Below are 71,415 nucleotides of genomic sequence, written 5' to 3'. Positions count from 1 at the left end.
CATGACTTATTCGCCAGTTCCCTCAATATGGACAATTTCTTCGGCTCGAAGATGGCTGAATGACAACAAATCCGGTTCTTGGTTGGCTACAGTCATTGCTGCTGAGAAAGCTTCAGAGGAAGTTGGCTGAACTTGGGGACGATGCTGTGGTATTGCTTGCATTGTTATCGCTGGTGGATTGTTCTCAGGCTGACGTAAATGCAAGATCTCAAGAAAAGCGAGGCGTAGCTTCTTAATTCGCCAACAGTAAATAATTGGGTTAAGAAGAGAATTTAACGAAATGATAGTCATAGACCAATTCCACAACATGTTCGTAAATGATGGAGTAATGTCAACTACATAAGCCGTGACTACAGCGATTATTATTACAGAAAAATACGATAATATCAGAGCACCCAGGATGAATGCCACGGTGGAAGCTGCCTTGTTGGCTTTCTTCAGTCTTTTAGCTTCTTCATGAGAAAGCTGTTCGGTTTCAAGGCGTTTTTGCTGACGCCTCGTTTCTGAGTAAATATATCGGTAAGCATAAACTATAAAAGCTATGCAAACTGAAATGATCGCATAACCTATTGCATCGTTGACCTTCATACAAACAAAATAAAATTCTGTTTCGATTTGACTGTCAATTACAGCAAAGACAAGCAGGTCAGCTATTATAAGCACTGTAAATCCCCACGCTAAAACTACGCAAACTGTTATTCGTTGTGTTGTAACAATGCCCTGGTATCTCAAGGCGTATTTGGTGGCGATATATCGATCCACACAGACTAAAACGAGATGAAAAAACGAGGCAAAACAAACTCCATAAAAAGGTATCGTGGATACCTTTTCCAACATGCAAAATGGTCCTTCACCGTAGATTCGCTCAATGTTTACAGCAATCAATAAAGGTTGTACAACCAGGCCAGTTATCAGGTCCGTGCTCGCAAGGCACGCTAGGAGTATGTTGGAGTTGGATCGTAGTTGCCGTTTTGCTGCCACGGCAAAAATTATTACTGCGTTCAGCACAATGGTTAGAAGGGTAGCGATCGAGATGATACTAGTTATAGTAACTAGATGTTTGTACGTGTCATCCGTCAAGTAACTCCTTTGCCAAGCGGCGTTATACAAAAAAGGACAGTTTTCTTTTTCTTGCTCAACAGCCATGATGGATAAAGAGCAAGTGAAAGTCGCCCGTTGATGGTGAAAGCAAGTAGATTATGAAAACACGAGCAGACAGTAGCTGACGTGTAGAAAAGTAAAACTGGCGGAAGAATGGCTGATTGCATACCTCTTTGTTTTACTCCTTAAAATGTGTTTGAATAAGCGACAACAGAAGCACTAATGCTCATTTGCGTCCATTCATTATTAAAGGAAATAGTTTGGAGAGATGCTTTGAAGATTGGAGGTTAGAATGAACAACTCAACATCATTTCCTGGGTACAATTCTTCAGTGTTGCGGAATAAATGTATGAATAGGGATGTTTCTTTCGGTTAGTTTCAGCTTAATGAATATTCTCCTCTTTACGATATCGGAAGATTTTGCATTGCAATACTTTTTAAGCTGTAGATATTGAAATTCGTTTAGGATCTCCTTTGTGAATGTGAATGTCGTTATTGATATACATTCACTTTTTCAGTCATCGAGTTTATGAGTTTGATACTCTGCCGGTAAAGTTTATAATTGCAAAGTTTTGCTGTTATAATTTTACATAAAAATGTATTTGACAACGAATTCATGTCTCTTTTCCACTGTTATTTACGTAATACTTGCATCAACTTGTCAAGTGGGGTGAAAAAACCTTATCAAAGGTCTTCTGGGAACAGGTTTGTTTTTTGTCGCTGGAAGCAGATGTTCTCCTTCTGCGTTATTGATCGCTAAGGTAACGGTGAATGAAACTAATAATCAAAGGTCAGACTATCTCGGGCCAGTAATGTTCAGTTTGAGAGTTTTCCCGCTACCATTTTGTGTTTGTCTATAGTAGAAAGGAAAAAATTGCCTCATTTCAGAACGTTTGATTGGCTTTCAAAATAGATGGTCTCTGTTGAAGTTTCAATGCCATGCGGGTGCGTTAATGGCCTTGTGGATAATCTTTTGACAGATAAAATTAAATGATCCAGACCACTTTCTCTTTTTCACAAGTTTTGGATGTAGATGTAGGGTTTTGGAAATAAATTTATGTTTAAATTTAGTTTGCATGTGATGTTCACCCTCCTTTAATTTGTTTTTTTGTTTACCATAAACTCGACATAAACAATAGCTTGGTTTACGGATTCATCTATATATATTGTTTACTTTGCAGTGTTCACAGGGCCGCACATAGCGCGGGGGCGGGGTGGGCAGCTGCCCTCACCTGGATGTTTCTAACATCACACTGATCACAAGAAATTCGACTAATTGACTGAAAAAATATTCCTTTAATATGAATTCCAAATAATTATTTTGGAAAATCTTTCGAGGCAAAAGCCAGTACCAGTTTTCTTATAAAAATAATTTTTTATGCAGTTTGGGCTGCCTGTGGTTTAGAATTTTGTGTGTAAATAAAGACTGACAAGCCTACGCCACTTTCGGGCGAGTGTTTTAGCCTTTTTAAATCTAGCTTATACAGGTATGTTTTTTTTTTAGAGATTAATTAGTTTTAAAAACCTGCGCTGCTCGTAAGTATTTGTAGCGGGTTTGGATTTAACCATCATATGTTCATCATCCGACAGGGCATTTGCGCCTAATGATTTTTTAGTTTCCTCTTTTGAATTCTCTTCGTTTTGAATATGACCTCTTATTCCGTGTGTTCAACGACGGTGTTTTTATGCCATATGGGGCATTTCAGCTTGGTTCGGCTTAGCTCTTTTAAGTGCTTGATAGTTTTAACTGCCTTTCTTGTTGAGATTTGTGTAATGTTAGGACAGAAATTAATCATTGCTTGTATCATGCAATGAGCTTCATTCTGTAATTGTTGCAATGCCGGGCCCGGCTATTAGTGTTTGTCACAAGAAGTTGTGTTTCTTGGCACGGCTATTTGGTTTTTTGGTTCTCCAGTAATCGTTGTAACGTGTTATAGAGCTATGTAACTTGTCACAGTAATAATGAAAAGGCTTGAATTGTATTTAAAAAAACGACTGTGTTTATGCAAATGCTTCGCTCCGCTCAGTGGACGTTAAAGAAATGTACTGACTCTAAACGTGCGTGCAGAACTTTTGTTTTGCTTATAAAACCTTTTGTTTCCTTTGACGTTCTCCTTGCTGTCTTCGTCGTGTGTTCGTAAGGTCTCTATTGATCGTATGACTCAACCTTTGCCTGCATTTTTTTTATATTTAGAACACCGGTGAATGATCAATTAGAACATGACCTCTTTGTTTTACGTAGTGATAGTTCCTTCGTTGTGGCGTCTTTAGAAATTGAAGGGTCTAAGCTGTAATTTACCTAAAGACTATGTTTTTTCGTGCGTCTCTGTCTTTTTTTGATTCATTTTTTTCGAAGTACGCCATCGTAGCTCTGAAGAGCACAAGTCCGCAGTCTCAAAAATGACTGAGAATTTGTTTATCATTTTAAACTGTTGATAAAGGAGAAGAGGAGGGGAGGTGTAACGAATTTTATCTAAAACTATAAAAAAGTAAAACTAATAAGGGAACTGGTAATAACAAGTTTGATCCACCTTGTCTGGGGGGGAAGGTTATCGAAGACACCACCTATCTCATTAAAATTACCAGCAACATTGTATTGGCTTTAAAATTTGAGTTGACACAGAAAAATTCAGCCAGCAAGAGTCAGCATTGCTAGATAAACAACAAAAATGAGGTTTGAATTTCACTGTCATCTTTTACTGCCGCATAGAGGGGTGGCTATGCAATAAAGGCACCATCGGGGAAGGGGGCTGCAGGCAGCGACCAATATTTTCTTTGTGTCCTGTTCGAGTATTATAGTTTCGACCACTTCCCTAGCTGCAAACCAAACAGTTTGCCATTAATCTGAAGTGATTCTGTGTGATAGCGGACTAAGTGGTCGCTTGTAAAAAATATGTCTTTCACTGTGTGTCATGCTTAAACCATATTCTGTGTCATAAAAACGTCACCTGTATCCCCCTAAAAAACGTTTCAAAGTACCTTTGTTTTTTTTGATAGAGTGGTCTTCGCCTTGGTCGAGGAAAGAGAAATCACTACCATGAAGGAGATTTGTAAATGTCATCTTAATTAATTATCATAAAATTTGGTGAACTTTAGCATTGAATTTCTTCAAGAATTATTCAGTACTGCGTTCAGAAGCTATATCACACACTCGGGTTTCATCTGATTTCTTGAAAAAACTCGAAGTTGGTTTAAAAAAACTCCACTGCGCCTCTTTTTTTCAGCCAGCTTCTCGGTGTACGAAAATCGGATGTAACACTCTTGCTCGTGTATTTTTGATATAACATCACTATCCACTTCTACTTCGGTTTACTAAACAGGTTTCATTGTCGCTCTCAAATCACCAACAAGAGAAGTCTCTGGAGTATTAAAACGTTTATTGTTTAGTAGTGAAAACATGGTATGCGAAATAAAAACTCATGTTTAATCCTTTATTACCACAACTTACGCCTTGACGATGTTTTCCAGTTGTTAAGCTAAATTTCTTTTTCTTTAGGGCTACTACGACAATAACATCATGAAGTGCATCGCGAAATGTGAAAAGAAACCACTTTTAGTTGGTGAGTTGCGGCGCAAAAATTTTCTGTTGACAAGGAGGGAGGGTTACCCTAGCACTCGCACGTTTTTTCCTTTTTTACGCGACGTGTTTACAAGGCGGATAAAGTTATCCTGGCGCCAGGGTAACCCTAGCAGGCTTGTAAACGCTCTGCCAGAGAAAACTCGCCTACCCGGGACAACTTTTCACTTGTTTCCATGCCAGACCCTTTGAAAGTGGAAAAGAGCGGTCAAAATGGCGGACCGAGTACGACCTGGCTTTCAATACCGCCATTTTCATCTTCCTTCACTCACAAAAAAACGCTCTACAGGCCAATTTTACAATTTTCTACAATTTTCCCGCGCTTCGTAGTATAGTTGATCCAAGTGATAAGGTAACCCTACCTGTGAAAATTTGCTTGTTAGCCCAGGCTATCTTTAACCAACTTGTTAGGGCCGAACCCTAGCACTAGGGTTACCCACCCTCCTTGTAAACAGACCCTAACAGAATTTTGTCCTTGTTCGTTTCTTTTCCTGCTAATAGCGGCGGGAACTTATCTCTTTCGGAAGACCCGCATTGTCAGCTGAACAATTTAAGCGTACCGATTCCGTGTGAATGTTTCTCATGACTAGCTGCAGAATTCTTGCTACAGGAATTTTGTATCCTCACTGCCAAGACACCACTCGCTGCCTTTGCCGAATTAAGATATGGGAGGCAAAATTTAGCCTAGCCAGGAGGTCGCAAGAGAGTGAGGAAGGCAAGGCGGAACGTCGCCGAAGAGGGAGAAGGAGGGTAATTTAAAATAATTTAGAAGCCAATGCAGAGCGCCTCACATGGCCAAATCGGCAAAAAAAAGAAGAAGAAGTTTTGGACTTAAATAGGCAAGCGGGATCCCAAGAGAACCATCCGGTAATGAACTATTTACAGAGGGTGTTAGAAACAGGTAACAGCGGAATCCGCACGGCTGATTTTTTTTTAGTATTTTAGCAGTGAAAAACGTTTTTGCATGGGCCTCCCATTTGCAGAAAGTGAATTAACGTTTAAACTAAAGGTAATGACAAAGATGCAAGATGCATCCAAACCAGCTGCTCGACACTTCAACCTACTTAACCATTATTACAAACACGTGACAGTCTGTAGAATTTCTCTACATCATGGTAACACAGAAAGCGGCAAAACTTTAGAACAAAAATTCATCTTTCAAATCGGCACACTTATATGTAGTCCCCACGAAGTCAACGAACGCTTTTCGTTCGACTAATTTATTCTTGTTTTTTTTTTAACGAAACCATGTTACCACCAATAGCGTAGCTCCACAAGTTACTACATAAACACATACAACTAACAATTTCTTGGTTCGCTCTGACGAACGGCTAACGCTCGAAGCGTCAGTCGTCGAATGTTTTTACGGTGGCGACTCAGTTTCTAAAACCAAACATTCGTAAAGGAAATAGGTCTACCGAAAAGCTTATTTTTTATAGTGTTTAGACAATTTTATAATATATCCCAATCTGCTTTGTTTGTTTGTCTTTGTTTTTCTTTGTAGGGTTGGCTTTCAGCACTCAAGCTTGTGACGAGCTGCCAGTCACGGAAAGAGACATGACGCTAGATCACGTGATCTCATGTGAACCAGACTAACGCACATACAGAGTATTTATCGCCTGAATTACCAAAGTAACAAATGAACGGATTTAATTAAACTGATTGTTTCTAATAGATATACACAGGATTCAGTATGGACAACTCCTAGGCATGCCCTCTTGCTTCATTAGTCCACGAGAAGCCTGGAAGGGGTCTCCTTCTCCGCGTGAAGCCTGGGACGGGTGCGGGCGAAGGTGACGTCACCTCGCGAAGGTCGCACCCAAGCCTAACCGAGCTGGAAACACATACTGACTACAAGTTGTCTTACTTAACTCAAGAAAATAATAATGGATTTGGGTCGGGGGATGCCGATAAATGGATTTCCATTTGTTTTCTTCTTCCAACTATCTTAGAGCCTAGGACAGGCTACTCTTGAAATGAGGGCGTTAAAGCAATGGATACATCTTGTCATGTGATAGTAAGACCATCAAATATATTTCAACCAATTGTTGTCTGTTTATTTTTTTCGTAACATTGTAAACAAAGTGTTAAATGATCAGCGTGTTGTCTGTGTTTAACAGCCTTCCCCAGTCCTCGCAGTTTCAGCTTAATGAATATTCTCCTCAGCCTTTACGATATCGGAAGATTTTGCGTTGCAATCCGTTTTTAAGATGTCGATATTGAAATTCATTTGGTATGTCCTTTGTAAATAATACTGAGATACGAGGAAGTCATGAGCTCTATTTTTGTCGAAGACTCCGATTTTTCTGCTTCTCATGCTTCCAACAAGATTAATATGTCGTCTTCCGTTTACAGAGCTTAAAATTTACTATCTTGCTTTTAATTCTTTGGCAAGTGTGATTTTTTTATCTGCAATATCGTTGCGTATACCACTATCCTTCGTCTATCCTTACCAAGGCATGCCAGACTGAAAAATGCCGGGTATCCTCTAGATTAAAATACACCGTGCAGATGTTTGCTTACAGACTTGATACGTGTGTAGAATTCGTGTGCAGAATGTCCCAATTAAACATTTTTCTACAGTGTAAAAATGTCCAAGCACTCCAGCGTTGCATTCTACGGCCAAACGTAGGGAGCACGTAGAAATGTGAATGTCGTTATTCCTATTTATTCACTTTTTCAGTTATCTAGTTTATCAGTTTGACGTTTTGCCGGTAAAATGTTTTAAGTTTATAAGCTAAGTTTTAGTGTTAAAATTTTAAATTGGCCATACAGGAGTTTCACACTGCAATCTGATAGTATGAATTTTCAGTATACTTACCAAGGCATTCTAGAATGATGCTATCCTCTAAAATACACCTTGCAGATGTTTTCTTGCAGATTTGTTAAGCCGGCGAACTTAACTTGAATATGGACAACCTTTCCTGTTTTAAATCTGTTATGTTAAAGGGAACCTCCACTCCGACAACAAATTGACGGTGAATTAATTGTTGGAAATAATGCCTAAATTCTAAATTTTACTTTAAATAGCAGAAATGAAATTCAAGTGAGCTAAAAATTAGATATGATTATCGCCTGTTTTGGATTTTAAAATTCCCGGGCGCCGCCATTTTGGATTTTATGACGTCATATGGTTGCCGCTATTGTCAGTAAGCAAAAGTTCTTTGTTGTGAAACAATTGAGCAACCGTTTTACTTCATGAAATCCAAGATAGCGGCGCCCAGAAAATTTAAAATGAAAAATAGACGATAATCAAATTCTGTTTTGTCCGACACAGAAATATCATTTCCATGTTTTCCAACGAAATTTGAAATTAGATTGTATTTTCAACAATTTAACGTGAATTTATTTCAAGAGTGGAGGTTTCCTTTAAAATACTATTTCACTGCTTTAGATAACTATGACAGCGATAACCCTCGAACGTTTAAGACTGTATGTCTCAAATGTAACCGCTCTCGCAGTCTTCCTCGTCCAGTAACCTGTTGTTGTTAGTGTATTCATCTTGGCTTCTCTTACTTTTTTAATTTAAATCGGGTCCATAGTAATTGGCTTCTTGCCGTTGTGGATACACTGCCTAATTTAATTCAGTATGTTGTAAATGTTGTAAATGGCGAAACTAATAAACTAAAATAAAAATGTCCTAATTAAACATCTTCCTACAGTGTAAAAATGTTCCGGTTATGTGCAAGCACTTTAATGTCGACAAATGTATGGAGCACTTAACCATGTGAATATGTCGTTATTGTTATTTATTCACTTTTTCAGTTATCTAGTTTTTCAGTTTGATACTTTGCGAGTAAAATTTTTAAGTTTATTATTGCTAAGTTTGCTGTTATAATTTTACAAAATTGTATTTGACAACGAATTCATGTCTCTTTTCCACAACGATTACTTTTTTTCCGCGTAATATTTGCATCGACTCTTCTAGAAGAGTGCAAAAACCATTTCGTTTTGAAGGTCTTCTCTGAACAGCTGGTTTTGTCTTTTTGTCGCTCGGAAATGTTGCTTTTTTTTCCGCGTCATTGACCGCTAAGGTAATGTTCAATGATTAAATGATCCTGACCACATTCTCTTTTTCACAAGTTTTGCTTGTAGATGTATGGTTTTGTAAATAAATTTACATTTAATTTATTTTCCGTGTCCGCAAACTCGCCGATATTCCCGTAATTAGGTTTGTGTTTACCATAAACAATAGGTTGGTTCGCGAATTCAGCTATATGTATCGTTCACTTTGTAATGCTGGCTTTGAATTTTGTTCGTTAAATATTGCAAGTGCAAATCGAGTAACTTGACTTTTTATTACAAGTTTTGGTTGTAGATCAGTAGATTATGAAAACACGAGCAGATTGTAGCTAACGTATAGAAAAGTAAAATATATATACCTTGTTGTTTCGCTACTTACAATGTATTTGAATAAGCGACAACAAAAAAACTAATGCCGCATATTTGCGTCTGTCCATTAACGAAATGGTTTCGAGAGATGCTTTGAAGATTGGACATTAGAATGAACAATACAACATCATTTCCTGGTTAATTCTTCCGTGCTGTGGAATAAATGTATGAATGGGGGATGTTTCTTTTCTAGTTTCAGCTTAATGAATATTCTCCTCTGTACGATGTCGGAAGATTTTGCATTTTAATACTTTTTAAGCTGTAGATATTGAAATTCATTTGATTTCTCCTTTGTAAGTAATACTGAGATACGAGGAAGTCATAAGCTCTATCGATTTTTGTCGAAGACTGAGATTTTTCTGCGTCGCATACTCGCTTTATATGTTATCTTTCTTTTCCTGTTTCCTGAACTTAAAATTTACTCTCTTTCTTCTTTAACAACTGTGATTTTTATCTGCAATGGCGTTGCGTATGCCCTCTTGTCTTGTTTCCTTTAACTGTCCATACAGGAGTTTCACAGTGCAATCCGAGGGCTAATTTACTCATGCATCAAAATCTAGTGGACCATAATTTTCCTGTCCTGAGGTTTATACACCGCTCGTCAATCAATTACTTTTCAGATTGGTTAACAAGGCATGCCAGAAAAGTGCTATCCTCTAAAATACACCGTGTAGATGTTTGCTTGCAGACTTTTTACGTGTGTATAATTCGTGTGTAGAATCGTCCTTATTAAGCATATTCCTACAGAGTAAAAATGTTCGGGCAAGGCACAAGCACTTCAACGTCGCCTTCAACGGACAGATGTAGGGGAGCACTTAAAATATGAATGTCGTTATTGTTATATATTCACTTTTTCAGTTATCTAGTTTATCAGTTTGATATTTTGCCGGTAAAGTTTATAATTGCTAAGTTTGGCTGTTATAATTTTAACAAAAATGTATTTTACAAGGAATTCATGTCTCTTTTCCACAACGCTCACTATTATTATTCGCGTAATATTTGCATCAACTCCTCAAGAAGAGTGCAAAAACCCTTTTGAAAGGTCTTCTCGGAACAGCTGGTTTTGTCTTTTTGTCGCTCGGAAATGTTGTTTTCTTTTCGCGTTATTGACCGCTAAGGTAATCTCCAATGGTTAAATGATCCAGACCACTTTCTGTTTTTCACAAGTTTTGGTTGTAGATGTAGGGTTTTGCGAATAAATTCATATTCAAATTCAGTTTGCATGTGATGTTCATCCTCCGTTAATTTGGTTTTTTGTTTACCATAAACTCGAAATAAACAATAGGTTGGTTCGTGAATTCATCCCCTATATATATATCGTTCACTTCATGCGAAGACAGCTGTTCTTGATTCTTGAACGAAAATGGTTTAAACTCATTGTAAAAAAAATAAACTCACATTTAAACGACACAATCGAACAAGTTGTGACAAAGCGAGTTGTGAGCACATGGCAAAAATCGGATCTTTTTCGTAGAGATCGTGTGACCATGCGTGCCAATTCCGGAAGACTTTCTAAGCAATCGTCGACAAGCGTTGAGCGATCGAAGATATTCCGAACAAACAAAACGTTATCATCATCTTCATCATCCAAACTCTTTTTTAACAGACGAGTAATAACTGCGATTTCAATCTGCAAGGTGTCCGGCTTGATTTCGTCTTATTGTCCAGGAGTTTTACACTAAAATGCGAGCGTTGTGAATTTTAATACACGGTATATTTTGTGCCCTGAGGTAGCCTATGAGCACTAAATGAGCTTCCCAGGCGCGCAAAGACGGCGACAGTTTCCGCGACTCTCGCCGTCTGACCACGGCCGGGAAGCCTGTTCGCAGGATACGCTGAACTCTAGTGGGAGACAATCTTCCACTAGGTTACAGCGCTCTTCCGTCAATTGGTTTTTATGCTGTGAACCAAACTTAATTTTCAAAATTAAGTTTGCTTCGATCAGGTGTTCGTGTTAGTGTAGTGTAGTTAGATAATTTTTAGTTCATTTTCATCTCTTTTAATTAAGAAGTCTCAATTCTAATTCAGTTTACCTTAGTTTATGTTTTCATCTACTGACTTCAAAACGATTACGACAATCAATATTGTACAAACTGTGAATAAATATTTACAATACACTATAAACATGACTTATTCGCCAGTTCCCTCAATATGGACAATTTCTTCGGCTCGAAGATGGCTGAATGACAACAAATCCGGTTCTTGGTTGGCTACAGTCATTGCTGCTGAGAAAGCTTCAGAGGAAGTTGGCTGAACTTGAGGACGATGCTGTGGTATTGCTTGCATTGCTATCGCTGGTGGATTGTTCTCAGGCTGACGTAAATGCAAGATCTCAAGAAAAGCGAGGCGTAGCTTCTTAATTCGCCAACAGTAAATAATTGGGTTAAGAAGAGAATTTAACGAAATGATAGTCATAGACCAATTCCACAACATGTTCGTAAATGATGGAGTAATGTCAACTACATAAGCCGTGACTACAGCGATTATTATTACAGAAAAATACGATAATATCAGAGCACCCAGGATGAATGCCACGGTGGAAGCTGCCTTGTTGGCTTTCTTCAGTCTTTTAGCTTCTTCATGAGAAAGCTGTTCGGTTTCAAGGCGTTTTTGCTGACGCCTCGTTTCTGAGTAAATATATCGGTAAGCATAAACTATAAAAGCTATGCAAACTGAAATGATCGCATAAACTATTGCATCGTTGACCTTCATACAAACAAAATAAAATTCTGTTTCGATTTGACTGTCAATTACAGCAAAGACAAGCAGGTCAGCTATTATAAGCACTGTAAATCCCCACGCTAAAACTACGCAAACTGTTATTCGTTGTGTTGTAACAATGCCCTGGTATCTCAAGGCGTATTTGGTGGCGATATATCGATCCACACAGACTAAAACGAGATGAAAAAACGAGGCAAAACAAACTCCATAAAAAGGTATCGTGGATACCTTTTCCAACATGCAAAATGGTCCTTCACCGTAGATTCGCTCAATGTTTACAGCAATCAAGAAAGGTTGTACAACCAGGCCAGTTATCAGGTCCGTGCTCGCAAGGCACGCTAGGAGTATGTTGGAGTTGGATCGTAGTTGCCGTTTTGCTGCCACGGCAAAAATTATTACTGCGTTCAGCACAATGGTTAGAAGGGTAGCGATCGAGATGATACTAGTTATAGTAACTAGATGTTTGTACGTGTCATCCGTCAAGTAACTCCTTTGCCAAGCGGCGTTATACAAAAAAGGACAGTTTTCTTTTTCTTGCTCAACAGCCATGATGGATAAAGAGCAAGTGAAAGTCGCCCGTTGATGGTGAAAGCAAGTAGATTATGAAAACACGAGCAGACAGTAGCTGACGTGTAGAAAAGTAAAACTGGCGGAAGAATGGCTGATTGCATACCTCTTTGTTTTACTCCTTAAAATGTGTTTGAATAAGCGACAACAGAAGCACTAATGCTCATTTGCGTCCATTCATTATTAAAGGAAATAGTTTGGAGAGATGCTTTGAAGATTGGAGGTTAGAATGAACAACTCAACATCATTTCCTGGGTACAATTCTTCAGTGTTGCGGAATAAATGTATGAATAGGGATGTTTCTTTCGGTTAGTTTCAGCTTAATGAATATTCTCCTCTTTACGATATCGGAAGATTTTGCATTGCAATACTTTTTAAGCTGTAGATATTGAAATTCGTTTAGGATCTCCTTTGTGAATGTGAATGTCATTATTGATATACATTCACTTTTTCAGTCATCGAGTTTATGAGTTTGATATTCTGCCGGTAAAGTTTATAATTGCAAAGTTTTGCTGTTATAATTTTACATAAAAATGTATTTGACAACGAATTCATGTCTCTTTTCCACTGTTATTTACGTAATACTTGCATCAACTTGTCAAGTGGGGTGAAAAAACCTTATCAAAGGTCTTCTGGGAACAGGTTTGTTTTTTGTCGCTGGAAGCAGATGTTCTCCTTCTGCGTTATTGATCGCTACGGTAACGGTGAATGAAACTAATAATCAAAGGTCAGACTATCTCGGGCCAGTAATGTTCAGTTTGAGAGTTTTCCCGCTACCATTTTGTGTTTGTCTATAGTAGAAAGGAAAAAATTGCCTCATTTCAGAACGTTTGATTGGCTTTCAAAATAGATGGTCTCTGTTGAAGTTTCAATGCCATGCGGGTGCGTTAATGGCCTTGTGGATAATCTTTTGACAGATAAAATTAAATGATCCAGACCACTTTCTCTTTTTCACAAGTTTTGGATGTAGATGTAGGGTTTTGGAAATAAATTTATGTTTAAATTTAGTTTGCATGTGATGTTCACCCTCCTTTAATTTGTTTTTTTTGTTTACTATAAACTCGACATAAACAATAGCTTGGTTTACGGATTCATCTATATATATCGTTTACTTTGCAGTGTTCACAGGGCCGCACATAGCGCGGGGGCGGGGTGGGCAGCTGCCCTCACCTGGATGTTTCTAACATCACACTGATCACAAGAAATTCGACTAATTGACTGAAAAAATATTCCTTTAATATGAATTCCAAATAATTATTTTGGAAAATCTTTCGAGGCAAAAGCCAGTACCAGTTTTCTTATAAAAATAATTTTTTATGCAGTTTGGGCTGCCTGTGGTTTAGAATTTTGTGTGTAAATAAAGACTGACAAGCCTACGCCACTTTCGGGCGAGTGTTTTAGCCTTTTTAAATCTAGCTTATACAAGTATGTTTTTTTTTTTAGAGATTAATTAGTTTTAAAAACCTGCGCTGCTCGTAAGTATTTGTAGCGGGTTAGGATTTAACCATCATATGTTCATCATCCGACAGGGCATCTGCGCCTAATGATTTTTTAGTTTCCTCTTTTGAATTCTCTTCGTTTTGAATATGACCTCTTATTCCGTGTGTTCGACGACGGTGTTTTTATGCCATATGGGGCATTTCAGCTTGGTTTGGCTTAGCTCTTTTAAGTGCTTGATAGTTTTAACTGCCTTTCTTGTTGAGATTTGTGTAATGTTAGGACAGAAATTAATCATTGCTTGTATCATGCAATGAGCTTCATTCTGTAATTGTTGCAATGCCGGGCCCGGCTATTAGTGTTTGTCACAAGAAGTTGTGTTTCTTGGCACGGCTATTTGGTTTTTTGGTTCTCCAGTAATCGTTGTAACGTGTTATAGAGCTATGTAACTTGTCACAGCAATAATGAAAAGGCTTGAATTGTATTTAAAAAAACGACTGTGTTTATGCAAATGCTTCGCTCCGCTCAGTGGACGTTAAAGAAATGTACTGACTCTAAACGTGCGTGCAGAACTTTTGTTTTGCTTATAAAACCTTTTGTTTCCTTTGACGTTCTCCTTGCTGTCTTCGTCGTGTGTTCGTAAGGTCTCTATTGATCGTATGACTCAACCTTTGCCTGCATTTTTTTATATTTAGAACACCGGTGAATGATCAATTAGAACATGACCTCTTTGTTTTACGTAGTGATAGTTCCTTCGTTGTGGCGCCTTTAGAAATTGAAGGGTCTAAGGTGTAGTTTACCTAAAGACTATGTTTTTTCGTGCGTCTCTGACTTTTTTTGATTCATTTTTTTCGAAGTACGCCATCGTAGCTCTGAAGAGCACAAGTCCGCAGTCTCAAAAATGACTGAGAACTTGTTTATCATTTTAAACTGTTGATAAAGGAGAAGAGGAGGGGAGGTGTAATGAATTTTATCTAAAACTATAAAAAAAGTAAAACTAATAAGGGAGCTGGTAATAACAAGTGTGATCCACCTTGTCTGGGGGGGAAGGTTATCGAAGACACCACCTATCTCATTAAAATTACCAGCAAAATTGTATTGGCTTTAAAATTTGAGTTGACACAGAAAAATTCAGCTAGCAAGAGTCAGCATTGCTAGATAAACAAGAAAAATGACGTTTGAATTTCACTGTCATATTTTACTGCCGCATAGAGGGGTGGCTATGCAATAAAAACACCATCGGGGAAGGGGGCTGCAGGCAGCGACCAATATTTTCTTTGTGTCCTGTTCGAGTATTATAGTTTCGACCACTTCCCTAGCTGCAAACCAAACAGTTTGCCATTAATCTGAAGTGATTCTGTGTGATAGCAGACTGAGTGGTCGCTTGTAAAAAATATGTCTTTCACTGTGTGTCATGCTTAAACCATATTCTGTGTCATAAAAACGTCACCTGTATCCCCCTAAAAAACGTTTCAAAGTACCTTTATTTTTTTTGATAGAGTGGTTTTCGCCTTGGTCGAGGAAAGAGAAATCACTACCATGAAGGAGATTTGTAAATGTCATCTTAATTAATTATCATAAAATTTGGTGAACTTTAGCATTGAATTTCTTCAAGAATTATTCAGTACTGCGTTCAGAAGCTATATCACACACTCGGGTTTCATCTGATTTCTTGAAAAAACTCGAAGTTGGTTTAAAAAAACTCCACTGCGCCTCTTTTTTTCAGCCAGCTTCTCGGTGTACGAAAATCGGATGTAACACTCTTGCTCGTGTATTTTTGATATAACATCACTATCCACTTCTACTTCGGTTTACTAAACAGGTTTCATTGTCGCTCTCAAATCACCAACAAGAGAAGTCTCTAGAGTATTAAAACGTTTATTGTTTAGTAGTGAAAACATGGTATGCGAAATAAAAACTCATGTTTAATCCTTTATTACCACAACTTACGCCTTGACGATGTTTTCCAGTTGTTAAGCTAAATTTCTTTTTCTTTAGGGCTACTACGACAATAACATCATGAAGTGCATCGCGAAATGTGAAAAGAAACCACTTTTAGTTGGTGAGTTGCGGCGCAAAAATTTTCTGTTGACAAGGAGGGAGGGTTACCCTAGCACTCGCACGTTTTTTCCTTTTTTACGCGACGTGTTTACAAGGTGGATAGAGTTATCCTGGCGCCAGGGTAACCCTAGCTGGCTTGTAAACGCTCTTCCAGAAAAAACTCGCCTACCCGGGACAACTTTTCACTTGTTTCCATGCCAGACCCTTTGAAAGTGGAAAAGAGCGGTCAAAATGGCGGACCGAGTACGACCTGGCTTTCAACACCGCCATTTTCATCTTCCTTTACTCACAAAAAAACGCTCCACAGGCCAATTTTACAATTTTCTATAATTTTCCAGCGCTTTCGCCCACGTCGCTCTTTGTAGTATAGTTGATCCGAGTGATAAGGTAACCCTCCCTGTGAAATTTTGCTTGTAAACCCAGGCCATCTTTAACCCGCTTGTTAGGGCCCGAACCCTAGTACTAGGGTTACCCTCCCCCCTTGTAAACAGGCCCTAATGGAGCTTTGCCTTTGTTCGTTTCTTTTTCTGCAAATAGCGGCGGGAACTTATCTCTTTCGGAAGACTCGCATTGTCAGCTGAACAATTTAAGAGTACCGATTCCGTGTGAATGTTTCGCGTGACTAGCTGCAGAATTCTTGCTACAGGAATTTTGTATCCTCACTGCCAAAACACCACTCGCTGCCTTAGCGGAATTAAGATATGGGAGGCAAAATTTAGCCTAGCCAAGAGAGTGAGGAAGGTAAGGCGGAACGTCGCTGAAGAGGAGGAGGGAGGGTAAAAATATTTTAGGAGCCAAGGCAGAGCGCCTCACGTAGAAAAAACGGCAAAAAAAAAGAAGAAGAATTTTTTGACTTTTTTTTTTGTTTTTTTTATTATTGTGTCTAGACAATTTTATGACGTATCCCTCAATCCAAACTGCCTTGTTTGTTCGTCTTTGTGTTTTTTTGTAGGGTTGGCTTTCAGCACTCAAGTTTGTGACGAGCTGCCAGTTACGGAAAGAGACATGAGGCTAGATCACGTGATCTCATGTGAACCAGACTAACGCACATACAGAGTATTTATCGCCGGAATTACCAAAGTAACAGATGAACGGATTTAATTAAACTGATTGTTTCTCATAGATATACACAGGATTCAGTATGGACAACTCCTAGGCGTGCCTTCTTGCTTCATTAGTCCGCGAGAAGCCTGGAAGGGGTCTCCTTCTCCACGTGAAGCCTGGGATGGGTGCGGGCGAAGGTGACGTCGCCTCGCGAAGGTAGCACCCAAGCCTAACCGAGCTGGAACCACATACTGACTACAAGTTGTCTTACTTAACTCAAGAAAGTAATAACGGATTTGGGTCGGGGGATGCACGATAAATGGATTTTCATTTGTTTCTTTCACCCAACTATCTTAGAACCTAGGACAGGCTACTCTTGAAGTAAGGGCGTTGAAGCAATGGATACTTCTTGTCATGTGGTAGTAAGGCCATCAAATATATTTCAACCAATTGTTGTCTGTTTATTTTTTTCGTAACACTGTAAACAAAGTGTTAAATGATCAGCGTGTTATCTGTGTTTAATAGCCTTCCCCAGTCCTCGCAGTTTCAGCTTAATGAATATTCTCCTCAGCCTTTACGGTATCGGAAGATTTTGCGTTGCAATCCTTTTTTTTTTTTAGATGTAGATATTGAAATTCATTTGGTATGTCCTTTGTAAATAATGCTGAGATACGAGGAAGTCATGAGCTCTATTTTTGTCGAAGACTCCGATTTTTCTGCTTCTCATGCTTCCAACAAGATTAATATGTCGTCTTCTGTTTACAGAGCTTAAAATTTACTATCTTACTTTCAATTCTTTGGCAAGTGTGATTTTTTTATCTGCAATATCGTTGCGTATACCACTATCCTTCGTCTATCCTTACCAAGGCATGCCAGACTGAAAAATGCCGGCTATCTTCTAGATTAAAATACACCGTGCAGATGTTTGCTTACAGACTTGATACGTGTGTAGAATTCGTGTGCAGAATGTCCCAATTAAACATTTTTCTACAGTGTAAAAATGTCCAAGCACTCCAGCGTTGCATTCTACGGCCAAACGTAGGGAGCACGTAGAAATGTGAATGTCGTTATTCCTATTTATTCACTTTTTCAGTTATCTAGTTTATCAGTTTGACGTTTTGCCGGTAAAATGTTTTAAGTTTATAAGCTAAGTTTTAGTGTTAAAATTTTAACAAAAATGTATTTTACAACGAATTCATGTCTCTTTTTCACAACGCTCACTATTATTATTATTATTATTATTATTCAATAGTTTCATATTTACATTACACTACATACAAGACTTATTCGTCAGTTCCCTCAATATCGACAATTTCTTCGACTCGAAGATGACTGAATGACAACAAAACCGGTTCTTTAATTTATTTTCCGTGTCCGCACACTCACTGATATTCCCGTAATTAGGTTTGTGCTTGACTATCAACAATAGGTTGAATTCATCTATATGTATCGTTCACTTTGCAATGCTCCGGTCAGTACTTTGAAGTTTGTTCGTTAAAATATTGCAAGTTTAAATTGAGTAACTTTACTTTTTTATTGCAAGTTTTAGTTGTAGATGTAGGGGTTTTTTTAATACATTTATATTGGAATTTCTATGCAATACTCACTGATATTCCCGTAATTACGTTTGTGTTTAACATAAAACAATAAGTTGGTTCGCGAATTTATCTTTATTTATCTGGCGTTCACTTCGCATTACTCAATACATTATGTCTGGCTTTGAATTTTCTTCACTACATATTCCAAGTTTTAATCGAGTAACTTAACTTTGACTTTTTTATTGCTATAGTTGAGTATTATTTTCAGACGGTACATACGTGCTACATTTTTAAATGACTTATGTCCTCTACAACGTCACATTGTCTGATCTTTGGCTCGATAAAGCCGTGCGTGAAAATTGGCTGATCAAAATGTCACTTCTCGAAAATTTGCGTTATTACGTGAATCACATAACGTGTTATTCAACGCTACCAGACAGCGAGAGTCGTGTGCGGCTATCAACCCGGTCAGTTCACAACAGTAACAAAAGGCGATATAGCGATATAGGAACAGGCAGGGGGCCGCAAAATATACTCGTTTTACAGCAGAATCGAAGCTCTATTTGAGCTTATTTCGTTATTTCTGTACATTTCATATCAATAAAGACGTTACGTAGTCCCGTAACGTGACTTCATCAATATTGTACAAACTGTCAATAAATATTTACATTACACTATATACAAGACTTATTCACCAGTTTCCTCAATATGGACAATTTCTTCGGCTCGACGATGGCTGAATGACAACAAAACCGGTTCTTGGCTGGCTACAATCATTGTTGCTGAGAAAGTTTCAGAGGATCGATCGCGCGAAGTTGGCTGAACTTGAGGTCGATGCCGTGGTATTGCTTGCATTTCTATCGCTGGTGGACTGTTCTCAGGCTGACGTAAATGCAAGATCTCAAGAAAAGCGTAGCGCAGCTTCTTAATTCGCCAACAGTAAATAATTGGGTTAAAAAGAGAATTTATCGAAATGATAGTCATAGACCAACTCCACAATATGCTCATAACTGATGGAGTAATGTCAACTATATAACCCATGACTACAGCGTTTATTATTACAGACAAATAGGACAATACCAGAGCACCCAGGGTGAATGCCACGGTGTAGGCTGCCTTGTTGGCTTTCTTCACTCTTGTGGCTTCTGGAAAGCTGTTCGGTTTCAAGGCGCAGTTGTCGTTTTGCTGCCACGGCAAAAATTATTACTGCGTTCAGCACAATGGTTGGAAGGGTAGCGATCGAGATGATACTTGTTAGAGCAACTAAGATGTCTGTACGTGTCATCCGTCAGGTAACTCTTTTGCCAAGCGAAGTTATACAAAAAAGGACATTTTTCTTCTTCTTGCTCAACAGTCATGATGGATGAAGAGCAAAAGAAAGTCGTCCGTTGATGGTGAAAGCAAATAGATTATGAAAACACGAGCAGACGGTAGTTAACGTATAGTAAAGTAAAACTGGCGGAAGAATGGCTGATTGCATACCTTGTTGTTTTACTACTTAAAATGTGTTTGAATAAGCGACAACAGAAGGACCAATGCTTATTTGCGTCAGTTCATTACTAAAGGAAATAGCTTCGGACAGATGCTTTGAAGATTGGAGACCAGAATGAACAACACAGCATCCTTTCCTGGGTAATTCTTCAGTTCTGTGGATTAAATGTATGAATAGGAGATGTTTTTTTGCCAGTTTGATCTTTAATGAATATTCTCCTCAGCCTTAACGATATCGGAAGATTTTGATTTGCAATCCCTTTTTGGAGATGTAGATATTGAAATTCATTTGGTATGTCCTTTGTAAATAATACTGAGATACGAGGAGGTCATCTCAGCTCGATTTTTGTCGGAGACTCGATTTTTTCTGCTTGACATGCTTTCAACAAGATTTTAAAATATGTGGTCCTTCTTCTTCCGTTTACTGAGCTTAAAATTCACTATCTTACTTTCAATTCTTTAGCAACTGTGATTCTTATCTGCAATAGCGTTGCGTATGCCAGTATGCCTACCAAGAAATGCCCAACTGAAATATGGTATCCTCTATATTAAAATACACCGTGCAGATGTTTGCACTTGATACGTGTGTACAATTCGTGTGTAGAATGTCCCAATTAAACATTTTCACGGACCTACTATGCAAAATTGTTCAAGCACTCCAGCGTTACACAGGTTAAATTCTACGGCCAAACGTAGGTGACACGTAAAAATATGGATGTCGTTATTCCTATTTATTCACTTTTTCAGTTATCTATTTTATCAGTTTGACGTTTTGCCGGGAAATTTTTTTAGTTTATAAGCTAATTTTTGGTGTTATAATTTTAACACAAATGTATTTGACAACGAATTCACGTCTCTTTTCCACAACGCTCACTATTATTTGCGTAATATTAGCATCAACTCCTCAAGAACAGCGAAAAAAACCCTTTTGAAAGGTCTTCTCGGAACAGCTGATTTTATCTTTTTGTCGCTCAGAAACGTTGTTCTCTTTCCGCGTTATTGACCGCTAAGGTAATGTTCAATGATTAAATGATCTAGACCACTTTCTCTTTTTCACAAGATTTGATTGTAGATGTAGGATTTTGTAAATAAATTACTATTTAAATTTATTTTCGGTGTCCGCACACTCACTGATATTCCCGTAATTAGGTTTGTGTTTAACATAAACAATAGGTTGGTTCGCGAATTCAATTATATGTATCGTTCACTTTGCAATGCTCAGTACATCACGTCTGGGTTTGAATTTTGTTTGTTAAATGTTGCAAGTGTAAATCGAGTAACTTGACTATTTACTACAAGTTTTGGTTGTAGATGTAGGGTTTTGTAAATACATTTGTATTTAAATTTCCTTGTAAGACTCACTGATATTCTGTAATTAGAATTGTGTTTTACATGCATAAACAATAAGTTTATTTGCTAATTCATCTCTCCATATCCGTCGTTCACTTTACAATTCACCTTTGAATTTTCGCTCAATATATTAAGTTCAAGACGAGTAACTTGACTTGTTTATTAACTAGTTAAGTAATATTTTCAGATGTACATACGTGCTATGATATGTTTTTAAATTGCTTATCGGTCCTCTGCCACATCGCCTTGCATGTCTGATCATTGGCTGGACAAAGCCGTGTGTGAAAATTAACTGGTCAAAATTTCACGTCTGCAAAATTTGCGTTATTTCGTGATACCGTGTTATTGACCAAGAAGTTAACGATGAATAACATAAATATATACGATATAAAACTAACTCGGGCCAGAATATTTCAACGCTACCAGTCTGCGAGAGTCGTGTGGGGCTGTTGAAGTGACGTTCACAACAGCCAAAAAGTGCGATATGGGAACAGGCAGGTGGCCGCAAAATATACTTGTTTTACAGCAGAAAGCTCTATTTAACAAATTGACTTCAGTTTTTTATGCGACTGTCCTCTTATTGATGATAAATTGCGTCATAACATTGTCAAAGTTGCTGTGGAAATCACGAGCCGCAGGCGAGTGATTTCCACAGCAAACTTTGACAATGTTATGACGCAATTTATCATCAATAAGAGGACAGACGCATTAAAAACTGAAGTCAATTTGTTTTTTACAATAACATGAATCCGAAAATGGTTAATTGCCAGGTTAAAATGAGGGGAAAAGACACAGTAAACAGCCGTAAACGTGGATTTTACTCAAATTGACGCGAACATTGTCAATAGCTTTTCTCGCTTTCTGATTGGCTACTTACAACAGTCAATAAAATTTCATTGGTTAAAAAGTTGACAGTTTGACAGTTGAAGGTTGAAGTAATGAAGTTTGCAGCTTGCATAAATTAGAATTCTCACTTGCTGCAAAAAATCAATCTGAATCAAATTCACACTGCGAAAACATGTTCATTGATTCGAAAACACGAACACTTGAGCTTCACCGATGTGGCATGAATGTCGTCTCCGCTTAATTTTGGAAACCTAGTTGTTGTTTCAATTGCCTCCTTTACTTGAGCTTCTGCACAGGAGAGAAGTTCCGTATCTGACAATTCTATCTCTTTTTCCCAGTTAGGGAGAGTGTCATCTAGAAAACTAAAGTGGAAAACATTAAAGTCCGGCGTATCGCCCTCCATCTTGTTACTTCAAAAGTTGCACAGATTTTCGCATTAATTAAAATTTCATCTGTCTGTACTCTTATTGATGATAAAAATTAGCCAATGAACGCACGCGAATTTAGACAGTTATTGTAAAATTGCTTATTTCAGTACATTTGATATGAATATAAAAGTTACGCAATCCCGTAATATGACATGATAAATGTTTACATTACGCTACATACTGATACTTATTCACCAGTTTTTTCCTTAACTATGGACAATTTCTTTCGCTCGAAGATGGCTGAATTACGACAAATCCGGTTCCTCGTTGGCTTAAGTCATTGATGCTGACAAAACTTTAGAGGAAGTTGGCTGAACTTGGGGACGATGCTGTGGTATTGCTTGCATTTCTATCGCTGGTGGACTGTTCTCAGGCTGACGTAAATGCAAGATCTCAAGAAAAGCGTGGCGTAGCTTCTGAATTCGCCAACAGTAAATAATTGGGTTAAAAAGAGAATTTAACGAAATGATAGTCATAGACCAACTCCACAATATGTTCATAACTGATGGAGTAATGTCAGCTATATAAACCGTGACTAGAGTGATTATTATTGAAGGCAAATAGGATAATATCAGAGCACCCAGGATGAATGTCACGGTGTAGGCTGCCTTGTTGGCTTTCTTCAGTCTTTTAGCTTCCTCATGAGAAAGCTGTTCGGTTTCGAGGCGTTTTTGCTGACGCCTTGTTTCTGAGTAAATATATCGGTAAGCATAAACTACAAAAACTAAGCAAACTGAAATGATCGAATAAACTATTGCATCGCTGACCTTCATACAAACAAAATAAAATTTTGTTTCGAATTCACTGTCAATAACTGCAAAGACAAGTAGGTCAGCTATTATAAGCACTGTAAATCCCCACGCTAAACCTACGCAAACTGTTATTCGTTGTGGTGTAACAATGCCCTCGTATCTCAAGGCGTGTTTAGTGGCGATATATCGGTCCACGCAGACTAAAACGAGATGAAACATCGAGGCAAAGCAAACTCCAGCAAGAGCTATATAGCATACCTTTTCCAAGGCGCAAAATGGCCCTTCGCCGCGCATTTGCTCAATGGCTACAGCGATGAACAAAGGTTGTACAACCAGGCCAGTTAACAAGTCCGTACTAGCAAGGCACGCTAGCAGTATGTTGGAGTTGGATCGCAGTTGTCGTTTTGCTGCCACGGCAAAAATTATTACTGCGTTCAGCACAATGGTTGGAAGGGTAGCAATGGAGATGATACTTGTTATAGCAACTAGATGTTTGTACGTGTCATCCGTCAGGTAACTCTTTTGCCAAGCTGAGTTATACAAAAAAGGACATATTTCTTCTTCTTGCTCAACAGCCATGATGTATGAAGAGCAAGAGAAAATCGTCCGTTGATGGTGAAAGCAAATAGGTTATGCAGGAAAACAGGAGCAGACGGTAGCTTATGTAAAGAAAAGTAAAACTGGCGGAAGAATAGCTGATTGCACACCTCTTTAGTTTACTACTCAAAATGTGTTTGAACAAGCGACAACAGAAGGACCAATGCTTATTTGCGTCAGTTCATTATTAAAGAAAATAGCCTCGGACAGATGCTTTGAAGATTGGACAATAGAATGAACAACACAGCATCCTTTCCTTGTTAATTCTTCAGTGCTGTGGATTAAATGTATGAATGGGCGATGTTTTTTGCCAGTTTCATCTTTAATGAATATTCTCCTCAGCCTTAACGATATCGGAAGATTTTAGGTTGCAATCCCTTTTGTGAGATGTAGATATTGAAATTCATTTGGCATGTCCTTTGTAAATAATACTGAACTACGAGGAAGTTATCTCAGCTCTATTTTTGTCGAAGACTCAGATTTTTCCTGCTTGGCATGCTTCCAAAAAGATTGTAAAATATGTCGTCTTTCTTCTTACTGAGCTTAAAATTTATTATCTTACCTTTAATTCTTTAGCAACTGTGATTCTTATCTGCAATATCGTTGCGTATGCCACTATCCTTTGTCTATCCTTACCAAGGCATGCCAGACTGAAAAATGCCGGCTATCAACTAAATTAAAATATACCGTGCAAATGTTTGCTTGCAGACTTGTTACGTGTGTATAATTCGAGTGTAGAATGTCCCAATTAAACATTTTTCTACAGTGTAAAATTGTTCAAGCACTCCAGCGTTACATTCTACGGCCAAACGTAGGGAGCACGTAAAAATGTGAATGTCGTTATTCCTATTTATTCACTTTTTCAGTTATCTAGTTTATCAGTTTGGCGTTTTGTCGGTAAATTTTTTAAGTTTATAGCTAGGTTTTCGAAAGGTTTTCGAAAGGTCTTCTCGGAACAGCTGATTTTGTCTTTTTGTCGCTCGGAAATGTTGTTCTCTTTCCGCGTTATTGACCGCTAAGATAACTGTTCAATGATTAAATGATCCAGACGACTTTGTTTTTTTCACAAGTTTTGGTTGTAGATGTAGGGTTTGGTAAATAAATTAATATTTTAATTTATTTTCTGTGTCCGCACACTCACTGATATTCCCGTAATTAGGTTTGCGTTTACCATAAACAATAGGTTGGTTTCGCGAATTCATCTACTGATATGTATTGTTCACTTTGCAATGCTCAGTACATCATGTCTGGCTTTGAATTTTGTTCGTTAAAATATTGCAAGTGTAAATCGAGTAACTTAACTTTTTATTACAAGTTTTGGTTGTAGATGTAGGGTTTGGCAAATACATTTGTATTTAAATTTCCGTGTAATACTCACTTCGCAATACTTAGTATGTCATGTCTGGCTTTGAATTTTCGCTAAATATTGGAAGTTCAAAACGAGTAATTTAACTTTTTTTATTAACTATACTTTTGTACTATTTTCAGATGTACATTCGTGCAAGATCCTGGTAACCGTTAAACTGGGAAAAGTGTCGGAGTTGATCGGTGTCATTATAGTGGAGATTAAATTGCAGTTCTTGTTGTTATCAATTATTATCTGTCACCATTTCGCTTGAAAAGATAATTTGCTGGCCGCTTAATAGAGGTAAAAACACAATAAATACTAAACTTTAAAAAGCAAATAGGTGGCCGCGGCCGCTTAGTAGAGGTGGCCGCGGCCGCTTAGTAGAGGTGGCCGTTAAATAGAGGTATCGAATACAGCACTTTACTGACAAATAATTCGGGACTTTGGAAAGTGGCCGCTTAAAAATGTGAATGTGGTTATTGATATATATTCGCTTTGTTATCAGTTTGATATTTTGCCGGTAAAGTTTACAATTGCAAAGTTTTGCAGTTATAATTTTGTATAAAAATGTATTTGACAACGAATTCATGTCTCTTTCCCACTGTTATTCGTGCAATATTTGCATCAACTCCTCTGAGAGTAGGGCGAAAAAACCTTTTGAATTAAAGGTCTTCTCGGAACAGGTTTGTTTTTTGTCCCTCGAAGCAGATGTTCTGCTTCTGCGTCATTGATCGCTAAGGTAACGGTGAATGAAGCAAATAATCAAAAGTGAAACTATATCGAGCCAGTAATTTCCAGTTTGAGAGTCTTCCCGCTACCATTTTGTCTTTGTCTATAGAGGAAAGGAAAAAATTGCCACATTTCAACGTTTGACTGGTTTTCAAAATAGATGGTCGCGCTGCTGAAGTTTCAATGCCACGCGGGTGCGTTAATGGCCTTGTGGATAATCTTTTGGCCGATAAAATTAAATGATCCAAACCACTTTGTCTTTTTCACAGGTTTTGGTTGTAGATGACTGTAGGGTTTTGGGAATAAATTTATATTTAAATTTAGTTTGCACGTGATGTTCACCCTCCCTTTAATTTGGTTTTGATTACGATAAACTCGACATAAATAATAGGTTGGTTCGCGAACTGATTCCTCACGAAGCGAGGGCCGAAGCACGGCGAGGTTAATAAGTTCGTCGGGCCGAGCCGGCCCGAGCGGAGCTAAGCCGCGCGAATTCAAGTGAAAAATATATTTATATATAGGGGATATTACACGGCGGCGCAAAGATATGAATTTTATTTGCGAGTGGTAAAAACAATACTTTACGAACGAGCGCAGCGAGTGAGTAAAATATTGTTTTTAACACGAGAAAATAAAATTCATATCTTAAGGTGACTCGACCCAGTTATTTTTTGGTGGTACCACCCTACTTTGAAGCTCTCCTATATTTGGAAAGCGCTAAATTTCTCGAATTGGGTCTTTGTGATTTTGTTGAAACTTTGTTCAGCGCAAGGCAACAATGCGCACTTTGTTTAGCCGAGAGATTCTCACGAAAAAAAGCCAGCAACAGCAGAATTTCGACTCAGATCTAAAAGGGGCGTGGCACTATAACCACGTGACATTTACTCCGATCGCCGAAATTTTTTTGCTATATTGTAGATTGATCTATATGTTATCCATTCTGTGTGTTAAACTTACGATAAAAGCAAAGGTGGGGATACCAGAGAGCTTCAAAGTGGGGTGATACCGCAAAAAAAAAACTGGGTCGCGTCACCTTAATTAAGCCACCGTGAAATTTTCTTTTTATTATATGGACAATAAACATACGTGATGGAGATTGAAAAGTTGGGTTTAATACAATTACTGGGCATTTTACAAATTCTGAGCTTGATACAACATACAAAATACTCAGTGCGTAAGGTATAAAAATGTCCAAACAGTCAAAATACAAGTAAATGGGACTAAATACATGTGAACTGGTTTAATTAAGTAATAAAAACTCCATTACTGACTCTGGCTTCAATCATCAGATACGGTTATTTTCAGTCTCTTTTCACTACGAATCTGTGAAGGCTGTTCAGCACGACCGAAATAAACTTGAACGTTCACCGTCCCGATTTAGCAGTTTTTAAATAAACCTCTTGTAGATGAATCGGGTAAAAAGCGAGCCGACTCAGTCTTCTTTTTTATCGAGACAGTTGACAAGGTTTTTGAGGTGATTCTCTGTGATAGCTAGCCGACTGTGTCATTCTTAAACCACGGCCTGTGTAATAAGGCGTCGATCTGTAACCCCCCACACGATGTTTATAATTGTTTTTAAAGTACCTTTATTTTTTTGATAGAGTGGTCATCGCCTTGGTCGAGGAAAGGTAAGCTTTAGCTCTAAGAGACGGTGCTACTCCGTTGACACGCTTGCAGCAACGAAAAACTACAGGAATTGTCTGTTGATCGGGTATTTTACATGTGATGTATCTAAGATAAGGAAGAGTTTCATCCAGTTTCCAAACAACAAAAAGTGGCTTGAAAAAAAAAACGAGGCGCACCGGCTTCGGTTTACTAAACAGGTTTAATCGTCACTCTTAAATCACCAACAAGAGAAGTCTCTAGAGTATTAAAATGTTTATTGTTCAGTAATGAACACGTGGTTTGCCAAATAAAAAGTCATATTTAATCCTTTATTACCACAGCCTACGCCTTGACGACATTTTCCATTTGTTAAGCTAAAGTTCTTTTTCTTTAGGGCTACTACGACAATTACATTATGAAGTGCATCGCGAAATGTGAAAAGAAACCACTTTTAGTTGGTGAGTTGCGGAGCAAAAATTTTCAACATTTTGTGTTCTTTGTGTCTGTGGGCCTGTTTACAAGGAGGGAGGATAACCACTAGCGCTAGGGTTACCCTAGCACTCGCACATTCCCATATTTTTTTACGCGACGTGTTTACAAGGTGGATAGAGTTACCCATGTGCCAGGGTACTAACCCTAGCTGCCTTGTAAACGCTTCGCCAGAGATAAGCCCGGCACAACTTTTTACTCGTTTCCAGACTCTTTGAAAGTTGAAAAGAGCGGTCAAAATGGTGGAACGAGTACGACTTGGCTTTCAATACCGCCATTTTCATCTTCCTTCACTCACAAAAAAACGCTCTACAGGCCAATTTTACAATTTTCTACAATTTTCCTGCGCTTTGTAGTATAGTTGATCCAAGTGATAAGGTAACCCTACCTGTGAAAATTTGCTTGTAAACCCAGGCTATCTTTAACCCGCTTGTTAGGGCCGAACCCTAGCACTAGGGTTACCCACCCTCCTTGTAAACAGACCCTAACAGAAATTTGTCCTTGTTCGTTTCTTTTCCTGCTAATAGCGGCGGGAACTTATCTCTTTCGGAAGACCCGCATAGTCAGCTGAACAATTTAAGCGTACCGATTCCGTGTGAATGTTTCTCATGACTAGCTGCAGAATTCTTGCTACAGAAATTTTGTATCCTCACTGCCAAGACACTACTCGCTGCCTTTGCCGAATTAAGATATGGGAGGCAAAATTTAGCCTAGCCAGGAGGTCGCAAGAGAGTGAGGAAGGCAAGGCGGAACGTCGCCGAAGAGGGAGAAGGAGGGTAAATTAAAATAATTTAGAAGCCAATGCAGAGCGCCTCACATGGCCAAATCGGCAAAAAAAGAAGAAGAAGTTTTGGACTTAAATAGGCAAGCGGGATCCCAAGAGAACCATCCGGTAATGAACTATTTACAGAGGGTGTTAGAAACAGGTAACAGCGGATTCCGCACGGCTGATTTTTTTTAGTATTTTAGCAGTGAAAAACGTTTTTGGATGGGCCTCCCATTTGCAGAAAGTGAATTAACGTTTTAATTACATCCATTTTGAAATCACTGGTGATCCTTGAAATCTGATTGGTCCAAAATGGTGCAATTTATTCCCAAATTGCACCATTTTTTGCCCTAAATCGCATCCTTTCTTTAGCCCATCAAAATGGAAATGAAGTAACACAAATAGAATATTAATATTGACAATGATACTCTGTGATTTCAAAATGGATGTAATTAAGTGGTAATTGAACTTCGTGTCGTGCAATTTTGGTCTGAAATCATACTTGTGATTTCAAATCAAACTCGCGCTGCGCGCTCGTTTGATTTTGAAATCACGCGTATGATTTCAGACCAAATTGCACTCCACTCAGTTCAATTACCATTATAAACTAAAGGAAATGACAAAGATGCAAGATGCATCCAAACCAGCTGCTCGACACTTCAACCTGTTTAACCATTATTACAAACACGTGACAGTCTGTAGAATTTCTCTACATCATGGTAACACAGAAAGCGGCAAAACTTTAGAGCAAAAATTCATCTTCCAAATCGGCACACTTATATGTAGTCCCCACGAAGTCAACGAACGCTTTTCGTTCGACTAATTTATTCTTGTTTTTTTTTAACGAAACCATGTTACCACCAATAGCGTAGCTCCACAAGTTACTACATAAACACATACAACTAACAATTTCTTGGTTCGCTCTGACGAACGGCTAACGCTCGAAGCGTCAGTCGTCGAATGTTTTTACGGTGGCGACTCAGTTTGTAAAACCAAACATTCGTAAAGGAAATAGGTCTACCGAAAAGCTTGTTTTTTTATAGTTGTTTAGACAATTTTATAATATATCCCAATCTGCCTTGTTTGTTTGTTTGTTTTTTGTTTTTCTTTGTAGGGTTGGCTTTCAGCACTCAATTTTGTGACGAGCTGCCAGTCACGGAAAGAGACATGACGCTAGATCACGTGATCTCATGCGAACCAGACTAACACACATACAGAGTATTTATCGAATTACCAAAGTTACAGATAAACGGATTTAATTAAACCGATTGTTTGTCACAGATATACACAGGATTCAGTATGGACAGCTCCTAGGCGTGCCCTCTTGCTTCTTTAGTCCGTGAAAAGCCTGGGAGGGGTCTCCTTCTGCGCGTGAAGCCTGGGACAGGTGCGGGCGAAGGTGACGTCACCTCGCGAAGGTAGAACCCAAGCCTAACTGAGCAGGAAACACATACTGAGTACAAGTTGTCTTCCTTGACTCAAGAAAATAATAATGGGTTTGGGTCGGGGGATGCACGATAAATGGATTTTCATTTGTTTTCTTCTCCCAACTATCTTAGAGCCTAGGACAGGCTACTCTTAAAGTAAGGGCGTTGAAGTAATGGATGTTTCTTGTCATGTGATAGTAAGGCCAATTGCCGTCTGTTTATTTTTTCTTAACATTGTAAACAAAGTGTAATCAAATGGTCAGCGTGTTGTCAGTGTTTAACAGCCTGCCCCAGTCCCGGCGCGTTTTATTATTGCATGGCATCCCATTTATCTGAGAGCCTGGAGCCTAATTCACGAAGTCCTCCTAAGTTGATATTGCTATTTAACAATATTCTATTGTTGGAATAACGATCGACTATTGTTAAGAAATAAGGGAGTTAGTTTACAAAGAAACTGTAGTTACTGCGTCGGTGGGGAGTAGAGACGAATGTTGGTTTTTATCAACAGAATGGATATGTAAGGTAAATTGGCCACCGTAAAGAGACTCAAGTGCTGACGTTTCGAGCGTTAGCCAATTCGCTCTGATGAAGGGCTAACGCTCGAAAAGTCAGCACTCGAATCTCTTTACGGTGGCCAATTTACCTTATCAACTCCGTTGACAAAACCAAATATTGTGAAGCAGCGCTTCGTGAATCTAGTCCCTGGCCCCTGAAACAGATTAAGTATAACTCAAACTTTTGAGTCCGTGAATGAAATGTAAAATTAGGACCATCCAAGTGAAAGTTGGGACTGTTTGTTTCATACGCTTTTTATTGCAAAATAATTTTTGTTTTCAAAAATTATGATTGTAGTGGCCTGTTGGCAGTGAAACGGTTATCAAAGGTAGTTTTGCCAGCTTGCTGTCATACAACACAATGGACACCAGCTGTATGAGCTACCTGCTAAATTAAATACGCTTGTGTGGAAGTTCTAGTGTGAGTCATAAAATTTGTGTCGTGAATTGAGTTCAGCCACCGTTTACAAGTAGAAAGCAAACATTTATTTGCAGTCAGCGAAAAACAAACGTTTCAACAGAATACAAGGTGAAACCTGCAAGTGGTGTTAAAAGTTTTAACGAACTTTTTTTAACCAGAAGCACTCGGGAAATTCCGTCAAAATTTCCGACTTTCTAAGGTGACATTTTTAACGCGACAGCTTTTGGTGGGTTGCGTCACTTTAGATGACACAAAATTAAAACAAGTAGAACTGCGGAAAACCAGAGCTTAAACTAAGACCGGCGCCATCAACTTCGTAAAAAGCTAACGACATCTTGATTCTTTTTGTTTAAATCGCTCGTAACATAAATTGCGTTTAAATGAAGTGCGTTTCTTGGTACTCGTGTTTCAAGGTTTGATGAGTGCAGTCGTTCAAACTTTGCGCTGTGGGACTGGCCTGTGTTTATGTTTTAACGATGTTACGGCGTACCGCTTGGATTATCTCAGTAATGTTAATAGGTAAGTGAATTGTAGGAGATTGTAGGATACGTTTTACTTTACCGAAAGTCTAGAAGGCTTCAAGCTTCAGTGAACACGAAAGAATGTACTGATGTGACAAAATCCGCAATTTACAGAAATTTCCCGATTTTGTTTTTCCGTTTCTGCGATCTTGGCGAGAATAAGTAAAATCACAGGTACTCAAAGCGTAGAATGAGAGTTTGCATGGATCTAAAACTCGATCGAAAATAATAGAAAACAAGAAATAAAAAAACTCTACCGATTTATTTTTTAGAATGCTTGAAGTGCTCTCTTCCACTATTTCTTTAGGAAGCTTATCCTGTCTGTAGACCGGGAGATGGTTTTTGTCCGCGCCGACTTTAAATGTTCATGTTTTTAGATTATTTTATTGTTACTGTATGGTTTTTCATTACTATTTGGTCAATTTCGGTGGTTTTCTGAAGTTTTGGGAAATCCTGGATGGCCGATCCAAGATGGCCACCGTTTGGAAATTATGACGCAATTAACACGTCATATGACGCCATCACTTCCCGTCGCGGAACCCGGAGGAATTATTTTTGGATGTACTATCCATCAGTTTAATTGTCAAACCTTTAATACTCTCGGAGATATGGAGGAGAGCGGATTCCGACTCCTCCCCTAACCACAGAAGACGAAAAAAAGCCCGTTCTAGATACAGGATTAACTACCCTAACAAATGAACAATAATAGCTCACTGGTAGCTAATAAGCTTAGCTTTTGGCGCTCGCTTACCTAAAGGGAATGGTTTGCCCCTGTTTTTATCAACAGTTTTCCTTAAAAAAAAAAGCTGTAATAACTAGTTCAAAATGCTTTAGAAAGCCTGTAGTCCCCCTAGTTAAGAATCACCAGCCTAATGACAAACTGAAAACTTATTTCTGGTTTCCCGCATAGACAACTGCAGCTGATTTGGCAACGAATTAAGAAATAATTTTTGCCACCTTCTCCCAAGCTGTGCTTTCTCATTAGTTCAATGTTAACGTATTTGTTGGTAAGTTTAGTTTCCCCTTATTCCCCTACAGTTCTTCTCGTTCATCGTTCTCTTGGCGGCGTGCTGGTTAAGCGTCAGGGAGGGTTTGGGGAACACAAACCGCAGATCTGGTCAGGACCGTACCCGTGCTTCGACAAAGACGGAGCTATGAAATTTGTAGGTTTGATGGCAAAATAGAACATTTTCCTAACGACTGTGATAAAATCTGACGCCGCCTTAACATGGCAGCGTTTTTTGGTTTTGTTATTTTATTGCACAGTCTTGTTGTCAAACTCCTGCGCGTCATACTACTCGCTCGGCTCTCGAGTAAATATGGCGAATCCGAGTTTGATGGCAATTCTGTGAATTCGAAAAATCGTTGGCCTCGGCGGGAATCGGACCCATGACCTCTGGATTTGATCGTCCGTTCAGCTCTTCAAACTGAGCTACGAGGTTCTCTGAACCATGATTTGTGTCCTCAATACTAGCGGCACAACATTTATTTGTACCCTTCACATTCACATTGCCGCAATTGCCACCATAATCACCCAAGACTTGCTCCCGTCTGACCTCGTAGCTCAGTCGGCAGAGAAAATCACTGCAACTGAATTCTTTAAAGGAACAATTCGTGATATGTTCTCGCGCATTTTTCCATTCTGACACACTCCATCTGTGACCAGAGACACTCACTGCTTTGCACTGGGATGATAACTTATCGCAAACTTACTGTAGCATCACATTATTTTTAAGCTTCATGGGAAAACGTTCTTGGGTTTAGAAATGGCGCCCAATCCATGTGTCACTTCCTTTTGAACTATCTAAAACAAAAGCGCACCCGTTAGACAACGCCGGTCAGTTTCTTCAAAGGTCTGAAAACGGATATGGATTTTCAGAAACGCGTATGGATTCCAGAGACCAGGTCTGAAAATGGGCATGAATTTTACAGGCCAGGGACCAGATATCACAAAGCCCTCCCAAGTTGTATATCCTATTATTAAAAACTGAATCATTGTATAATGCAATTCGAGGTATTTGATTGGCTTAGAGGCCATGGTATATGAGCCATTATACCATGGCCGAGAAATGGCGATCATTAAATTAATAATAATAATAATAATAATAATAATAACTACTTATATAGCGCTTATCCAGTTCTGTTCTAAGCGCTTTACAAAGTAAAAATCATATTTGTTTAAAATAATTCGAAAAAAGATGAGTCTTAAGTTTACGTTTAAAAACATTTAAATTGTCACAATGACGGATGTCGATAGGTAGTTTGTTCCAGAGTTCTGGGGCCGAAACAGCGAAAGCTCTGGAGCCATACGACTTTAGATTGTGGTTGACATGACATAGGCGAAATGCGTCAGACGACGATCGGAGCGTTCTTGAAGTTGTATAGAGGCGTATCAGGTCTTGTATGTAGATGGGGGACTGTTGGTGAAGAGCTTTGTGGGTGAGCAGAATTATTTTGAATTTGATTCGCTCGGAAACTGGAAGCCAGTGGAGTTCAAATAAAATAGGGGTTATGTGGTCATACTTGCGAGAGCCTGTGATCAGTCGAGCCGCGGCATTCTGTACTGACTGAAGCTTTTTAATGACATATTTCGGAACATTGTATAAGAGAGAGTTACAGTGATCCAACTTGGAGGTTATAAAAGCGTGGACTAGAGTCTCAGTGGTTGTAGTGGATAGCAATTTTCTTATACGAGAGATGTTTCGAAGATGATAGAAGGCAGATTTACAAACAGAATTAACATGAGGGAGCATCGACATAGTACTATCAAAAACGACACCAATGTTTCTGGAACATAGAGACGGCTGAATTGTATCAGATCCAAAACGAAGTGGAGGTAGAGACTGTTGAGGGCAATACTTTGAATAGAGGTAGAGAAGTTCGGTTTTGTCTTTGTTTAGTTTCAGCTTGTTTAAGGACATCCACTGATCAAGGTCAGATAAACATTTCTCAATTTTAGCGATGCTGTTGGTTAGTTCCAGATCGTCATTAGTAGAAAAGGAAATATACAACTGAGTATCATCGGCGTAGAAATGAAATTGCATGTCGTGGAGACGTAGAATGTCGGCAAGTGGAGCAGTGTAAAGGAGGTAGAGAATGGGCCCAAGAACGGAGCCTTGAGGTACTCCACATTTCAGCTCAAGAGACTGTGACTTCCTCCCGTCAATTAAGACAACCTGCGTGCGGTTAGTAAGGTAGGAGCGGAGCCAATCGAGTGCAGTGCCACATATAGAGAATTTGGAGTTCAATCTTTTGAGCAATATTTCGTGGTCGACAGTATCAAATGCAGCGGTGAGATCAAGTAGCAGGAGCATGACACAGTGGCGATTATCAATAGCACGCAAAATATCATTATGAACGCGAACGAGGGCAGTTTCGCAGCTGTGAAAGAGTTTGTAGGCTGATTGTAGCGGCTCTGTTAGTTGGTTAAAATCAAGGTAAGCTTGAAGACGCACAGCGACAACCTTCTCAATAACTTTGGAGATAACCTTGAGGTTCGAGATAGGCCTAAAATTACCAAGAACTTCATGATCCAGATTTGGTTTCTTTAGTAGAGGTGTTAAAACGGCGTTTTTAAGAGACGAAATTGTCTTCTGGTTGTTCTTGCACAGCGAAATCTATAAGATCTAGCAATATTTCTTGATTGTTTTTAGTAAAACAATTATTCCACTTGCGCTTGTTGGATATGAGATGATTATAGCCAACTCGGCGCTACGTGCGCTCGTGGAATAATTGTTAATTAGCCTATTACAGTACTAGAATAAAACATAGCCTATTGTTAAGAAACAATATTTAGGATACCTTTTAACTTAGAAGCCGGCTTCGTGAAGCTTGCCAATTACAGGTCTATAAAAGGGTACTGGAAAATGACATATTTTGGTCTGAAATGGGGTCAGGTTTTGGAAAACCGAGCCGCACACCTCGACCAAACGTTCTAAGGAGTACCACCGAGATCCTTTTTCATAACAAAGAAACCTTTTCATTTACATATAATTTTAATTGCGTCTCTCATGCAGCCTCCACCAAAGGACCCTCCTTGGTTTACAGACGACAAGTGTCATATGAGTGTCTGTGCAGGGGCGTTCGTGCCAACCAAGTCCTTGTGTGTTCTGAAGGGAGTAATATGTCCAGCTGTAAGTTCACATATAAATCTTTGACTTATCTTTTTCAAAGATGAAAGACTGACCAGCCAAGGGCCTGTTTCTCGAAAGTCCGCCTACTCAGGACATTTCTGAAATACATTTTTTTATCGATTGGATTAAAGTTTAGCGTAGAATGGTCTAATGTGTTTAATAAAGTAATAAACATTAAAAAAAAAACAACAACTTGCAAAATCAGTAAAAATTACTCTCCTAGAATACATTTTGGGCCGGGTAAATTAACGGGACCTTCGAGAAACAGCCATACTTATTTTGTTGTATTATATACTTACCTTCTTGACGCCCACTACTCACGGTACTATAGTAAGTAACTACGAGGGGTCTTAACTAAAGCTCAACAGAGCTTGCTTAAGATTTCCTTCCCTGATATAACTGAGTTTGGTGAAAACCTTTAAATACATGACGTAAAGGATGTAAGGCAAAAAATAATAAACATTCTTAGATAGTCTACGCATGCAAACTGCGTGAGACGCACTTAAAGTGACCAGCTCGGAACCGAGCCCTGAATTAATTTCTCCACAAATATTCATGATTTCAAAGTCAAGAATATGGGTCACGCGAATCGTCAATTGTTCCAGGCACTGAAAATATGGAGAGTAGAGGAAAGATGGCCCGAAGGAAAAGTATTCCCAGTTGGAACTAGAAAAGAGGACCAGGCTTATCTGTGCGTCTGAGGGCGTGTTCAAGCTATGATTTTATTAACATCACAACACGCTCGAGATTCTCCACCCTCCCCGGTGCGTGATTGTGCAATCGTTTATTTCAGCAGCAGCATCATCATCGTCATTGTCGTCGTCATCGTTATCGCCGTCATCCTTATCATCGTCACTAAAATTTACATTTTTGTGATTAAGATACAAATTAATTTCCTTTGAATTTTAATTTTGTCAGATTATCGTGGTGTACCTAGAAACAAGCTTACAGTTGTTGTTATTGGAGTTGTAAATCGAGCTAAGTGTACTGCCTATGTTAAATAAGGGATTGATTGATTGATTGATTGATTGATTGATTGATTGATTGATTGATTGATCGATCGATTGATTGATTGATTGGTTGGTTGGTTCTGATTGATTGATGATCACCCTTCTATTTCTCCTCCTCCTCCTCGTCATCACCAATTGTCATCTTCCGATCGTCCTCATCAAGCGATTGTTAATAACTTTGAAACAACTAATAAGTGCCAAGTCTCAACATCCCTACTGCAAACAAAATAAACAGTTTCTGTCTATTTTCACCCAGCAGCTGGGTCAGTACTTGGCGGTAGTTTCCAAGCCTTCCTCTCTAGCCTACTGCTGTGTGTTGAAACTTTCAAAGAACTAAAGAGTGCGGAGCTTTAATGTCGTTACTCGGAAATAAATAAACAGTTTCTTTTTCTTTTCACCCAACAGGGTCAGTACTTGGCGGTAGTTCCCAAGCCTTCCTCTCCAGCCGACTGTTGTGTGTGCAAACCTTGTAAGTACACTTAAGCTGCATAATAATAATAATAATAATAATAATAATAATAATAATAGTAATAATAATAATAATAATAATAATAATAATAATAATAATAATAACTTTATTAACGTGTCAAGAAAATGTAGCTGAGGGGAGAAGTCCCCTCTACTAATAGTGGACACCTAACTAAATTCTAAAAATTCTAAAAAATTATAAAAAATGAATTAAAATTTACATCGTAAACCATATTAATAAAATTTCATACATCAATCGCAAAAAATCATGTAAACCCTAGTCATTCTCGGCATAGGTTGCAGCCTCGACAGTTACTGACATTTGCTGCTAGGGCAGTAAGGTCCTGATTACGTATGACTCTTTTAAATTGCTTCAGAGAGGGTTGGTATCTTATTCTAGGAGTGAGATCATTCCACAGTTTAGGCCCTAGGTAACAAAGTGAGTGTTTTCCATATGTCACCGAAGAGAATCGAGGTTGAACAAATTCTCGCTTTCTTCAGTAATACGAACCACTGTCTAATTGGAAAAGATTACAAAGTCTCTGTGGCAGTAATTCATGCTTAATCTTATACATGAAGATGGCAATGTCCTGTAATCGTCTGTTGTATAACGATGGTATGTCTGCTTTTGTCAGCATTCACACCAACAAAACATGTTTAATTAAACCAGGTTAAACGAAATGAAAATTGGTAACAGAAAGCTGAACCATTGGCTTTGACATAGGATTCAAGTAAACTTTAACTTATGCTTTCATTTGTGCTAAATATTTCGCCGGCAAACCCATTAAGATATATAAACAATAGCCGCCATTTGGCGCGAAAATATGCTCAGATATTTGTCCGTGGGCATTATCTGTTCCGAGAAGCAAACAGTTTTCCGAGAGCGAAGCTCGAGGAAAACTGTGAGCTTCGAGGAGCAGATTATGTCCAAGGACAAATATCTGAGCATATTTTTAAAGCCAAATGGAGGCTATTGTGGTTATTATCCTTCAAATATTTTTCGCAACATGTAGCAACGAGCTTGAGTATTTGAACATATTGTTTAAGAACAGTTTACCGTTAGAGCGTATGTTGTTTTCTGATACTGCTTTATCGACCAGCAGGTTTATCTCTCCTTCTGTCACAAAAGCAAACCGTTCCCCCATCTTGACATTAATATAATTTTAATTGTAAAAAGACGCGTCTTGAAGTTTTTGAAATTGGGGAATATCACTTGGGGAATATCATCGGATATATTCCCCAGTTTTAGCTGGGGTATATTCAGTCACGTGAGGCGTTTAGACCAATCGCGCGCGAGCGAAAATATTTGATGGTTTATTAGCAGGTTTATTGCTCATAAAATATCTATAAACCATAAATCTTTGACCAATCAGAACGGGTGTAGTATCTCACTTATTTTATAAATACAAATTTTTATTTCTTTTTCTTCCACACGCAGATGAGCCGCTAAAATGAGCTGCCATCAGAAATTACCGCGAATTTAGATACCAAAGCTGGACATTCCAATTTTGCCAGGGCATCAACAAACCGCGATTCTACGCGTATCGGTCCAGATTTCCTTCTCCGCCTTGATGCTGTTTGTCAGATGTGCTATGTGGGGGAAAATACCTCTTCATCGGTTATACGGTCGGAGGAAAAAGGACATTTTGGTCTGCGAAATCTCAAACACTGCTAAGAGCAGGTGCTACAAAACGTGGGGTATTTTATTCGCGATTTTAATGGCTACTTTACGTCACGTGGTACAAAATCACAGGACGGTTATCACACAATAACCCCCCGTTTGTCCTCCGATTATTTCCGTCGAAAAGAAACAAAGCCAGCGGAAAAAACCAGCTCAAGAGTTTCACTTTTTCATCTTTATTATTTTACATGGAAGAAAAACAAACTCGTCTTGTAGAGTGATTGTGACATTAAAAAGCTGGTTGCAAATGCTGTTCTGTTCCAGAAAGTACCAAAAAATCGACAAAATATGCTCTGCTGTCAACGACTTTGAAGGTGAAGAAAGTTACGACGGTAGACTTTCAGATTTAGTCCTACGCAAACTTAAACTGAGTCATTTTATAAAATAGAGAATTAATACACTGTGTTTACTAACTTTAAAATAAGCCAACCGTTCTCTTCCAACTAATTGGAGGAAAGAAAGAAATATCCCAACGGCAGTTGAAACTGTCAACCATGTTGAAACGTTTTTACGTAGGAGCCAGAAATATGGAAGGTAAACCATACATTATTTTAGTTGTCTGTGATTAAAGGCCATACCTTGTAAGGAAGAACTTTGTTTGCTGTCAGAGCCATTCTATGTCTTGAAAAGCTGTCTGCACGGGATCCCAATCTGTCAAGCCCTCCATACCTGTCGTTTTCTCTTCGTTGCAGTTTGTCTCTTTGTCTTCTTGAAAACGACGCCACATACGACACATCGCAACCGCGAGAACCAGGAACAAAATTCCCACTGCAATGAAAAGCCACATTTCTGCTGCCAGATTTTTATGATCCACTTGTGCGTATGCTGTCCCGTGAATTGGCAGCGAAATAAGACCAGCTATGATTTTCCGAAAGTCACAGCACCTCGTCGGGGTTAAGTTTCTCAGTGCGACTTAAAAATTTCAGCCTACGAATTTGAAATTATCAAACTGTGTCAACGAACCCAATTTTTTTTTTTGAGAACCAGAAACGATGTAGCGGAACAAGAAAAATTCGCATTCTTAAAACAGCAGAATTGAACTTTTTTTGTTTATTTTAATTTTCATAAGCACTCTTTGAACACTGGAATTAACTGATCCTCTAAGGAACTGCAACTCTTCGTTGAACTCGTTGAATCAGTGTTAATGATTTTTCAATTCCCCAGTTAAAAAAACTTTGTGGTCCTTAAATCGTTCAGGGCCACCCAACATTTCAGTTCGGTGGATATCTGTTCGGAAGGCCTCAGAAATTCGGATTTAGTGGTAAAGAAAATCTACAGATTTTTTCAGCAAAATGTCAGCGCAAAATCTAGAAACATTTGGAAACTGTTTACTTTAGTTTTCAAAGGGACAAATATGTCGCTAAAAATGCGCAAAAAGCTGGCATTTTCATAAATCCAACAACAGTATAGAATTTGCGGAATAAAATTTCGTTTCTTAGAACTTTCTGCAAGGCATCCAAACAGATCAATCATTTATAGGTTACACTGATATTAAATATGTATTTGAAAGGGCACACAAACGACCTGGGAAGTTTAAGTATTCTGTTTACTGATCAGTGTTCTTGCTGAGTGTATGCCCCTAATCTTTCAATTTGCCAGCATCTTTTATTGTTTTGATGATGACTTTCAGTGTAACCAAGTCGAACGCAAGTGTTTCAATCGTTTTGCATCGTGCCGTAAGTCGGTTTGTTCAGTGTGGTTTACAACTTTTGTTTCTTTATTAAAATTGTTTATAATTTACAGCCAATGCCAACGCAGAGAAAAAGGGTGCAGCTATTTTGGTTTTTCTAAGAAATGTCATCTTTGAAACAATTCAACTTGTTGTAACATGTTACTGAGATAATCTTAAACAACACGTAGCGGATTAAGGCTTACTGAAGTACATCGCTCTGGTATTGTCTAAAGCACACGTTAAGCGAAAAAAAAAAATAATCAGAAAAGCTCTCAATAATTTATCAGGTGGGTATGTCAATGAGTCACAGGAGTGGGGTCAACTATAGAATATTTTAATTTTATACCTAAAAGCACAAAGTTAATTATGTTTATTTTTCCGACTTTTGAAGTTAGCGATGAAGTCAACGATTTCAAGCCGGCGTTAGTAAGCGCCTTATTAACTCGTGAAGTTCTTTAGCAAATAAGGTCGGTATTTTTTCGCCGTCCAGGTATCGCAGGATCCGGATTGGAATTGTCGAGTGAAAATTTAGTTTCAACAATAAATATATTCCGGATCAGATAATACCTTGAAAGGATCAGCCGAGTTGAGATTCTCAAGTGAAAATTTTTCGATAACGTTATCCAACGGGCAACTTAAAAATTTTTTGACTTTCAAAATTCTTGTAGAAAAATCTAGGGTTTTCAGTCAACAATAAAGACAGAATCTATTCCTTTTTTTGTATTAAATTGCAGACTAAAAGGACAAAATCATAATGTACCAACCACATTCATAGTGCGTTAAGAATTCGCGTTTCAAATGCAAGCATTTTCAGCGCTTTTTTTGTATTCCTCAGCTGTCAATGATGCCAATCACGGGACATTTCAGTTTAAGTAAAACTAAACTGACTCGCATTCTCTTTGATAGCTACTGCAAATTTTCACTATGAAAAGAGAAACGGATTAAACATCATTTATACCAGAATTTAACAGGATCACTTTTGTTGTTCTTATTTAGACTGCAATGGACGGGAAAAAGTTGGCGAAATTTTTGCTGTTGATGATGGCGCTGGAACTGATGCTGTTTTCTTTTACCGAGGGTTGGCGTCGTCGTCGTCGTCGTCGTCGTCGTTATAGACGTCCTCCTCCTCCTCCTCCTCCTCGATGCAGCTCGTCCAGACCATCCGGGGTCCCCTGGGTGAACACCTGGCACCAAACTTGCCCAGACCGTAAGGGAATCGATGTTTTGATGATGTCACCACACTTAATTGCTCCAAACTTTGTACCTCCGATACTTCCGTATGATCCTCCGAATACTTACTATTCTACTATAGTTTCATCTATTGAACAGTTGACATACTCGCTTGCTAGCCACTTAGTCTCTCATTCTTTCTTCATACATTCAATCACCGACTCATCCAACGGTTGTTGAAAACAGTCGGCGAAAACATTAGCGAAACGGCGATTTGCTCAGCAATAAACAAATATCAAAGAGGAAATTAAACTTTCAAAAGAAGTTATGTTCATATTAGTTCCTTGTCTGAAACAACGAGTTAGAACATTGTCTTGAAGAAATCCATCATCTTTTCCCTGAACTACTGGCGCAGTGAACACCGGAATTGCAAACAAGACCGTATCCACTACTTTCGATGCGGAAGAGCGCCGATGGTTTACCGCGAGAGCCGGAACTGCAGATGGAGCCGGATTTACCTGAACGATTATGATCAACCATTGACGTTCAGATGCCACAAAAATGGTTTTATCACGGGAGTAGCAAGCAAGTTCAGAAGCGGTTTCAATGATCGCAGGTAGTACTTGGCAACAAAATTTTCGAATATACCGATTCTAGAAACAATTTTAGTTTTGTTTGCACACTTCCTATCCGAGCCTTTATTAGACTGTTTCTGATAATCATTTTGATCACTCTCAACTTTATCGGGCGGAAGGAATGAAATTACAAGGAATCAACCCCCTTACGAAGTTGCACTTTTAGCCACCTTAAACTGCAAATAAGCATGCAATAGAAAAAAACTGTCCAGTAACATTTATTTGATTTAAGGCCATAAGGCTCTTGCTTTGTCACTGGGATATTTTATAATTTTATATGTTTTTTTTTTCTCTTTTTTTTTTTTCAAGGTTTGCCTTTCGCTGTTGCCGTAGGCGTTCTTACATTCAACACAGCTGTAAGATCACTCCTTACCAAAACAACTGGGACCAGGATGTGAGGTACACTGTGCCTCGTGGATACTACCTTGCTGGAGTGCACAGTTACCATGACAACCGTCACGAGTAAGTATCGGTCAATTTGTACCTACAATATAATACAACTCAATAACATGATACAACGCACTGAACCATGTCATCACAGTACAACACAACACAACAGCACGACACAATACAACCGTGACACAATGCATCGCAACACAACGTACCACAACGCAATGCAACGCTTTATCTTTGCTACCGGCATTTTCAGAAGTTAATTTACAGTAGGTATTAAAAAAGGAAATGATCTTCATGGTATTCTCTTTCCTACGCAACTATGATTAGCAACAAGCAGTGAGATAAAAAAGGGACTTCCTGAATGACTCGAATAAAAGTGGAACCAGCAAAGCAGTATCAAAACCTTTCAAATTTTGTTTTTGCTTGTTCATCTAGAATTTAGAGCAGTCTTCACCCAAGTGTCAAAAAAATTCAATCCAAGGTCAAAGTGGCCAGCCACAACTGCAAGTGGGCAGTCATTTCAAATTTCATACCCCTTTTCTTTGTCAAAATAGAGTCAAAACGGAAACTTTAATATAACAGTTTACCGAAAGTTAAATAAGATTTTTAACCAAAGGTTTCTTTCATTTTGTTACTTCAAGGGATCGGCGCTGGAAGTTTGAAATCTGCAAATTCAGCCTGAAATGTAGAGGACAAGGATAAATTGTCTGCAAACAAGCAAGCACCAGCAAAGACGTTTCTAAACACTGCAGACAGCAGAAGAAATATTTTTCAGTTAAACTGGTGAAGGGCTAAAGAGTTAAATTCCGGCTTTTTTATCGGAAATAAAGATATTCAACTGAACAAATGGAAACGCTAAATTCATTAAACGTACTTTGCTGAATAGTGCTGTATGGTGAAGGGATATCAATAAAAAAGTTTAAAGCATTGACTTCTGTCTGTTGTATTATCTGACGTTTAAAGCTCAAATAGGATTTGACAAACTGATGGAAGATCGTGCTACAATTTAATCTACATTGGGCACCAGTCCTGAAATAAAAAGTTTGATTTTCTTAGCGAAAATTAAGGTGGCTTAAGTGTTCACTGCCTCATGTAGTTCAAAACAGTCTACTAAACATTTTGTTCTTTAAACGTTTGTCAAAGCAAGACCAGGAATCAGTCTTGCCAAAAATGCCAAGGGGGAAGGGATGGGGGGATGTCTTCATTTTGGAGATAAGACGAGGGACAAAATGCCACGCACTCAACTTGTAGATCGCGAAGGGGGGGGGGGGGGGGGGAGGGGGAAAGTTCCTCCTTTATAAGCTATATAGTTATGTGCGTCCCCAAAGGGTTTGATTTTTGAGCCGTTTTAATTCGGTCTGAAAATAGTTTATATACTGTTTAACAATTTTGGTCTGAAAGTGTGAAAATGGGTTTGGATTTTACAGAAATGGGTAAAGATTCCAGAAACCAGGTCTGAAATAGGGTGCCGGAAAATTACATACTGCTGGTCTGAAATAGGATTAGGATTTGGAAAGCCGAGCCACAAATGAACACCCCCCCCCCCCCCAAAAAAAAAAAAATCCCGAGAAATTACCTTTCCCCCCTCCCTCCGGGGTCATGTCGATATGGACTCTTTTCCGGGTTTTAATTTAAAAACAGAAGCCATAATCTAGGATTATGGCTCCCGTTTAAAAATAATGACACAGCAGTGAGTATACTGTGTAAATTATTTACACTAGTGTGATCCATTTTTAATTCAAATGGTAGTAGATAATAAAAATTGAACCTTCCACCGCTAAACGATTGACTGAGCTAGACTGTGTAGCGTCTCTTGTGTTTAACTGAAACCATCACAGTCCCAGTTCAACACAAGACTAACAGGACCAGTTGACAAACAGTAGCACCCAATGGTTCATTTCTGTGGAAATCTGATTGGAAGACCTTTTAATAGTAGACGACATTTCGGCGTCCTAATGACACCATTATCAAACTGAAATGTAAATTATACTCCGAGAAATTGACAGAAAAAAACGGAGTAAATTAGCGTAAGAAAAGCATTGTCATTATCACACAAACGCAGCTTGGCGCGAATCGAGTCACTTTGCATATTCATATTCAGGTAGCGTCTTATTTATTTTATCACGGTAGTGCATTCCGTACAAAAGACAATCAAACTTGTTTTTTACAGTTTTTAAGTGCAAAAAATTAGTTCTATGTCGTGGCTTGATGAAGTTCACCAGCTACAAATCAACAATATCCTTTGATCTTGTGACGTATCCTGGCTTGTTTACTAACGTGCCTCTAGATTGTTCAAATACATCATTCAGATACTTGCCGATAAAGCTTTCAAGGACAACTGGCTCAATGTAACGCACTACTTGAACCTCACCAGAGCTGACCGTGTTGATGTTCTTAGCCTGGGCAGCTAGTTGTTATACGAGCAAACCGATGGCGTCGCTATGGGCTCCCCACTTGGGCCACTATTTAACAATTATTCATCAAAGTGGAGGTGAATAGTGATGGCTATCTACCGAGCCGCGAAGCGGCGAGGTAAATATCCATCGCTTTCACTGACACTGAGGTGAATAATTGTTTTAGTATATACCACACAAGCTGAATAACTAGCGGACCAAAAAATTATTTTATTTCTGTCAATATACCGACAAATGGTATGAAATTTTAAAATCTCGCGCGCCACGTGGTAAGCGATTTCTTATTGTAGGAAATTCCATCTCGCTTTCTTGCGAACAAATAAAACTTTTAGAGACACCTGTTTAGCTCCTACAGTGTCATTTCTTCAATTTTTTTTTGTGAGACTCGTCTTGTTCAGCGCGCGCGAAAAGTACTATTCACTTGTGTGGTATACATGTATACTAAAAGATAATATATGTGTTCCATTGAAGCTAATATATGTGTTCCATTGAGGAAACTCTCGAGCGTCATCCTTCTACAAGAGGTATATCGATGACACACTCCCTGTGATGCCGCAAATCATCTCTCACAGCTAATTTTCTGCAGACTCTCAACTCAGCCATACACTTCAGTTAAGTTCGCGCATGGAACTAAAAGTAAAAAAATGCTTCCTTTCCTTGGAATGCAGCTTCTAAACAATGTTCCCCGCATTGAAATTACACCTAAAACCTACGAACACGGGCCCTTTGCTGCGCTTCCAAAGCCATGTTGACATATATATGATGCGTTTCAAACTGAGCTTATTTAAAACCATGCCCTTGCCTTGACCGTGCTTATTGTTTAATTTATCTTCGGGTTGGTCTTATTTTTCCGAAGAGTGTGATCGGGTGAAAGAGTTATTAACTAATAAACGTTACCATGAAGGAATTTATTGATTTAAAGCCATGTGATGAGCAACCATTGCCCTATTCTAGCAAAGGAAGCCCGATTAGTGTTGTCTCGCCTTTCAAAGACCAGCAATTTACTGACATTGTCGAGGCAAGCAATTCATTTAAACTAAGACCAGAAGACCCGCACCACTATTCAACCCGTTTTTGTTACGTGTGCGGGGCGTGAAATTTTTGCGGATTTTCCATCGACCCGCGAAAATTAGATCTCGTACTCCCGCCAAAACAAAAAAAAAAAAAAAAGAAAGAAAATCAGCGAAAATCTACTCCTGTTATTTACATTACTGAATTTCAATTAAATTGGCTCCAAGCAATATAACGACAACGACTTGTATTCTTTGCAGTTGTACTGGAGAGTCTCTGCTGTCTCTGGGTAAATTTGCTTCTAAAATCAACAGAACAAACAATGAATGACTACGGTACACGGATGGCAACCGTTCGGTTTATAAAAATGAGTCGTCCGAGGGGACACCATTCTTGAGGGCAAATGACATGTTGAAAATTGTGTAGAACAGTTCGAGGTAGCCGTATCCGCTTTGAATTGTACCGTAATCGACGACTCGGCAAATTAGGAAAATAAACAACGAAAACATGGCATTCCCTTGTTGTTTTATACAAGTACAGTACATGAAATCCGCGATAATGTGTTCCCAGCATTAAAGTCTGACTCCAAATTCGCATTAATCTGACGCGAAATTATATTCCCGCGAGAGGGCTGAAAGTGCAAAAATAAGACCGTGTAGTGTACAAATTTCAATGTAGCCTGTGTGATGCGGTGTATATACACAAAACGGGCACTGACCAAATCGTGGAAGAACAAACATTTTTCATCTTCAATCGGCAAGCAATTCAGTTAAGGATGATCATCCTGGCATTCCAAGAGACTTTGACAAACAATTGTTTGAACTTAAAAATGCAAAACACAAGTTTGATTGTTTTTTGTACGAAATGGTCTACATTAGAGAAAAAGGACTCTGCCTGAATGTCCAACTATAAAGTGGCTCTTGATTCGCGCCAAACTATTTGTGGAAGAAACTTAACAACAAGGCCTAATTTTATTTTACCTCAGACCTGGCTATTCTTCTTAGGTCTCATCAAAGGCCCATCTGAAAATCTTGAGTTAACAAACGCTTTTGCTCTGAGGACTCCATTTAATCTTTCCAAATCACTCCTTATGAGGAATTGCTCAAAATCGCCAAAACGCGACAAAACACTTGAACATCGGCGCATTGAACATTGAAGCGATTGTACTCACTCACGGTCAGGCACCTAAATATATTCGCGACATGCTCATCTTGCGAAGCAGTGACTACAATTTTCATGGCTTTAATAACGGTTTTTCCTTCCAAGACCTACTTCAACAAACCTGCTGTACTCGTTTCCTTATATTGCTGCCAAGCAGTGGAATGATCTGCCGGTTACGATAAGAATATGATCTGATTCGTTTTAAACTCTAAAGAAAAACTTGACTCTATAACATTATCATCTTTAGACGAGTGTAAGCGCTTTCTTTGTAGGAAATAATTCACTAAATTTCTGTTTTTATTTTTCTTAGCTCTTCATTTTTTCTGTTGTAACTCAGTATTATCTCAAACTAGTTATATAAATTTGTAATAAAGTGTAATAAGTGCACATTTGCATTCATACGAGACTTCGTGCAGTCATATACAATAAATACTTCCTTACTTCCTTATTAACTTACTTCCTTACTTATTTACAATGACAATGCTTTTCTTATTCTAATTTTCTCGGTTACTTCTGACAATTCAAATTGATAGTGGTGTCATGAAGACGCCGAAACGTCGTTTTTTAATTTTGATCGTTGACTTTTCTAGTGGCTTGTATATATCATTTGTGTATTAGCAAAACTTAACTTAATAGAATAAAAATTCGTTTCTTGACATTATGGAAGTTAAATTTTCCGCTCAAGGATCCGAACAATTCGCCGATCTTTCCCTTCGCTAGCATCTTTTGTTATTCTTGGTATTCTTAGAAAAAAAAAAGTCATCTTCCGGCTTTGAAACAATCCAACTTGTTCGTAACATGTAAAGATAATTTTGATCAAACAACACGTAGTGGATTAAGGATTAATAACATCGCCCTAGCCGCATCAGTATTCCTCGGTCTTTTGATCATACCTCATTCGATTCTACAAGAATTTATTCTTTTCAGTCTTTTCTGGCTGAAACTCCCGTAAAGCGAAAACAAAAACCAGTAGACCTTCAGTAATTGATCAGGTGGGTATTTCAACATGTCACAGAACATATTAAACGGAAACAAGGGTCTAGAAAAATTTTACCTAAGACGAAACCTCATGCAATGTACTAACAGAGAATAGCATTGATTTGCACTGTTACCAATATGTTACTCGATAAATCTGGGACAGAAAATTGACATTTTTGTCTCGCGAGCAGCCATTTTTGTTTGTGAAACGGAAACGAGGTTATGACGTCACGTTAGACAAGGATTGAAAGATGGCGGGGATAGATATAAACAGTGATATAGAAAGTGACAGCGATTCAGTTCTTGAGATAAATATCACTTCAGATGGTGCTATACGCCCGTTTATGTTTGAGCCACAACACGGCTCTTCTTCAGAAGAAGAACTGGACATGAGCATCACAGAAAATCAACCCGAAACAGAGGAAACCGAAATAGAACGGACCATTCGATCGCGCCTTGGCCATCGGGAGTGGTGTATATGCAGCAATTGCCAGGTTATGTCCACAGAAATCGAAAGTATTTGCTGCCAGGAGATGGATGTTTTGGGTGACCGATTGGACCTCGAAGGTAGGAAATGAACCTTTCCAATAACAGAGACATCGGACTACTTTGCATTCTCCGCGCACAGGCGAATTACAAGAATTAGAATCCAATTACTAGTGGTGGAATAATTGCTTCCATTATTTCCAGGAACACTGCATAGATGTATAACAGAGCACCAGTCCTTTAGACCTGTCTGTTTGCTTGTTGATGTTTTAAGGACGGCTCTTGTCGGCCTTCATCAAGTGCGCAGTGATCCACTAGAACATCCCCCACGAAATGCGTAAGTGTTTACAAAAATAGTTTTCGTGTTCAGTAAACGTCAAATGTGATGTTCGTAAATAATTTTCTATTTAACTACACCATTGCTCTTTTCGGCTTTATAGATATGCCTCACTCGATTTTGTGAACGGTATATATTTCCTTGGAGAGGGTGGCTATGCACAGATTATAATATTTTAAACACAGTCTGGACTTTGCCACCGGAAATCGTATGTTTTGCTGGCCGAATGTTTATCTGTTGTACTTTGTTGCATTTATTGATACTGACGAAACCTGGCCTTGTTTAGTAAGTTTGATGGACGCAATACTCTTTGTCCCGCTAAGAAATACCCAATTAGTACATTGCCAGACTAAATATTTACAATCACGAGAAATTAACATCATAAGAGCCATAAACTTTGCGACCCTACCACCCCGGGCGTCAGAGGTCAATTACTCTGCGGGAAAAAATATAATGAAGAAGCATAATTCCAACCATGCGATGGTTTTATTTATACTGGTACATGCGAGTTATTGGGGTTGAAAGATATATACTTCTGATTCTTCAAGGCTTATACTCTTTTAGGAATATCAATTTGTAATTTTATTATTACTATTTACAGGAGCATAAGGTTGGCCGCATACAGACAGTTCACGTGGTGGACATACAACAGACTTGGAAAGGGGAATAGACGCGTGATTCCTTCTTGTGTTGTCTCGGCAATCCGCAATGAATACCCAGAAGAAAGTGGCAACTATACAGGCTTTAAGGATGCCGAGGGCAACGAATCGTGGCCGGGATAATAAAAGAAAATCACTAAACATTGTCTTAGTATTGTGTGTCTTTCTTAAAGAAATAAACGAAAAAGCCTAAGCACGAACCGGAAGAGACCTTATGAAATTAATACATAAGATATCTTTTATCGTCTAGAGTTCATAAAAAGGCCGTTAATTTTGTATCGTAAGAGCTGCTCCCTGTAAATGGTTTTACAAATCACTGTTTATAAGCAACCGCTACGTTGGTCCCGGGGAAATCAAAACGTGAAACAAATTTTCCTAATTTGAAAGCCGAGCTGATGTCCTTTGACACGAAGACTTAAATTGTTTTCCCAAATCTTGATGCGTGGCGTGCTTGCAGCTCCTCTTTGGGTGGACGGGGTACCGGAGCGATATTCTTCGGTAGGTCAGGCACTGCAACTGGCTCTGGTTCTTCACCTGTGGCCCTTGACTCCAACACAGCAGAAAGCATTTCAGCCACGTGTGGCTTGGTCTTCTTTTCAAAGACGGGCTTGACCACCCAGTCTTTCATCCCCTTTGGAAACACGTACCGATATTGTTTATCCCCACTTGATGACGCTGCTTGCTTCCGACCTGCGCCTGAATTGTGGTCCAAAGCAGCCAGTTGCGACCGTGCTACCATTGCCTTGAAACCAAAATGCTGCCTCTCCGGAAGGTACTTGTTGTAGAGAGAGTGGTGAACTTCAAGGGCTCCCGTGTGAATGAACTTGGAAAGAAGCTGCAAGTCGTTTAGTAGCCTCTTATCCAGTACAACCTGCTTCAATGCTTCATGTGCTGGGGAACCCTCTTTCAGCCACTTCGTTTTGCGGCGGGCAGTTGAAGGAATGGGATCATGTGGACAACGATTGTAGATGACTGCTGAGTCCCATTCATGCTTGTCAACCACATGATGCAAGATGCTGGTCCACTTCTCTTTCAGTAGCTGAGGGTTTCCTTCACGAGTCATAGATGACCACCAAAGGTGATTTGTGATCGATTTAATCCAAGGTGCAAGGTCCTTGCATTCCTTTTTCTTCGCCTTTGCTGCCAGCTTAGACTTAATGTTTTTACAAAGGTGCCAAACATCAACCTGGTGCTCTACACCTCGATCTTTGTACTCCTGTTTCATAAGAGCTTTGATTCCAATATGGCGATCGGTACCCACAACATTTACTGGAATTCCGCTGTTTAATGCGCGGTCAAGGCATAGTTGAAATCCTCGTTTCTCCATTGCCTGGGAACTTGTTGTTTGCTTCACATGGGAAACCTCGAAATCGACATTTTTTTTAGTTTCTTCGTCCATCAGTGTATAGGTCCCATATTTTCCACTGTATCCTGGTGAATCGCACCGCCCATCACCCAGGAGAGTTACTGACTCTCTGTCCAAAAGATCAGTGAGGACTGAAGCCTTTTCTTGCTGCCAAGGCTCATTTATAACGGGAAATAGGTGCTTGTTTTGATTCTGGAGATGGTCCGAGTCACCGGGAAATGCAAGATTGACGATCGAGGCCATCTCTGATGCGCGAGAAAACGTATTTCCTGTGAATAAAATAGCGCCTGAAAGCAAGAGGTTGCCCGCGGCCGCTCTTTTAACTTGAGGCTGTGAATTCCACTCGTGTGTGTGTGAATTCTTACACAAAGTTGTTACTTTCAAGGCAGAACCCCTTTTAACTAGGCCTTTCTCCAACACACCTTCTCCGCAGATAGCACAAAGCTTGAATAATTTAAGGAGTTCATCCTCAAATACAATGTATTTGGGAACTGAACACATGTTTTCGTACTTGCCCATTGAATCTACTGGATTTTCGGCATCACTTTCAATGCTGTCGTCCAGTTCTTCGAAGCTCACTTGGAAAGAGCTGTCGTTGCCGTCATCATCAACAGACGACAGTGTAATGTCGGTGATATCATCGTCGAGGTCGAAAAACGGAGGTAGTGGGCTGGACGGCGATTTCTTTGGTGTTGAGGTAAGTGGTTGGGTGCTAAGAGGAAACGGTATAGGTTGCGGGTTCCACGGTGGTACACAACAATACGTGTGGTCCTTAAGAAGTAAAGCATCTCCCGTATCAGCAGCGAGCCATTGAGTTCCACAAGAAATAAATTCCTTCCCGTCATGGTCATGTTGAACTGTATTTACATTTTCAGCTAGCACTGTATGGGATATTGAAGACGACGTCAGGGTTGCGTTACCAGTGGATAATGGGGATGTGGGTGTTGTGTCTTCATCGAGAATTATTGGTTCTGGTAATTCTGCAACGGTTGGCACCACTGAAGTGGTGTCTTCTCCTTCTTCAAGTAGCGAGCTAATCATCTACAGAGACATAAATTCAAAGTAAAATATATCATTCTCATTTCCGGTGTCATACAGGTTGCCCAGAGAATAGCTCAGTATATTTCCAACTCACCTCTCGTTTACTTTGACGGTTTGCTCGATCAATACTTGTTTGTCGGACCTTTTTCTCCGCTGGAGCGTGGCAAAATACGGAAGGGATAGCTTCATCCTTCAATGGTGGTTTCCTTTTTCTCCCCTTTCTTCCAAGAAGCTCTGCCTGTATAAAGGTAAGAAACAAGCGCGGAATTAAATTTAATGTTACATATCCTGGAAAACGTAGGAAAAAAATCGCTTAATAGTTCTTCCTTGTAAGAAATCAAAAAGGGCTGATGAAGAAAATTACTTTCTCAATATTCCGACAAAATACCAGCCATATGTTTTCTTTCGTGACCAAATCTTGCCACCTATGGTCACATGAAATTCGCGCATAATACTATACGATGGAATTAATTTTAGAGCAGGTCTTCCCATATCCAAACAATACACTTTAATATATACTGTAATAAAGTGAAAAAGATGGGAGCCGAATTACTGTAGTAAGCATATCTTTTAGAAAGGCGCTAAACACAATACGTACCTTAAGATCTCGCGTGAAGTCATCTGGGGTGAAATGGTCGGAACAGACAAAGCAGTTCTCGGGCTTCGGTAATTTATCCTCGCGCTTTATTTTAGCGAGCCACAGTTTTCTAAGTCCTTCATCGTCAGGTAGCTTGTAGAAGGATACCGTTTTGGTGTTTTTATAGGTGTTGTTACAGCCAACAGCAAGACAATGAACCATGTTTTTTCTTCCTTAGAGAAATCCTTATTCACCAATGCGACTTTCCACAAAGGTCAGACAGATTACGAAACATGTCTTGTCTAATGCTACGTCATAGCCTCGCTGTCGTTTTCAACTTCCAAGATGGCGGCCGTATGCTCTCTAACGCGGCAATTATGCGCGATCTCAAAGACCTCTAGCAAAAATTCAGGAAGGCGCTTAACCAAACGAAAACCAGTTTTCAAATCCTGGGAACATGGACTTTCATTTAAGGTGAAATTTTTCTAGACCCTTGTTTCCCTTTCAGGTCAACGATAGTACATTTTATGCCCTGAAACAACCACGAAATTAATTGTTTTCTTTTTTTCGACTTTTGAAAATAGCTGTTTAAGGCTGGCGTCAGCCAGCACCTTATAACGTGAAATTCTTTAGCAAATAACGTTGGTATTTTTTTCATCGTGCAGATATCACAGGAGGTTTGGAATCATCGAGTGAAAATTTACTCTCCATAAATATTAAATTCGGATCGGATACTGTCTTCACCAGACCAGCCGAGTTGAGATTCTCCGTAGCATCGGCCAACGGACAACTTTAATTTTTTTTTCAAACGCTAAATGCTTGCCAGAGAAATACAGGATTTTCAGTCGATATTAAATTGCACTGAAAAGAAAACAAAGTCAATAGTGTGATAGCCACATTTATAGTGTGACAAGAATTAGCGTTTCAAATCCGAACAATTTTTCTTTTTAAAAAACCCTTTCTTTTCGGCTTGTTAACAGAATTTCAGTTTTACAGAAGTTTCGCCGCTTTTAAGAGGAAAAAAGCGATTTGACAGGATCACTTTTGTTGTTCTTATTTAGACTGCAATGGAAGGGAAAAAGTTGGCGAAATTTTTGCTGTTGATGATGGCGCTGGATCTGCTGCTGTTTTCCTCTACTGAGGGTTCTCCATGGTCGTCGTAGAAGCAGTCGTCGTCGCCGTTGTTCCTCGTCCAGACCATCCGGGGTCGCCTGGGCGAACACCTGGCACGAACGTTTCTCCACCAAATGCCCAACCAGTAAGGAAATCGATTATTTTGACGATATCACCACACTCAGTCGCTCCTAACTTTTTTTATATTTTTCCATCAGATTAAACCACCGACATACTCGCTAGCCTCTCTCGCCCTCCCTCGCATGCTTTCTTCATACATTCACTCACTTCCTTATCCGACTATTGTTAAAAATAGCAGAAAACATAAGCGAACCGAGCGATTTGCCTGGCAATAAACAGATACTAAAGAGAAACCGGCAAAAGAAGTTTCGTTCATATTAAGGTCTTCTTGTAACATCGAGTTAGAACATTGTCTGGAAGAAAACAATCATGTTCGAATCATCTTTTCAGGTTACCACGTGGATGTTTGGCGCAGCCAACACCGGGACTGCAAGAAAGACCGTATCTATTCCTTTCGATGTTGGTATGGACCGATGGCGTACAGGGAGCATCACTGTAGTTGGACTTATTATGTGAACGATTATGATCAGCCGTTGCACTTCAAATGCCCCCATAATGGTTTTATCGCGGGAATAGAAAGTGTGTTCAAGAGCAGTGATCGCAGGTACTCGATACTTGTCAACAAAATTACCGAATATATCATTCTACCGACATTTTTACTCTGACTGTTTCTGATAATCATTGTTTTTGATCACTTTCAAACTAAAGAAAATCGTATCAACTTTATAGGCGAACAAAATGAAATTACGATAAATTTCGGCTCTTACCTGCTATAATCTAGCACCATTAACTGTACTTCAAATAAGCATGCATGCCTCGGAAAAATACTGTCTACCAAAATTAACTTCAAGGATGTACTAGCACTGCAATATAATAATTGTATTATATTAGGAAGGCTCTTGTTATGACACTGGGTTGCAAGCAGGCGATTTGACAAGCGGCTTGTATATTCTTACATTGTTTCTTTCACTCTTTTCTTCAAGGTTTTCCTTTCGCTGTTGCCATAAGAGTTCTTACATTCAACACCACTGTAAGAACACTGCTAACCAAAACAGCTATGACCGGGACGTAAGGTACACTGTGCCAGGGGGATACTACCTTGTTGGAGCACACAGCCACTATAGCAACCGTTATCAGTAAGTATTAGTCGATTTCTGCGAAAAATATACCACAATTAATACCATGATACAACACAACTCAAAACAAAACAACACAACACTGCACCAGGCCACACAGCGCAACGCAACGCCACAGTGCTCAGCACAAGACATAAATAAAAGAACACACAACAACTCGGCATAACTCAACACCATAAAACACAACACAAAAATACGCAATGCCGTAAAACAATACTAGTGTTACAACACTGCACATCAAAGCACAGCACAACATAACACAACACATTACACAACACAGCACAACAAAGCACAGCACAGCACAGCACAACACAACACAGCACAACACAGCACATGACAGCACAACACAGTACAACACAACACAAAACAGCGCAACACAGCACAGCACAGCACAGCACAACACAGCACAACACAGCAAAGCACAGCGCAGCACAACACAGCACAGCACAGCACAACGCAGCACAGCACAGCACAGCACAGCACAACACAACACAACACAACACAACACAGCACAGCACAGCAGAGCACAGCATAGCAAAGCACAACACAGCACAGCACAGCACAACACAACACATCACAGCACAGCACAACACAGCACAGCACAGCACAGCACAACACAGCACAGCACACCACAACACAGCAGAGCAAAGCACAGCACAGAACAGCACAACACAGCACAACACAGCACAGCAGAGCACAGCACAACACAGCACAGCACAGCACAGCACAGCACAGCACAACACAGCACAGCACAGCACAACACAGCACAACACAGCGTAGCACAACAAAACGCAACAAAGCACAGCACAGTACAGCACAAAACAGAAAAGCACAGGACAACTCAGCACAACACAGCACAGCACAACACAGCACAACACAACACAACACAACACAGCAAAGCACAGCACAGCATAACACAACAAAAAAACAGCACAGCACAGTACAGCACAGTACAACACAGCACAGCAAAGCACAGCAAAACACAGAAAAACACAGCACAACCCAGCACACCACAATAAAGCACATCACAACACAGCAAAGCGCAGTAGAGCCCAACACAACACAGCACAGTACAGCACAGCACAGCACAACACAACACAGCACAACACGGCACAGCACAGCACAACACAACACAACACAACACAGCAAAGCACAACACAGCAGAGAACAGCACAGCACAACACAGCACAGCACAGCACAAGACAACACAGCACAGCAAAACACAATACAGAAAGGCACAAGACAACACAACACAACACAGCACAACACAGCAGAGCACAGCACAACACAACACAGCAAAGCACAACACAGCAGAGAACAGCACAGCACAACACAGCACAGCACAGCACAAGACAACACAGTACAGCAAAACACAGTACAGAAGAGCACAAGACAACACAGCACAACACTACACAACACAGCACAACACAGCAGAGCACAGCACAACAAAACAGAGCACAGCACAGCACAACAAAACACAGCAAAGCACAACACAACACAGTACAGCAAAAAACAAAACAAGACAACGCGACACAGCACAACACAGCACAGCACACCACAACACAGCACAGCACAGCACAGCACAACACAGCACAGCTCAGCTCAGCACAACACAACACAACACAATACAGCACAGCGCAGCACAGCACACCACAACACAGCACAGCACAGTACAGCAAAGCACACCACAGTACAACACAGCACAACAGAGCACAGCATAACACAGCACAACACCGCAAAGCAGTCAGCACAGCACGACACAACATAACACAACACAGCACAGCACAACACAGCACAACACAACACAGCACAACACAGCACAGCACAACACAGCGCAGCACAACACAGCACAGCACAACACAGCAAAGCAGTCAGCACAGCAATACACAGCGCAGCACAGCACAGCATAGCACAGCACAATACAGCAAAGCACAAGACAACGCAGCTCAACACAACACAGCGTAGCACAGCACAGCACAGCACAACAGAGCACAGCACAACACAGCACAGCACAGCACAACCAGCACAGCACAGCACAGCACAACACAGCACAACACAACACAGCACAGCACAGCACAGCACAGCACAGCACAGCACAGCACAACACAGCACAGCACAGCACAGTACAGCACAGCACAAGACAAGACAACACGACACAACACAACACAACACAACACAACACAGCACAGCACAGCACAGCACAACACAGCACAGCACAACAACACAGCGAGGCAGTCAGCACAGCAATACACAACGCAGCACAGCACAGCATAGCACAGCACAAAACGGCATAACACGGCACAGCACAACACAGCGCAGCACTGCACAGCACAACACAGCACAGCAAAACACAACAAAGCACAGCACAACAGAGCAAAGCACAGCACAGCAGAAGACAACACAGCACAGCACAACACAGCACAATACAGCAAAGCACAAGACAACGCAGCACAACACAACACAGCGTAGCACAGCACAACAGAGCACAGCACAACACAGCACAGCACAACCAGCACAGCACAGCACAACACAACACAGCACAGCACAGCACAGCACAACACAGCACAGCACAGCACAGCACAAGACAAGACAACACGACACAACACAACACAACACAACACAACACAACACAACACAACACAACACAGCACAGCACATCACAGCACAACACAGCACAGCACAACAAAGCATAGCAAAACACAGCACAACACAGCGCAACACAACACAACACAACACAACACAGCAAGGCACACCACAACACAGCACAGCACAACACAGCGCAGCTCAGCACAACACAACACAACACAACACAGCACATGACAGTAAAGCAAAGGGAAGCACAACACAGCACAGCACAGCACAACACAGCACTGCACAGCACAGCACAATACAGCACAACACAGCAAAGCAGTCAGGACAGCACAACACAACACAGCACAGCAGTGCACGGCACAGAACAACACAACACAGCACAGCACAACACAGCGCAGCACAACACAGCACAGCACAACACAGAAAAGCAGTCAGCACAGCACAGCACAACACAGCGCAGCACAGCACAGCATAGCGCAGCACAACACGGCATAACACAGCACTGCACAACACAGCGCTGCACTGCACCACAACACAGCACAGCACAGCACAACACAGCACAACACAACACAGCACAGCACAGCACAGCACAACACAACACAACAAAGCACAGCACAACAGAGCAAAGCACAGCACAGCACAACACAGCACTGCACAGCACAACACAGCACAGCACAACAAAACACAACATAGCACGGCACAACAGAGCAAAGCACAGCACAGCACAACACAACACAGTACAGCAAAGCACAATACAACGCAGCACAACACAACACAACACAGCAGAGCACAGCACAGCACAACAAAACACAGCACAGCACAGCACAGCACAGCACAACACAGCGCTGGACAGCACAACACAGCACAACACAGCGCAGCACAGCACAGCGCAACACAGCACAACACAGCAAAGCAGTCAGCACAGCACAAAACAGCGCAGCACAGCACAGCACAGCACAACAGAGCACAGCACAACACAGCACAGCACAGCACAACACAGCGCAACACAGCACAACCAGCACAGCACAGCGCAACACAGCGCAGCACAGCACAACACAGCGCAGCACAGCACAACACAGCACAGCACAGGACAACAAAGCACAACACAGTACAACACAGCACAGCACAACACAACACAACACAGCACACCACAACACAGCACAGCACAGCACAGCACAGCACAACACAACACAGTGCAGCACAGCACAGCACAGCACAACACAACACAACACAGCACAACAAAGCACAACAAAGCACAACACAGGAGGGAGGGAGGGAGGGAGGGAGGGGGCTACTCCCTTGTACAAACCATACGGGTATGTGCGGCCCCACAGGGTATGATTTTTTAGCCCTTTTTGCTGTGAAAATGGTTATATATTTTTTTACGAGTTTGGTCTGAAAGTCTGAAAATGGGTATGGAGTTTACAGAAACGGGTAATGATTGTAGAAAACAGGTCTGAAATGAATATGAATTCTAGAGGCCAGGCCCCAGTTGTTCAAAGAGCGGACAACTTTATCCACTGGATAAGGCGCCATCCAGAGGAGCAAAAGTACAAAAAAGTCTAAAAAAATCTTAATTTAAAGTCTTAAATTTGACATATGCTTCTACTCTTTTCACAAATTATAGGGCTATCGGGTAAATTTTACACACATTTTATTTGCCGGATAGCGAACTATCCAGTGGATAAAACTATCCCCTCTTTGAACAACTGGGGGCCGTTTCTCGAAAGCCCCGGTAACTTACTGGGCCCGATAAGTATATTTTAAATGTTTTTTTCGCCGATTACACGGTGATTACAGACATGGTACTTGGCCAATGTTTTCATAGAATTAGAAGATTTTAAAATTTAGTATTCGAAGCTAACAAAAATTGACTTCTGTTAAGAAACATTTACACCAAAGACACTCACCGAGAGCCAGGTATGAAAAAGGAAAGTACAAAATGGCATATTTTTTTTCTACTGAAATAGGGTGAGGGATCGGAGAACCAAGCAGCACACCCCCACCCTCACAAAGGAGTTCCCTCCCCTCTCCCCTCATCTTTATCCTTGACATGATCATGAACTACTTTTTGGTTCTAGTTTAAAAATAGTGAACTTTCTTGGTAGTCTTTTCATTACATATTTGGGATACATTAGAGGTATTATTGCGTAAATCATTTCAACTACAGCGATTTATTAATTAGTGGGATAAATTAAGCCGGAGTGCATTTGCAAACCCCTCACGTGGTAGAAAATGGTGTTAAAAGATTGAACCTTGCACCGCTAAGCGTGTTTCATTCAATGTTTCAGAGAGTGCATAAAATTAGTAAAGAAACTACATGATCGTTCAGGCACAAAGTACTGGTAGACCATCCAGGCGAGTTTACTATAAGCAAAGTGACGCAGGTGTTACTAGTAACTTATACCTTGATGGCGTACGCATGCGCGTTCAATAGTTGACTTGGCACATCCTAATCCTTAGTGCATACCTACAATTTAATAACAACAGCTCTAAAATCGCAGGAAACTTGGATTTATCATTGAACGGTCGCATTTCTCAAAATTCAATGGAATAAAATATATTAACTTGAAGGAACATGGGAGCAACGTGATCTTTTAAGAGAAAACGACCGGTCATTACTCCTTCAGGATGTTGAGAATCAAAGCAAACCGTAATGTGGTATATGTGCGCGCTCGCGCAAAAAAAAAAAATCATGCTGGCGCAATGCAATAAGCCATTTCTGAGCCTCGTTATGAAAACGAGGCTTCGAGCAAAGTTTTTACTATGAAAATTAGTTTCAATTTCTATGCAAACAAAACTAATTGTTACATGAAAAGCTTTGCACTTTGCCTCGCTTTTGCAATGAGGTTCAAAGCAACTCTGAAATTTAGTTATATCCCTGGAATAAAGTATCTGCATTTTTGTGGTCCGTGATAATGAGATGGCTTGGGATCATGAACTACAATCACATTGATCATGAAAAAATTTATCGGTTAATTACTCGCTCACCCTTGAATGCAACGAAGGATCTAGGAGAGGTTCCTCCTTCACCCTCTTCGTTTTCAAATCTCAGCCATTCTATGAATTCCTCAACCCCACCTGAATGTTGTTGTAGAATCTGATCTATTGAGTTCCAACGTTAAAGGAGATGCAGAACAAACTGACCATCAACTAAGGTCTTCATTTAAAGGTATTTCTTTAAAGATTTTCCAACAGTTAACAACATAACATCGGTAAATTATGCACGAAAAAGACGAACGGGAAATACACAATTCTTTCACACTACACTCGCAAAATCCATTTTCCAAACTTGTTGACCGAAACCCTGAAAAAACGATTTACTTTACTAGGAACATGGTTTTCTTTTTCGAATTTTTTCGTACATCGAAAAACGCAATTCAAAGAAACCAATTCGTAAGTGATTCATATTGCCGCCAGGAAACTATAACCCAAACATTCTAGCTACGAGAAACTACTGGCAAAAGCAGGCATACCATCGTTATGCAACAGACGATTACAGGACATTGCCATCTTCATGTATAAGATTAAGCATGAATTACTGCCACAGAGACTTTTCCAGTTAGACAGTGGCTCGTATTACTTAAGGAAACGAGAATTTGTTCAACCTCGGTTCTCTTCGGTGACATATGGAAAACACTCACTTCGTTACCTACGGCCTAAACTGTGGAATGATCTCACTCCTAGAATAAGATATCAACCCTCTCTGAAGCAATTTAAAAGAGTCATACGTAATCAGGACCTGCAAAAGTCAGTAGCTGTCGAGGCTGCAACCTATGCCGAGAATGACTGTCGTTCACATGAGTTTTACAATTGATGTATGAAATTTTTAATATTTTAATATGGTTTATGATGTAAATTTCAATATATTGTAGTTCTTTTTTTAAGCTAGAGTTAAAATGGGCTATTTAGTTAGGTGTCCATTATTAGTAGAAGGGACTTCTCCCCTCAGCTACATTCCTTTTGTGACACAATAACAAAGTTATTATTATTACTATTATTATGATTATTATATACATTCCCAAAAAGTAATGACAGCACTATTTTTAGCTTTAAATACAAAGTTTTCCATTGGATTTTTGTCCTGAGTCTTGGTGGGCCATTTTCTACCAAAGAACATTTTCTAATTCGAGTTTTAAGTGGCGAGACACGAGTAATAATGGGTTTCTTAAAAGTCAAGTGTTCTGCGCGGTTTTGTCTTTTGTTCCTTAAATTGTTTTAGGGACAAACTAAGAATGCGCATAAAAAACTTTTTCTCCACACGGAGCCACAATGGGAACCAAGGCCACAAAATTCGGAACAAGGGGTTCCTTTTGTAGCAAACTGGAACACAAAGTTCCTTTTTATGTTAGTCAAAAGGAACAGATGGTTCCTCTTTTATCCTTTTAGGAACAAAAGTTCCTCTTTCAACGGTGCCGATTTTTGATCTGTTCCTTTTGGATGAAAGGAGAACAAATGTTCCCAATGTAGCTGCTCACTTAACACAGTAAGGAACACTATGTTCCCGTTAACTGTCTGTACAGAAAGGAACAATTGTTCCTGATGGCTCCTCTATGATAAGCTGTTCGGAACGTGTCGTTCCCTTACAGTTCAAACCGTTCTTATTCATGTCACAAAGGAACAAAAATGTTCCTAATCAAGTTGTTCTTTATTTGCAAGATGGGAGTGTATCCGGAACTGTGCTAGTTCCGTTGTTGTTTTTCAAGTCTGTCAATCTATTTGCACACCCCTTTTGTCTGTTTATCACATTTTGGAAACCCGTTTGGATAGAAGCTTGCCCATGCATGTCCTATCGCAAACAAATCTGATATGCCACATGTTTAATGGCGTTTGGGCAAGCCCGTGTAAGTTCAGACTTGTCTCTTTGTTCCTTTTCATTATGCGTGTAGTACCAAATACAAAAGTGACAATGCAGCAAGGGACAAAATTGATCAAGTGTGGGCCGAGATGATTTTACGAATAATATCTCATTGGCGTAGTGTCTCTTAGGGAATCATTTGCAAGTCGGCTAGTATGAGCAGGTTTGTCTCTTGAGAAACAGTTGAAGTTGGTGTTTAAGATGAGCAAACGCGGAGAGGAGGTCAACTGGTCAAAATTGCCAAATGCATCGCCTAAACCCAAGAGGCTTCACTTAGAAGAAGACGATTGTGATGGCCTTTTTCATTGTCCAGTGCAATCCTGTGATCATGATGGATTTACTACGCAAACAGGCTGCAGAAAACACGTAAAGAACAAACACCGTTGGTACTATTATTTAGACGAGAAGCCAGACAGCGCTCAAGTTAAATCGCTTCACGATCAAGAAAACAAAAATGAAGCCAATGATCAGAAGATTCCGCGTTTAATCAGGACAGTTGCCTCTTTTGACACGACAAGCGACATTGCTAAGAATTTTTTGTCATGGCTCACAGGCAGTGGCGGGGGCTGTAAAAGTGATCGACAAGCACAGCAAATTGTCAGCAAGTGCTTAAAGTTTCTCAAATTTTGTTGCGAAGACAAAGAAGAGCTCACGTTGGACATTGTCGACTTTAGTTTATGTTCGCCTAATCTCCTTTTCAAGTTTGTTGACACCATGCAGGATGATTGGAAACTCGGACACACAGGACGCATAGGCTACTTAGACGCCATTGCAGAATTGGGAGATTATCGAAAAGTGAATGGAGCATCGGAATCGGTATCAAGAGGGTTGACTTCGACAGAAATGTACTTGAAGAAGGTGTGCAAAACCGTTTCCAAAATGATGCGATTGCAGTGGACCAGTGAACTGGACATCGACGACTTGGAAGCCAAGGGACACTGGGCCACGCTTGAAGAGCTTTTGGAAGTGGTGGGGCGTTACTTGCTGCGTTACGAGAGCGTGCTGGTGAACAAACCCAAGACCAACGGTGGATTTATAGATCAGAAAATGTTCAAGACAGCGGGAAAATATGGCTTCGATTCTCTTTTCCTGACTGACACCAGCACGCAAGTGTTAGATGGCTATATCAACCACTTTCGCCCTCTTCTCAAGCCTAACTGCGATTATGTACTAGTAACGAGAAATGGAGGACAACATAACAAGCTAGGAGAACTAATGAGTAAATTGGTCTTCGATGCAACAGGCAAGTATGTTCACCCGACTCGCTATCGCTAAATAGTCGAGACCGCAAGTTGCAGAAATCTTAACAGCAGCGCGCAAAATACGATCTCCGAAGACCAGAAACACAGCTCCGTCGTTGCAAGGGTTCACTATTAAAAGCAGCCATCGCGCGAGGTTGCAAGCAAGGCGCACTAATTTTTGGAACGACTGCATGGGGACAAGGGTTCGGAGCTAGAAATGGACGTGCGCTCGAGGCTTTCAGACAAGTCGACGTCTTCACCAGAGCAAAACGGTACAAAAACTGATACGTCTTCAAACGACGAGGGCGAAACGATCGCAGAAACACCGCCAGGGCGTCTTGCAGGCGTCCCGAGACTAAAGCGGGAAAATGCGTTCAAAGTCACGGAATTCTCCGTGAGAAAAAAGAGTTTGATGTCCACCCCCGAGGAAGATAATTATCTAAAAGCAGGCATAAAGCGATACGGCTACGGTCAATGGAAAGCGATTCTCAGAGATCCCGAATTACATTTTCAAAAGGGACGAATAGCCAACTCTCTGCTGAGCCGTGCAGCGCGAAGATTCGGAGGATCACTCTCTAAGTTGCCCTACCGATAAACGTTAAGGACTCGGAATTCCAATTTCACGAGGGGCAAACACTGAACTCTTTTTAAATCGTAGAACGATAAGCTTGTGTGCATGCTTTAACACATGGTAGGAAATAGGAAAGAAACAAAATACAGTGTGTGGGTTGAAACGGCATCACATCAAACCGTAACACCAATTTGTGACACAAATGCTAACTTTATTCAATTTCCATTTCTGACAACGTGGAAATTTGAACTGCTCACTTCGTCAATTTCTGTGCAGTATAAGGCATATACACGCAAACTCAAGTTATGGCATTTATTATTTTATCATTTCAAAGAAATTGAATTCATTTAAGGACGGTGCTTACTATTGTTACTGCGCATACGTTCTGCGCATCTCGAGATACTCGGGTTTCCTATGGGTGGTGCCAACTAATACAGGAATATTTTTACGCGGTTTTAAACTATACGGATAAAGCAGAACCTAGCAAGTGCTTTTGGTATCTCAAAAGAAAATTGGGGGTAACCATGCATTTTTCAGAGATAATTAAGCTTCAATTCAGGAAAAAATCCCAACCATTGCTTTATATTTTGGCGCTTTTTAGAGATGTTATTGCTTAGTTATCTCTGAAAAATGCATGGTTACACCCAATTTTCTTTTTGGATTCCAGTAGCCCTTGCTAAGATCTGCTTTTCCCGCATAGTCATAAACCGGACAAAAATACTTCAGTATTAGTAGGCACCGTCCTTAATGTACTAACATTTGACTGACAGTGGTCAATTTACTCTTCCTCAAGAACGTTTCACTAGAATGTCATTGCTGACTCGGCCTGAAGAAGTGGGTTATCCTTCCCTTCTTTGAAACGGGAGTACTTGTCTGGGCTGGCCGTTTCTTGGAATTGCGTCCCTGCACAGGCTGGCTGCTCGTGCCCCTTGACGTCGATCTCGGCGACTGGGGAGTGATGAAAATGTCTTGCTCATCGGATTCGTACCCATCAAATGGATAAGGCATAGGCGCCCATACACTTGTAACTCGTTGAGCCTGTTGACTGGACAGCCACTTCATGTCCATCGCTCGTTTCGTTCTTTCCGCGACGACCAATTTGCTGAGGCCTGGTAGATCGTCCCACTTGAAGTGCAACTTAAGCGCCTCCACCGTGACTCCGATCATGTATTGCAAAGCGCGTTTGACCTCCGCGTCCGTTGCTGTCTCCTCCTGCTCTTGCAGCTGTCGAAGTTCCTTCTCCTTCTCCCACACCCATTCGTTCTCGAAGTATTTGGCTGCTTTCTCCTCCAACATCTTCCGTTCTTGACCACAAGATTCTTTTACGAAAGCTAGCTAGTTATGGCATGGATCATAGGGCCCTAAAGTTGTTTGACTCCTATCTAAGCGATCGTCAACAAAAGTGTGTAGTTAATGGTGAGCTGTCTGGTGCGCATGCTGTTACCTGTGGTGTTCCACAGGGAAGCCTCATTGGTCCACTTCTTTTCCTGATCTATATTAACGACTTGCCGAACTGTCTACGTAAGGCGTTACCACGAATGTAGGCCGACGATACAAGTATCAGCATTGCCGCCAGCAGCTTACCAGTGCTTGAATCAGTACTAAACACTGAACTAGCTAACCTTCATGAATGGCTCAATGTAAATAAGTTCAGCCTGAATTTTGCCAAAACGGAATTAATGTTAATAGGCTCACGCCAGAGACTTGCTAATACTACAATTGGCCATTCACTGACTGTACAAATTGAAGGTCACGAAATTGATAGAGTGCCCCACACCAAATCCTTAGGACTTTACATCGATCAAAATCTTTCGTGGTCCAAACATGTTAATGAGACTGCCAAGATTATCTCCTCTGGCATAGGTGCACTTAAAAGACTGAGGTCCTTCATTTGCGACGATACAGCAATATTATTATATAGAGCCCTTACTGAACCATATTTTGATTATTGCTGTCCTTTGTGGGACGGTCTCAGCAACGAATTAGCTGATAAATTACAAAAGCTTCAAAATCGCGCCATTCGGGTCATAACGAAGTCAGATTACTATTCTAGCGCTACCGCCCTACGCGGTAAGCTGGGATGAGATAATCTGTGTACCAGAAGGAAGAAGCAGAAATTGAAAATCATGTTTAAAACTTTAAATGATCAGTCTCCGGAGTACCTGAAAGGCCTATTTAAGCCCTTCAACACGGACTATGGACTTAGAAATAGTGACAACAAATTGGCTCTGCCTAAGCCTCGTACCGATTTTTTGAAACGTAGTTTCTGCTACAGTGGGGCACATTTGTGGAACAGCCTTCCATCTAACGTCAGAGCCATTAGATCTTTTACTTATTTTAGAAATGAGATATATCGCGAATTGTCCTCCTCGTACTCCCACACGGCAAACATGTAAATCAGTTTTAATTTTAAATTTTTATCTTGTAACTGATGTTTTTACCGTGTCTAAATAAAGTTTATGTATGTATGTATGTATGTATGTTCTTCCTCTTTCTTTTTCGCAAAGTACTCGTCCCTAGAACGTTCGATTCTCGGATGGTACGGGCCCTCCACTGTCTCTAGCAAGTGGGCATCTTCTTGTCTTATCATCCCCAGCAAGATCCAGCGTTCCCTTGTTTGTTGTAGCACACGTATTCGTGCACGCTCTTCCAGGCTCTCCCGTTCTTCAACGCTGGTTTTTACTCCAGCGGCGAGTAGACCGAAGTTGCCTCTCCTTGAGACTGTTGCAAGGCTGTCATTCTCGCAGACTTGCAATGTTCTCCAGACTCTCCTCCCATTGTTGCAGATAGGTAGAACCAGTGCCTCCGTCTTCGCTCTCGCACTCTAATTCGCTGTCCTCTATGACCGTGTTCGGTTCCGCTTGTTCACTTTCTTCTTTCTCGCTTTCGCTTTCGTCGAGTTCGATGTTTCTAATTCGCTCCTTTTCTTCTTCACCCAAGTCGTCTTGCTCTGAACTGGTCCCCGGCATGGGAGGGGGTAACTCATCTTCAGGAGTGCGTGCAAGGCACTGCTCGGGCAATGCAGTTCATTGCATTTTTTCTAAAGAATTATTGTACGCCTGCTACACGCGGCGAAGTCAGGCTTTTAAAGAAAAACTTTCTTAAACGGACGTTCATGGCGTTGTTGTGCTCCACGCCGAAATCCATGTCCTTCTGACAGGTAATGAACATTGGGCACCTTATCATGGTTAGACTTGAAGTCTTGTACTTGCGGTCGTGTGCAGTTAGTCCTCCTTGGGTTAAAATTTTCCAATCGTCTGGATCCATCAATTTTGTGTGCGCCTCGTCCAGGAAAATGACCTGAGTATTTTCATCGACTAAGCTCTTGTTAAACGCTTTTTGCCTGCTTATCATTGCAATGTATCTTGCTGGGATAAGGCGAGTGATTGGGGTGAGAAGGCTTGTCTTGCCGCTGTTAGGCTCTCCTATGAGGCACATGACCTTTTCCTTGTGCTGTTTAATGCGGCAGTTGAGGAGTCGAATGTAATATTCGCAAAAGTGCGCCATTTCCAGCTCGTTGAGGCTATTCTGTAAGATTTCTTTGAAGTATCCTGGATCTGGTGTTTTATTGTGATCGTATTCGATGTACGCCCTGGGAGACTCTTTGCCAATGTCCGCGTCTTTCACGGGATGTAAAACGAACTTTCTCTGGCTAATTGAGAAGCACCATCCTCCATTCACTTCTATCAAGTCGTAGTTGATACGCAGCTTCTTCATAAACTCGCATTCTCTATCGCCAAGGATATCTACGAGCTTGTTCAGATGCTTGATGATGGTGTCCTTAAACTTATCATTGCTTCCCAGCAGAGAAAGGAATTTCTTCACGGAACAGCAGTGCTGATATGTGTATTTAGATTTCTTCACCTTCTTGAAAACTTCCCCACTGTACAGAGCGTAAACCAATTTTCCCATGGCTCGTTCGATGTCATTGATCGCTACCACAATCGGCGATGCGAGGGCTTTTGTGACGTTTGGGACGTTCGAGGGTAAATCGCATGCTTCTATGCCAAACACATCAAATTGAAGGCCAGAACTGACAAGAGAGGGTATTAACTTGTCTCGCAACTTTGCAGTAAACACGCTACAAACAACTTGTAACCTGACGACACGCTCACTTGCGTGAAGTGACTCCAAGGGCTCCTCTATCAGTTGATATTGTAATAGTTGAAGACCGTGGGAAAAAGACGCGTCCACTTTAGTCTGTTGAAAGTGGTTGTTGTGATCTTTCAGCGTGGTACATAACGGTGCGCAGGATTCCTCTTCACCTCCTCTTTTGCAGACTGGCAGGGCTTTAGCTGTCACTTCCATGCCTGTTTCTAATAGGGCCGAATGCAAGGGTACTGTTGATACGCGCATGCCGTTGGAGGACTCCACTGCAATCCAGTAAGTTATTGCTGGCCAATACTTTTCTTGTAATTCATCTGGTCGTCCTCTTGTTCTTGGTTGTTTGCCTTTTGCCTCTTTTCTTTATTTCGTCTCTCAAGGGCGGCGACAAAGGAGAAGAAAAATGCTACCCCTTTCATTTTCTTAATCTTTTCGTCACATTCGTCACGCTTCTGGCATATGTTTAGCCACAGATCATCATAACACATTACCTCATGTTTGCTGTACGACAATTTAGCTGATAGAAGCGAACAATTCCCTTAGACAGCTGGCAAGACCTTGCTAAGCAGGGCACTTCGGATTCTCTAAAATGTATACAAGGAAAACAGAAGACCAGAATCAGTACAGAATGTGACCAACGTTGACGCAATAATCTTGTAGGAAATATATCTTCAGGCTTCACATATTACAAACAACACTGCATCTCAAATAGCTGGTTGAAAGGCCTAAGTAATGTACCATTTCATTCCTGATTCGTTACGTTTTAAGCTGAACTTCATAAATTCGTTCACTAAAAGAACTGAAAAAGCTACGAAGAAGGAATATCAGATCTAGTACATACCTTATTATTGAGCTGCCTCGCTGGTGCTGTGGCCATGACTGTCACCGAGTGAAAAGAGAACGAACTAGTTTTGCACTCTACTTTTATAGCATGGTAGCTAGATTGTTAAAATTCCTCGGTGTGGTCTTTGTTTTCGATAAATTCCAGCCGACAAATGCCCGAGCAATTTACAGTGATTACGTAACCAGTGCAATCGCATTCTTTTCGTTTAGTTTTGTCAAACACAAACATAGTTTTGTTGAAAATTCACAACGACAATGAGGTATTAATCAAATGTAGCATTGCCACAGTTGGCTTTAGAATTTCTTCTTTTTTTCCATTTGTGCTTCAAGTGTTTTCAAGTCATAGGCATTAGTTGTACAGTCAACGCAAGCATTTAACAATTTCAAGCAGGTTATATAGTAGGTGTTTCATTATCGTGGAGGAGAAATGTCTTTATTATTTATAAAGCTAATCGGTAGTTTTGTTAGGAATGCAGACAAAAGCGTGGCCTATGTCACTGGGAATAATTTTGCCTTGGCAAAACGTGCAATAAAGAACCTGGGAAAAACCTTGCAGCGCAGAGAAAACATACATACCGGTATATGATCAACGCCTTGAAAGCATGCCATCTGAATACTTTTGCAGTGAACAAGTAATCCCAGAATCAGCGAAAACCTTACGGGCACTTTGAAATATCAACGAACTAATTTGCTTTCCAGATTATCACTTAAATGAATGGAAATCGCATAAGACAATAGTAGTGTGTCTTAAAAAAAATTCATCCCGGTTGTATCCGCTGTATCCGTCACACTTCAAAAATATGTGAATTCTCGGTGAGATCCCATTGATCAAAAGATCTCAAGTATAACTTCAATAAATTAAACAAGCTCCAATTATTGTTCGCCGCTGCCGTTGTATCCGTCACACTTAAGAAATAATTGGATTTCCAGTCAGAACTCAGTAGTCAAAAGATCTCAAGTATAATGGGGATAGCGGATGCAAAACAACAAAACGGAAATCAACCTAAACAAGCTCCAAGTACCGTTCCCCGCTGTTTCCGCTGTATCCGTCACGCTTAAGAAATAATTGGGTTTCCAGCCAGAACTCAGTAGTTAAAAGATCTCAAGTATTATGGGGATAGCGGATAGAACGGGGACAGAACTTGCAGTAGATCAACTACTACTACTACTACTACTACTACTACTACTACTACTACTACTACTACTACTACTACTACTACTACTACTACTACTACTAATTATTATTATTATTATTATTATTATTATTATTATTACTTGTAGTAGTAGTAGTAGTAGTAGTAGTAGTAGTAGTAGTAGTAGTAGTAGTAGTAGTAGTAGTAGTAGTAGTAGTAGTAGAAGTAGTAGTAGTAGTAGTAGTAGTAGTAATATATTTCTCTTATGCAGTTTTGATCTACTGTAAGTTCTGTCCCCGCCTTCTCCGTGATCTCCGTTGAACTTTACATTTATTTAATATTCCTTTAAGCAGATCTGTTGTACTGCAAGTTCTGTCCCCGTTCTATCCGCTATCCCCATTATACTTGAGATCTTTTGACTACTGAGTTCTACTGAGTTCTTTATTTCGTAAGTGTGACGGATACAGCGGAAACAGCGGGGAACAGTACTTAGAGCTTGTTTAAGTTGATATTCCGTTTTGCTGTTTTTCATTGATCGGGAGTTCTTTCCTTTTTGTTTTTCTAATATGCGTCTTACTTAAATAGATCTGATCTGCCCAATTTTGTAACTTAATCGGGTATAACGGACATACCGGAGACAACCCTCACTTTTGTATCATGGAACAAGATCGCGTTGGGTTAACCTTTTTCTTTTACTGCTAAAAAATTTAAGGACAACATCTCTCAATACTGTTTTACGAACAAGTGGGCCTTTTCATAGCTGTTCCTTTTAAGAGGAACGCTTTT

At 40.0% G+C, this 71,415-nt stretch overlaps 4 protein-coding genes, 4 long non-coding RNA genes and 2 pseudogenes across 9 annotated transcripts in view; 8 read left to right on the top strand and 2 right to left on the bottom strand.

Moving 5' to 3' along the window:
- The window catches only part of LOC146457598 (uncharacterized), a 15,820-nt gene extending 9,523 nt beyond the window's left edge, over positions 1–6,297 (top strand). Inside the window, exons 2-3 of the long non-coding RNA XR_014858422.1 lie at positions 4,598–4,661; positions 6,183–6,297. This is a non-coding gene — a long non-coding RNA (uncharacterized LOC146457598). The remainder of the gene's footprint in view (positions 1–4,597; positions 4,662–6,182) is intronic.
- A 4,903-nt stretch (positions 6,298–11,200) lies between these two features.
- On the bottom strand, positions 11,201–12,340 carry LOC146457597 (trace amine-associated receptor 9-like). The gene has a single exon (XM_085091703.1). It carries the CDS (start codon positions 12,338–12,340, stop codon positions 11,201–11,203), a length of 1,140 nt encoding a protein of 379 aa, XP_084947829.1.
- A 3,402-nt stretch (positions 12,341–15,742) lies between these two features.
- LOC146457596 (uncharacterized) lies at positions 15,743–17,340 on the top strand. Its single transcript, XR_014858423.1, has 2 exons — positions 15,743–15,857; positions 16,809–17,340. It is a non-coding gene; the product is annotated as an uncharacterized LOC146457596 (long non-coding RNA).
- A 10,186-nt stretch (positions 17,341–27,526) lies between these two features.
- LOC146457595 (uncharacterized) lies at positions 27,527–30,466 on the top strand. The gene is made up of 3 exons (XR_014858430.1): positions 27,527–27,607; positions 27,979–28,042; positions 29,954–30,466. It is a non-coding gene; the product is annotated as an uncharacterized LOC146457595 (long non-coding RNA).
- Positions 30,467–31,261: 795 nt separating this feature from the next.
- Positions 31,262–42,128, top strand: LOC146457594 (uncharacterized). Its single transcript, XM_085091692.1, has 7 exons — positions 31,262–31,349; positions 31,655–31,760; positions 32,801–32,925; positions 35,779–35,895; positions 37,311–37,374; positions 38,812–41,013; positions 41,723–42,128. The coding sequence occupies exons 2-6, from the start codon at positions 31,718–31,720 to the stop codon at positions 38,826–38,828; spliced, it is 366 nt and encodes a 121-aa protein (XP_084947818.1). The 5' UTR covers positions 31,262–31,349; positions 31,655–31,717; the 3' UTR covers positions 38,829–41,013; positions 41,723–42,128.
- Positions 42,129–42,278: 150 nt separating this feature from the next.
- Positions 42,279–43,858, top strand: LOC146457593 (hemagglutinin/amebocyte aggregation factor-like). Its single transcript, XM_085091693.1, has 3 exons — positions 42,279–42,512; positions 42,841–42,993; positions 43,569–43,858. The coding sequence occupies exons 1-3, from the start codon at positions 42,370–42,372 to the stop codon at positions 43,627–43,629; spliced, it is 357 nt and encodes a 118-aa protein (XP_084947819.1). The 5' UTR covers positions 42,279–42,369; the 3' UTR covers positions 43,630–43,858.
- A 4,671-nt stretch (positions 43,859–48,529) lies between these two features.
- On the top strand, positions 48,530–50,442 carry LOC146457592 (uncharacterized). Its single transcript, XR_014858426.1, has 2 exons — positions 48,530–49,314; positions 49,916–50,442. It is a non-coding gene; the product is annotated as an uncharacterized LOC146457592 (long non-coding RNA).
- LOC146457591 (uncharacterized) lies at positions 50,375–53,478 on the bottom strand. The gene is made up of 3 exons (XM_085091713.1): positions 52,979–53,478; positions 52,475–52,618; positions 50,375–52,380 (listed from the first exon to the last, which is right to left on the bottom strand). The coding sequence occupies exons 1-3, from the start codon at positions 53,177–53,179 to the stop codon at positions 50,389–50,391; spliced, it is 2,337 nt and encodes a 778-aa protein (XP_084947839.1). The 5' UTR covers positions 53,180–53,478; the 3' UTR covers positions 50,375–50,388.
- A 544-nt stretch (positions 53,479–54,022) lies between these two features.
- LOC146457590 (hemagglutinin/amebocyte aggregation factor-like) lies at positions 54,023–55,468 on the top strand (annotated as a pseudogene). The gene is made up of 3 exons (XR_014858425.1): positions 54,023–54,215; positions 54,542–54,755; positions 55,135–55,468. The product of XR_014858425.1 is annotated as a hemagglutinin/amebocyte aggregation factor-like (transcript).
- A 6,425-nt stretch (positions 55,469–61,893) lies between these two features.
- Positions 61,894–64,814, top strand: LOC146457589 (uncharacterized; annotated as a pseudogene).
- The last annotated feature ends 6,601 nt before the right edge of the window (positions 64,815–71,415 follow it).

Source organism: Pavona decussata, unplaced genomic scaffold, assembly GCF_977016875.1.
Source record: "Pavona decussata unplaced genomic scaffold, jaPavDecu1.1 SCAFFOLD_238, whole genome shotgun sequence".
In the NCBI taxonomy this organism is placed as follows: domain Eukaryota; kingdom Metazoa; phylum Cnidaria; class Anthozoa; order Scleractinia; family Agariciidae; genus Pavona; species Pavona decussata.
Note: the sequence above shows the minus strand (reverse complement) of the source record. Positions and strands in the feature narration are given on the sequence as shown.

Bases quoted from the DNA above. Each gene is read 5' to 3' on its own strand.
- LOC146457591 (XM_085091713.1), bottom strand. From the start codon at position 53,179: ATGGTTCATTGTCTTGCTGTTGGCTGTAACAACACCTATAAAAACACC. The intron at 52,619-52,978 runs GTACGTATTGTG...ACCTTTATACAG, and splicing joins ACTTCACGCGAGATCTTAAG to GCAGAGCTTCTTGGAAGAAA. The intron at 52,381-52,474 runs GTGAGTTGGAAA...ATGTCTCTGTAG, and splicing joins ACCGTCAAAGTAAACGAGAG to ATGATTAGCTCGCTACTTGA.
- LOC146457597 (XM_085091703.1), bottom strand. From the start codon at position 12,340: ATGGCTGTTGAGCAAGAAAAAGAAAACTGTCCTTTTTTGTATAACGCC.
- LOC146457593 (XM_085091693.1), top strand. From the start codon at position 42,370: ATGGTTTACCGCGAGAGCCGGAACTGCAGATGGAGCCGGATTTACCTG. The intron at 42,513-42,840 runs GTAGTACTTGGC...TTTTTTTTCAAG, and splicing joins AGCGGTTTCAATGATCGCAG to GTTTGCCTTTCGCTGTTGCC. The intron at 42,994-43,568 runs GTAAGTATCGGT...TGTTACTTCAAG, and splicing joins TACCATGACAACCGTCACGA to GGATCGGCGCTGGAAGTTTG.
- LOC146457594 (XM_085091692.1), top strand. From the start codon at position 31,718: ATGTTACGGCGTACCGCTTGGATTATCTCAGTAATGTTAATAG. The intron at 31,761-32,800 runs GTAAGTGAATTG...ATTCCCCTACAG, and splicing joins TATCTCAGTAATGTTAATAG to TTCTTCTCGTTCATCGTTCT. The intron at 35,896-37,310 runs GTAAGTTCACAT...TTCACCCAACAG, and splicing joins AGGGAGTAATATGTCCAGCT to GGTCAGTACTTGGCGGTAGT.